Source organism: Hypanus sabinus, chromosome 15, assembly GCF_030144855.1.
Source record: "Hypanus sabinus isolate sHypSab1 chromosome 15, sHypSab1.hap1, whole genome shotgun sequence".
Classification (NCBI taxonomy): Eukaryota; Metazoa; Chordata; class Chondrichthyes; order Myliobatiformes; family Dasyatidae; genus Hypanus; species Hypanus sabinus.
The window spans coordinates 27,660,422-27,732,510 of NC_082720.1; the positions used below are offsets into that span (position 1 = coordinate 27,660,422).

At 38.8% G+C, this 72,089-nt stretch overlaps 1 protein-coding gene across 3 annotated transcripts; it reads left to right on the forward strand.

Moving 5' to 3' along the window:
- Positions 1-16,643: 16,643 nt before the first annotated feature.
- LOC132405140 (uncharacterized) lies at positions 16,644-50,758 on the forward strand. 3 transcript variants are annotated; one of them, XM_059989838.1, is made up of 3 exons: positions 16,644-16,741; positions 16,888-16,984; positions 48,865-50,758. In XM_059989838.1, exon 3 carries the CDS (start codon positions 48,993-48,995, stop codon positions 49,746-49,748), a length of 756 nt encoding a protein of 251 aa, XP_059845821.1. In that variant the 5' UTR covers positions 16,644-16,741; positions 16,888-16,984; positions 48,865-48,992; the 3' UTR covers positions 49,749-50,758. The 3 variants fall into 3 exon arrangements, with proteins under 3 accessions (XP_059845821.1, XP_059845822.1, XP_059845823.1); XM_059989839.1 differs by lacking the exon at positions 16,644-16,741 and adding an exon at positions 35,254-35,354 and having other exon boundaries at positions 16,948-16,984; XM_059989840.1 differs by lacking the exons at positions 16,644-16,741; positions 16,888-16,984 and adding an exon at positions 34,846-35,354.
- Positions 50,759-72,089: the final 21,331 nt, after the last annotated feature.

Genomic DNA, 72,089 nt, shown 5'->3' on the forward strand with positions numbered 1-72,089 from the left:
TGGGAAATGAACCTGGTCAGGTGAAAGATCTCTCAGTGAGAGAGCATTTTGGAGATAGTGATCACAACTCTATATCCTTTACCATAGCATTGGAGAGGAATAGGAACAGACAAGTTAGGGAAATGTTTAATTGGAGTAAGGGAAAATTAGGCTATCAGGCAGGAACTTGGAAGCATAAATTGGGAACAGATGTTTTCATGGAAATGTATGGAAGAAATGTGGAAAAATGTTCAGGGGATATTTGTTTGGGGTTCTGCATAGATATATTCCAATGAGATAGGGATAGGATGTTAGGGTACAGGAACCATGGTGTACAAAGGATGTTGTAAATCTAGTCAAGAAGAAAAGAAGAGCTTACATAAGGTTCAAAAAATTAGGTAATGATAGAGATCTAGAAGATTATAAGGCTAGCAGGAAGGAGTTTAAGATTGAAATTAGGAGAGACAGAAGGGGCCATGAGAGGGCCTTAGCAGGCAGGATTAAGAAAACCCCAAGGAATTCTACAAGTATGTGAAGACCAAGAGGATAAGATGTGAGAGAATAGGACTAATCAAGTGTGACAATGGGAAAGTGTGTATGGAACCAGTAGAGATGGCAAACGTACAAACGTTTGTACTTAATGAATACTTTGCTTCAGTATTCACTATGGAAAAGGATCTTGGCAATTGTAGGGATGACTTGCAGTGGACTTGCAGAGGCTTTTCAGCTTGAGCATGTAGATATTAAGGAAGAGGACGTGCTGAAGCTTTTGGAAAGCATCAAGTTGGATAAGTCACCAGGACTAGACAGGATGTACCCCAGGCTACTGTGGGAAACGTGGAAGGAGATTGCTGAACCTCTAGCAATGATCTTTGCATCATCAATGAGGATGGGAGAGGTTCCAGAGGATTGAAGGGTTGTGGATGTTGTTCCCTTATTGAAGAAAGTGAGTAGGGATAGCCCAGGAAGTTATAGACCAGTGAGTCTTACTTCAGTGGTTGTTAAGATGATGGAGAAGATTCTGAGAGGCAAAGTTTATGAACATTTGGAGAGGCATAATATGAATAGGAATAGTCAGCATGGCTTTGTCAAAGGCAGGTCGTGCCTTATGAGCCTGATTGAATTTTTTCAGGATGTGACTAAACACATTGATGATGGTAGAGCAGTAGATGTAATCTATATGGATTTTAGCAAGGCATTTCACAAGGTAATCCATGCAAGGCTTATTAAGAAAGTAAGGAGGAATGGGATCCAAGGGGACATTGCTTTGTGGATCCAGAACTGGCTTCCCCACAAAAGACAAAGAGTGGTTGTGGATGGGTCATATTCTGCATGGAGGTTGGTCTCCAGTGGTGTGACTCAGGGATCTATTCTGGGACCCCTTCTCTTTGTGATTTTTATAAATAACCTGGATGAGGAAGTGGAGGGATGGGTTAGTAAATTTGCAGATGACACAACGGTTGGGGGTGTTGTGGATAGTGTGGAGGGCTGTCAGAGGTTACAGTGGGACATTGATAGGATGCAAAACTGGGCTGAGAAGTGGCAGATGGAGTTCAACCCAGATAAGTGTAAGGTGGTTCATTTTGGAAGGTCAAATATGATGACAGAATATAGTATTAATGGCAAGACTCTTGGCAGTGTGGAGGATCAGAGGGATCTTGGAGTCCGAGTCCATAGGACACTCAAAGCTGCTGCGCAGGTTGACTCTGTGGTTAAGAAGGCATACGGTGCATTGGCCTTCATCAATCGTGGGTTTGAGTATAAGAACCAAAAGGTAATGTTGCAGCTATATAGGACCCTGATCAGACCCCACTTGGAGTACTGTACTCAGTTCTGGTCACCTCACTACAGAAAGGACGTGGAAACCACAGAAAGGGTGCCAAAGAGATTTACAAGGAAGTTGCCTGGAATGGGGAGCATGCCTTATGAGAATAGTTTGAATGAACTCAGCCTTTTCTCCTTGGAGCAACAGAGGATGAGAGGTGACCTGATAGAGATGTACAAATTAATGAGAGGCATTGATCGTGTGGATAGTCAGAAGCTTTTTCTCAGGGCTGAAATGACTAGCACAAGAGGGCATAGTTTTAAGGTGCTTGGAAGTAGGTACAGAGGAGATGTCAGGAGTAAGTTTTTTACGCAGAGAGTGGTGAGTGCGTGGAATGGGCTGCTAGTGACAGCGGTGGAAGCAGATACAATAGGGTCTTTTAAGAGACTCCTGGATGGATACATGGAGCTTAGAAAAATAGAGAGCTATGGGTAAGCCTTGGTAGTTCTAAGGTAAGGACATGCTCAGCACAGCTTTGTGGGCTGAAGGGCCTGTATTGTGCTGTAGGTTTTCTGTGTTTCTATGTTCTTCGTTTCTATTAGACATTGGTCAGGTCACTTTTGAACTATTATGTCCATTTCTGGTCAGCACACTATAAGAAAGGAGGTGGTAGGTCGAGAAAAAGTGCAGAAGAAATTCTCTGGGATCTGCCCTGGAATAGACAGCTTTATTTACTGTTACGATACATGTCCAGCAACAATGAATATAGAATTGAGTCGGGGTTTTATAAACAAATTAACATTTATTAAATTCTGCTAAACAAAAATGAAAAGTAAACAAACGACTAACTTAACTGGGAGCTAACTGCTATACAGCAACTCTGGAACAGTTCTTAAAGTGATAAATGTGAATACAGTCTTAAAGTAGTAAATGCGAACACAGTTTTAGGAGAGACTTTCCTGAAATAATGAATTCCACAACAATGTGACATTACTGCTGATCCTAGCCAAAATATGCCTTGTCCGAAGGACTCATGACGAAGGAAATAAAAACGGCTTAAAGGAACTGACCTTTTTCTTGGCAAATGAACACTGCACAACCCTTTCTACTCTTGCAGGTAGGGGTTATCTCAGATGCAGGTCACTATTTCCTGAACAAAGATTCAATAAGGATGATCCTGTAGTAAACCGCCGAACTTTACTTGATCCTTCGAGTTCCTGTACTTCAGTAAAGTCTTCGCTCTTCAATATTTAGATGTTAAAATTAAATTACAGGTACATCAAACAAACTGGCAGCGATTAGCAAAACTGCCAGCACAACGATACAGTACCTTACAGTAGAAAGTAAAACTCCACATTAAAAATGAAACTGCGTCATGAGACCAAGTTCACAGCATAACGGAGTAACTGACGAATTAAATGACAACTCAACACAGAAACTCTTGCATCACAGTAGGCTTTCCCATGTTATCCCTGTTGAAACATGTCATCACGTGACCTCACACTGGCGGGAAATTGCATCACCCCACCATCACAATTACATCATGCTCACCAGATACTCAATTACATTATGGTCATAAGACAGTCACAAGGTAACCACGGGGTATGTAACACTTCCCTCCAAAATAAAAAAAAATTGGTCTGTCATGAGCACAATTTAAAAAAAATACATATGTATAACACCTACAACATACACAATACACATAGTATCATCATACAGCATCTTACAAATTAATATACAGTAGGAGTGTTACAAATGTTAAAACAACACTCCATAAAAAAAATTACATTGTACATACAACATCTAGATAGACTATCAGCAATTACATTATCTTTGCCTTTAATATGAGTTATCAAAATATTATACTCCTGTAACATCAAACTCTGTAACTAAATTGGAGCTTGATTTATTTCCTTATCCATTTTCTTTAACCAAGCCCAGACCTACAACATAACTAAGGTAAATCACGGTGGCATGACCAAGTACACTTTCAGCTAAGTTAATAGTTAAGTTAGCTTTTGAAAGCCTTTCAAATAGTTTCTCCACTACAGTGATATGTGCTTCTCAAGTATCATTTCCTGTAAATAAATTGTCAATATAGACATCTGTATCTTTTAACCCATGAATCATCCGCTGAAAAGTACCTAAGGTATTTTTCATCCCAAAAGGAAGAACATTATATTTATATAACCCAGATGGGGTTACAAATCTCTACCTCTATTTGTCAATGGAACAGACCAATACAAATCAATCTTTGTAAGGAACTTTGCTTGTCCGACTTTATCCACTTTAGGGATTGGATACACATCTATTTTTGTTACAGCTTTCACCTTCCTGTAGTCAGTACAAAACCAAATACTACTGTCTGACTTAAGCACCATAACACAAGGTGAACTCCAATTCAAATTAGAAGGTCTAATAATATTATCCTCTAATATATATTTAATTTCTTTCTCAGCAAGTTCACATTTTTCCATGTTCATCTGATATGGATGTTGCTTTATGGGTTTGGCATCTCCAACATCTACATCATGTGAAGCTACTGTGGTTCTTTTAAGAACATCTCTATATTTAAAAATTAATTGCGTCATCTGCTGCTTCTGCTCTGTCTGTAAATGAGCTAATTTCTCATCAATATTTTCCAGAATTGTTGAATTTGGTTATCTGGCAGAAATAATATCAGGTTTAAAATGAGTTCCAGATGAATTATCCATTAAGTACCTAGTGAGATCAGACTCATTATTATTGACCACAACAGTCACAGTAGCAGACTATGACTTTCTCATAATATGGTTTTATCATATTTATATGACAAAGCTGCATTGGCCTTCTTCGATCTGGTATTTTTATCACATAATCCACATCATTAACTTTAGATATAACCTCATAAGGACCATGAAATCTAGCTTGTAACAGGTTCATTTGCACTGGGAAAATGACCAACACCTTATCTCCAGGCTTAAATGACCTCATTCTAGCTTCCTTATCATACCAGGTTTTCATTTTCACTTGAGCTGATTTTAAATTTTCCTTAGCTAAGCTACAAGCTTCATGTAATCTATCCTTAAATTTCAAAACATAGTCCAGCAAATTAGTGTGTACCTCCTTATTAATCCACTGTTCTTTTAATGCCAACAGTCCTCTAACTCTATCCCCAAACACAAGTTCAAATGGATTAAAACCTAATGATTCCTGTACTGACTCCTGTACTGCAAATACAAGTAAGTATATGCCCTCATCCCAACCATTTTCATTTTCTAACAATACGTCCTAGTCATAGTCTTGAGGGTAGAATGGAACCTCTCCAAGGCTCCTTGCAATTCTAGATGCTATGCAGATGAGGTAATCTGTTTAGCTCCCAATTTATAAACAATCAGTTGAAACAATCCAGACATAAAATTACTACCTTGATCAGATTGTATTTCCTTAGGCAACCCAAAATAAGTAAAGAATTTTATAAGAGCATTTATTATAGTCTTAGCCATTATATTCCTAAGAGGTATTGAGTCTGGAAACCTAGACACAGTGCACATGATGGTCAGCAAATTGATGGCAGCTTTAGTTTTTGGCCATGGGCCTACACAATCTACCAAATGCGGGAATAGGTTGCAGTGGGGCCACTGGAGTAACTTGATTAGGTATGCCTACAATTTGGCAAGTATGACACGTTCTGCAAAATGTCGTCACACCTTTTCTCAAACCAGGCCAGTAAAAATGTTTTAAAACCTTGTCCATAGTTTTCTGTACACCTTGATGTCCACCCAAGGGAATGCTATGAGCTAAAGTTAAAATCTCACTCCGATAAACTTTAGGAACTACTACCTGGTGAACAACCTTCCATTCATCACTTGCAAGAATTGTAGATGATCTCCACTTCCTCATTAATACTCCTTTCTCAAAATAATATCCTACTGGCACCTTCCCAATTTCACTATCTGGAAGAGTTTGTTCCTTTAACTTGATAATTTCAGGGTCTCTACTCTGCCCTGCTATCATCTCCTTCCGAGACAGAGACAAATCTTCATGGTCAGACTTACTCAAAGAACCTTGACCAAACAATGAAGATAAGAAAGTTTCTGACACATCCTCAAAATTCAAATCCCGAGTTGAACAGTCATGGGTGACAACCTCACCCTGCACATCAAGCTTTTTAGCCATAGCTTGAGTTACAACACAGGAGGAATCTGTGTTAGAATCCATCCGTGGTTCCTCTGACTCCATTGTCAAATGCACTTCAGGAAATACTTGTCCATCTGCTAAGTCATTCCCTAACAAGAGAGAAACATCATTCATGGATAAGCTAGATCGTAGTCCTACTTTAACAGGTCCTGTAATTAACCCTGACCTTAAATTTACTCCATGCAAATGTACAGGCATAAGGGCACTCCCAACACCTCGTATATAGTTTACCTCGCCAGTGTCAAACTTATCACTAAACTTCAGCACACTGTCTAACATTAGTGATTGAGAAGCTCCAGTGTCCCTAAGGATTTTTATTGGCACCAGAGTGGATCCCTCTTCCGAGGATACAAATCCTTCAGTTATAAAATTATCATATCCCTTCTTAATTTGGTCAGACTCTGACAAAGCTTCATTTGTATTTACCGAACTCTGTGTATTTACAGGTGTTTCAATATGTTGCACACAAGCATCTGGGACTACCTCCTTCTCCTCCTTCAATCAGAAACAGTTAGCTATTACATGACCATGTTTCTTATAATAATTACAAATAGGACCAAACTATCTTTCTTTCACATGTTCTCCTTACCTTTGTCACTAACTTGTGATTTAATTTCTGGTTTACCTTGACTCTCTATGCTATTTTTCCTTTTAAAAGTTCTACCCTGAGGAAATTTATTCTTATGGATTAAAGCATACTCATCAGCTAATTTTGCAGACTCCTGCAACATAGCAGTGTCCCTCTCAATTAAGTATGTTCTTACTTCAACAGGGATGCTCCTTTTAAATTCCCCCATTAAAATCAACTCTTTAAATTTATTACACTCCCCATTCACATTTTAGAGGAACCCCATCTCTCAAAATGCACAGCTTTATCGTAGGCAAATTCCACGTAAGTTTTTTCCGCAGATTTCTTCAAATTTCTGAATCTTTCTCTATAAGCTTCTGGAACCAATTCATACGCTTTCAGTATATGCTGCTTCACAATATCATAATCAAGTGCTTGCTCAGCAGTTAAAGCTGTATAAACTTGTTGTGCTTTGCCTTTAATTACAATCTGGAACATCACTGGCCATTTCTCTTTCGGCCACTCTGAAATGAGAGCAATAGTTCTAAAAATGTTGGAAATATTTATCCACTTCTGTTTCATTAAATGGAGGAGCTAATATAACTTTGCGACTAGCAACAAACTGTTTCCTAGAACCAAAGGATTGATTCTCAGACTTTAATTTCTCCATCACTAGCTCAAATTCCCACTTTCTCTCTGCTTCTTTAGCTTCAAATTCTCTCTTTTTATTTTAATCTTCTAACCAACATCGCTCCAAGTCGGCTTTACATTGCTCTAACTTCATTTGTTCGATTTGTAACTGCATCTCTAGATTACTTATTGGAAACATATTCAACACTTCTTCACCAAAATCACCTGACTCTACATAATGTGACGCGATTTTTCTCTGAATTACTGGCTTTATTGTAGCCTTCGAAATACCTTTAAGGTTCAACCTGTAGCAATCTCAGATACGTCACTCTTTTTCGCCTTCGCTAATAACTCCGGGTCTGGCGATGCCAGAAAGTCATCAATATTCATTGTTGCCGAATACCACCCACAAACCAATCAAACAAAAGAATCAGGTATTTCCCTTTTCAAAATCAGATTGATAATTAAACAACCATTTAAGCTCAAAAACGGAACATATCCTGGACAAGCCCCCAGCTTATGTTACGATACATGTCCGGTAACAATGAATATAGAATTTAGTCAGGATTTTATAAACAAATTAACATTTATTAAACTCTGCTAAACAAAAATGAAAAGTAAACAAATAACTAACTTAACTGGAAGTTAACTGCTATACGGCAACTCTGGAACAGTTCTTAAAGTGGTAAATGCGAATACAATCTTAAAGTAATAAATGCAAACACAATTTTAAATGTGGAAAATACAAAAGTCCAAGTGATTTATACAGTCAATTAGGTGAGACTTCCCTGAAATAACGAATTCCTCACCAACGTGACGTTACTGCTGATCCCAGCCGAAATATGTCTTGTCCAAAGGATTCATGATGAAGGAAATAAAAACGGCTTCAAGGAACTGATCTTTGTCTTGGCAAATGAACACTGCACAACCCTTTCTGCTCTTACAGGTAGGGGTTATCGCAGATGCAGGTCACTATTTCCTGAACAAAGATTCAATAAGGTCAATCCTGTAGTAAACCATCAAACTTTATTCGATCCTTCAGGTTCCTGTACTTCAGTAAAGTCTTCACTCTCCAATACTTAGACTTTAAAGTTAAATCAAACATACATCAAACAAACTGGCAGTGATTAGCAAAACTGCTGGCACAACGATATTGTACCTTACAGTAGAAAGTAAAATTCTATATTAAAACAAAACTGCATCATGAGACCAAATACGCAGCATAACGGAGTAACTGACAAGTTAACCAATAACTCAACACAAAAACTCCTGCATCACAGCAGGCTTTCCCACTTTATCCCTGTTGAAACATGTCATCACGTGACCTCACACTGACAGGAAATTACATCACCCCACCATCACAATTACATCATGCTCACCAGATACTCGATTACATCATGGTCATAAGACAGCCACAAGATACCCATGGGGTATGTAACATTACAAAGAGAGAAGCAGATTATTTGGGACTGCAGAAGGCTGAAGGGTGACCGTTTAGAGATTTATAAAATTATGAAGGGCACAGAATTGGTGGTTATTCGGTCTCTTTCCAAGCATAGGAGAGCCTGAAGCTGGGGGACATGGATTTATGATGAGAGAAATTCTGAGAGGCAAGTGATGGGTTTATGAAATAAATTGACAGAGGAAGTGGCAGATGTAGCCACAGCCACAGCATTTAGCAAACATTTGGACGTGAACATGGGCAGGAAAGGATTAGGGGAATATGGGCGAATGCAGGAAAACAGGATTAATCCAGATAGGCATTTTAGTCAGCAAGAACGTGCCAGGCCACGGAGGCTGTTTCAGAGCTGCTTGACTCTGAGGCTCCATAAAATTATCCATTTGAAAACAAGTCCAGATAAAACAAAACATGTTTCACTTGTGTTTTACCTTCTGTATTATTTTTTTATAAATCAGAAAGACATTTTGTTAATTTCTGCTACAAAAAATTATCCTGTGCCATCTTTAAAACTGATGTAGATGAAGAACAGGCGTCCCATTCTAATTGCAGGAATACATTCAATGACAATTTCTTTATATAAATACATAAATTCATTATGTTCCTCCTATTAAACAACCCGTTCCTAGAATAATCTTTGCTGATACTATCCATAACACATTCCCATAGTGTTTGCATAAATACCATTCATAACTTAGAGGAATCCTTTTTAATGTTGCAGAAGTTTCAGTAAAATTCATTTACTGCCTCTAAAAGTCAACATAACTGGGAAAATCCAATGGAAAATCTTCCGCAGATTTACAAATGTAGGCCACACTGGAATATTTATTTGAATACTGTAAGCTTCTTAATGGATAGTGAGTGTGCTGAAACAAGAGTTCTTAGGAAATATGAATAAATCCCCAGCAAATAGCCAAATGCTGAGATTCATCTGTTTGTTTCATCAGAGCTTTCAGCCAAGTCAGCGTCTCTAAATTTCTCTGGTCTTTGGCACTGTTACAAAAAGGCTAAGGGTGAGTTCCAGCTTCTTCATCATTTACACTGGGGATAATCTGAGTGTAACTCAACATGGGTGGAATTGTAAACTGCTCCAAAAGGCCAACTACAGATTGTAAGCAATCTGATTAGCCCAAATAACAGGGAGAATTTTCTTTGTTAAATTAGCAGTTCCTTAAATTTCCACTGAGATTTAATCTCTGAAAAAGAAAGTTGACCATGAAAAAGAATGGAATAAATAAAAAATGTTCTGGATATCCGTGATCCTGTTGTATGACTAACACAGTTCCAACTATTTGAAATCAAACCAGTCCATTCATTCTTCTGAGAAGTGGCCAACAAAGTAAAGCTGCATGAATTTTCTGTTGACTCTAAACATCACATATTAAGTGAATCTTGCAGTACATTGATACTTGTTTCATTTTAACAGACATTACATTGATACTTTACATTACATTGATACTTGTTTCATTTTAACAGATAGCTATAACAGTGTCACAAACAAGAGAAGATCTGCAGATGTTGGAAGTCCAGGCAGCGCACATAAAATGCTGGAGAGACCTAACGAAAAGCCTCGGCCCAAAACATCAACTATATGTTCTTTTCCATAGATGCTGCCTGGCCTGCTGAGTTCTTCCAGCATTTTGTGTGTGTTGCTATAACAGTGTCATAGGTTTTTTTCAACATGTTTGTTTTCTCAATGCATTAAGCCTGTACATTCTAATTTCCAGTAATATTTATTCAGTTCAGCTTCAAGAGCTGATTACCACACTTTTATAGGGAACGCGTTCTGCAGACTAAATTCTTTACAGGAAAAGGGTGGCTTATTATGCTCAGCCTCCATGTGTGAGCTGTTAATTCTGTATTCAGTTGCTTGTTCTGAATGGCAACAATCCAAGAATATTCATGTCAACATTATACAAGCATTTCAATGATTTTGAATCTTTCAAGTCTGTTTTAAACTCTTCAGTTTTATGTACTCCCCCCTCCCCAATGAATTATGTGACTACTCTTTCATAGCTTTACTAATCCAGAATATTCAGTATTATCTCCAAAGAGTTAATATTCTTTTGAAGGAATTGAACTGGAGACCATGTCATGTCCAGAAGTGAGTTTACAAATGAACCATCTAAGGTTAATAAAATTTCCCTCAGCGCATAGTTAAATCCAGGCATTATAATACATTGTTGGCTGTTTAGTAACAACTTCACAATGATAAAATACTCTCATCAAGTGATTACTCAGAAATCCACTTCATTTTTTTTTCTTTTTCTGTAACGAGACATCCAATTATTGTGTATACACATTTCATGCTGCTTGTTTCATTTTCCATAATGTTCACTGATACATATTAAAATACATCCATCATTTAGCCATCCTTTCCTGTTATTAAATCTTTTGAATTCTATCAATCTTTCCCTTGCTTATCATATTGCAACTTAACTTGATGTCAAGGACTTTTATAAATATGACTTTTTGGAACATTTCTGAGTAGTACAGTTCCAGAGTAGAACCTTGGGTAACTTTATTATTACTCTTCCACAACAGCTCATTCCGTTCGCTATTAGATGTAATTTTATTACTTTGTCAGTTTTCAGAAAGCTAATTCATCTTTCCCATATTGAACAAAGAATGTAGATATTTTTCTTACCCTGTTATCTTAGATTCTAAATTTTGTGGTGACACAAATAGTGAGCCTATCTGCATTTGCTGTTATTGCAGCATATATCACAGAGCAATTTCTGATGGTCTGCATATTAGAATATAGGAAGATGCTGCCTTGTCAGTTTATTCATCTACGAAATATATATGAACTGAGCACATACCAGCAAATGTGGCATTAAAGACATACTATTTATCCGCTCAATATTAATTTAACAAACATGGAAACTTTGGGCTATTCCATTTAAGAGTAAGTAAATTTGTAACAATATGAGTTACCCTAATTCGTTTCAAACAATTGCTTTTCAAGGAAGTTCTTGCCTACTGGCATACAGTTTTATTCACTTAAATATACCACAGGAGAGTTTATTAAAGTTGTACATGAGATAACATTTAATTAATTATTCCACCTCTGATTTCTACATTCTGGATTTTTCAATGAGATTGTTTGATGGGAATAATCCATGATCTGTCTTGTTCACAAATATCAAAATAGATTCCTTGATACAAGACAGGACCTGTAATTGTACCAAAATGTTCTGACAACTGTAAATGTAATGAATATTGAATTTCATTCATTCACTATTAATTGCAAATTAGAAATTTGAACCATTGTGCTGATTTTTTAAAATGCACAAAGCAGACTGATTCTACTGAATTCTTAATATGATGGCAATAACTTCCATTTGTAAACTTACAATTGCAACTCTCCCAGGTGTGGTACACATTTGTGAATTTGACATTTTCTGTTTTTTTATGAAAATACAGCACTCATCTCCAAGTTAGAGCATTAATGTACAACCCATGACATTTTATAAACTCTTTGTAAAATAAACAGCAAACTCCTTAACAGGTCAGCCAGAAGATTGTTAACTAAGGTTCTCTCATGGGAAGTTGATGCGTTAATCTGTCTGCATGTTATATTTATACACATTTCCCATATCATTTTTGCAACTTTTCCTGGTATATATATGGATAATTCTCCAAAATCTTGCCAAAGTGCCAATGTAATTCTTAATGGATTGAACTGAAATTATTTAGATAATACTTCAGAACTTCTTCTCTTTCTCTCCTTTTTTTTAAAACCACCTTGCCAATCCTTCCACTTAATAGAATATTTCTAAAACACGAGCTACAATAAGGAGTTGCCTCATTTCCTTTTCAATAACATAGGAGTTTCTGAGTTGCAGGAACACAAGGGGTAATGTTACAACATTAACTTCTGATAAACAAAATGAAGGCTGTATTTAAAGCTTGGATAAATGTTGCACAATACTTACTAACAATTTAACATTGTGTTCCACAACATTCAAGTTGTTCTCATTTTTAGCTGCAATAAACAAAACTTCACATCTGGTATATGTTGTCAATGTTTAGAGCACTCCTGAGAGCACAAAACCAGAGAATTAAACTCATATTGTTCAGAGTTCACTTAAATATTTCTCATTTCTATGTTATTTTTGAATTTCTATCAACGATTTAGTCAGTTTTCCAAACCTACTCAATATTTACTAATTTTAGTATGGATGACCTTTAATGTTTACAATACTAAACAGGAAGTATAATAATAGGAAACAGTGATTCTTTGTTGTAATTTCCTCATCTAGTTTTTGCTTCTTGCACGAATCTGGAAATTAAGTTTAGATACACTCATAAGGCTACAGGGATTTTTTTTAAAGTTATTCCCAGCACAGCCAAAGCTTTGGGAATACATCTCCAAAATAAAAACATACAAATTGATTTATTATGATCTTCTTAACTCTATAATGCTGTATTTGGAATATGTACTTTTTTTGCACCAGAGTAAATTTTGTTTAACTCCCAAAAAAAGTTAGAGGTTCCTTTCACATTTATTTGATATGCTCTGTCACTCACTGGGTTTTAATGAGCCTGTATGTCTATGAAGGTTCTCTGTTATTCCAGTCATTGTATATCAAACAGTTGTAAATCAAGGCAACTGGGGCTTGCTGTGTTGTCTAGAAGCCATATTGCCTCTTCATAGTTAAACTCATCAAATACCTAGAAATAATTTATTTTGCCTTCATACTGGTACAGGAGCAATTCCTAGATTAAATGTAATACTTAACAGGCAAACCAGAAACAGTGTAATTCTCTAATAACTGCAAAAGTCTCCATAGGAATATGCTCTACATATGATCATTATGAATACTGGACATGTTAATTTTGTACTTAAAACATCTAAAGTGCAAATTTCCGTATAGTTTTCAATGCACTGCTTGTTCATCATTGGTGCAAGAACATGTTGGGGCAATGAAATTGGACAAAAACCATGAATCATCTTAATTCTGTTGGTGCCTTTGAATTGAAGTGGAACAGCAGGGAACTCACAAACACAGCAGGCCATCCATCTGTAAGGAGTTGTCAGTCACTTGGGAAGAGAGTAGCAGAGCTAATCACATCATGATAAACATATTTTTGTAATATAATTGACTTTTGATGCCTCTGCCCAACAAATGAAGAGACATTATTTCACTCCATCATGCAGTGGCATATGAATGAATAAGCAAACACTAAGTGTAGGAATACACATTATAACTCCAACAAGGTGTGTATCGATTCATATTCTCTGTTTATACAACGGCGCACTCAATGTGAACTTAACTTTTCTAACACCATGAAATTTCCTTATTCTTCTCTTCAACCTATTTGAGTGTTTGTAGTTACAGCTCATAGACCAGAACATTTCCTTGCTAATTGTCCCTTGCTCTAGAGTGGCAGAGATAATTCCAGAGTGGTTTATGGCCCATTCTCAAGTAGCACTAGAGCAGGGCAAGAGCGGAGGCATGTGATGACTGATGTCTTTTCCAGATCTGATGAATTGTAATGTTAACTCATTCCCACTTCACGGATGTTCATAACTATTGAAGATTTCCAACACATCCCGTGTTTATCCAAAAGCATGGACTGCATCCGATACCTGGACACCAACCACCACAATATTATTAGGCGCTGGAAAATCTGGGGACTGAGCCCGTGCAACAGCATCCATCACCTCATCTTGGGACTATAAATTTGAACTATATTGAAGTACAGTTTTCTGTGCTGAAGACATTTGGCCTGTTCCCTAAAACCCACACTAATTTTTAAGATGCATCATAGAAAACATTTTTCTAGGGTGCATCACAACCTGGTATGGAAATTGTCCTGTCCAAGACCAGAAGAGGCTGCAGAAGATCATGAACACAACCCAGCACATCACACAAACCAATTTTCCTTCCTTGGACTCACTTTACACTGCACGCTGTCGGAGCAGTGCTGCCAGGATAATCAAGGACACGACCCACCCAGCCAACACACTTTCGTCCCTCTTCCCTCTGGGAGAAGGTTCAGGAGCTTGAAGATTCGTATGGCCAGATTTGGGAACAGCTTCTTTCCAACTGTGATAAGACTGCTGAACGGATCCTAACTCGGATCTGGGCCGTACCTTCCAAATATCTGGACCTGACTTGCACTATCTTACTTTCCCTTTTTTTACTTTTTTATGATTTATAATTTAAATTTTTATTATATTTACTATCGATTTGTACTCCAGGGAGTATGAAAGTGCAGAATCAAATATCACTGTGATGATCGTACTCTCTAGTATCAACTGTTTGGTGACAATAAAGTAAAGTATTAATCTACTGAACATTTTGCATCATCTCAAATCAAAAGAAAAATTTCAAAACCTGTCAACAATTAATTAAAAATTAAAACTAAAATTGTGAGGCCGAAGAAGTTTACATCCCCTTTGTAAACTGTATGTTACCAACTCATCCAATTTGTTGATGTAGGAAATTGGAAGATCACCTGAATAAATACCCCTCTCTGTATAGGTCCAATAATATGGCAGGTTTTCAACAGACCAAACCAAAATGAAGACAAAAGAACATCCAAAGCAAATCAGGGAAATGCTAACAAAGAAACACAAAGCTGGGGAAGGGTACAAGACCATCTCAAAGGCACTGAACATACCTTGGAGCTCAGTGCAGTCCATCATGAAAAAGTGGAAAAATATGAAACTATAGCCACACTGTCTAGGTCAGCCCACCCTCTAAACTTAGTTGCCAGAGAAGAGCGCGGCTTGTAAAAAAGGCTACTGTGATGCCAACAGTCACTCTGAGGGAGCTGCAGAAGTCAGTGGCTGCAACTGGAGATGAAGTTCATGGCTCCACAATCTCTAAGGCTTTGCACAAAAAGGGTATTAATGGAAGAGTGGTAAGGAAGAGGCTCCGCCTAAAAGAAAAAAAAGCATATCCTTGCCTGTAAAGACTTTGTAAAGCATCGCTTAGGAGATACTGTAAAGGTGGGGAAGAAGGTCTTATTGTTGGATGGGAACATTTTTACCTCAACATGTGGCATAAATCTAACACTGTACATCAGCCAGGTAACACCATTCCTACTGTAAAGTATGGTGGAGCTAGCATCGTGCTATGGGACACACACCAACTGCTGGAGAAACTAACTCAGCAGTCCAGGCCGCATCTATGGAAAAGAGCAAACAGTCAATGTTTTGGGCCAAGACCTTTCATCAAATTCTGATGAAGGGTCTCAGCCCAAAATGTTAATTGTTTACTCTGCAAATAAGAATCTCCAGTTAAATTGATCAAAATCCCTGATAGCAATTCTCATTATGTGAACAAAGGGATGGGGACTGGGAACTGTAAATAATCTTTTAGAAGGATACCCTCTCATCTTAGCTTTACACTTAAGAGCTTTTTTTATTGTACTTTGGATGAGTTATGATATTTGTTATTCCTGCCCCCAATGCAACACAGGTAAAGCAAGTTGTCTAGGGACCCAAACTTTTACAGCTGATTAAATAAAATTGTAAGAACCCTGGCCAGAGTCAAGCCAGACCAACCAGTTGTTTACTAAAATATGAAGAATTCTCAACATGAAGCATTGGCTCTATTTCTCTTTCTGTGGATCTCTTGGTCATTTTCTGACTTCAGATTTCCAGCTTCTGTAATTTTGACTTGGTTGCCAATGTTAGTGTAACCAGCAAAGAGCCTCCATGCACTGGTAAGGTGGGAGGGGGGAACAGAGACTGGGAGGCTGTCCTGAACCGACATCTCAGAGGAGTTGACTCAGGATGTGAGCACCAAGGAGGAAGCCTTAGCTGTTGAGCCGGTAGAGTCTCATACTTTAGCAGCCTTTTATCTGAGCCTGGCTACCTACCCTCAACCCTGACAATGTGCTTTGGGCTTGAGAATCAGAACAATTCTTAGCCTTCAGCATAGATTAAGTTTGGTTTGGCCTCAGTTATGTTGAGTCAGTCGGATTTTAATTAAAAGCTTGTGCAAACCTTTCTCTGCCAGATGATTTCATCCATTGATATCAATGGACTTCCTATATACTGTAAATTCAGCAGACAGAATCCCTTTGCTTTGAACTGCCTATGAATACTGCAGCACAGATTTCCCAAGGCCAGTGCTCTGTTGTCAGAAGACTTTCTCCACTGTTATCAAAGCTTCTTTTCGATTTCATTGTAGTTGCCAAGGTATTTTATTTTACTGGGCATTTATTATAGATGTGTTGTAATGGGTAAAATTGAATGGAAAAGGCTGATTTAGTCTTGTATTTATTTTGTCTGTGAATTGCAAAGACTTCTCTGTTGTTTAACAAATGTCTTTATCCCAATGTCAGGATGCATTCAAAAATGAAAAAGAAAACTGAAAGTCATGCTGACATCATTAAACCACTTAACTTGGATACCTCATCACTTGCATGTGATATTCATACAGTAAGTATTCTGTTAAAATTACTGCATTTAAAATGTAATTGTAACATTGGCAAAGATATCCTGCGTCGTTCCCCTCCCCCATTCTCCCCACTGGCCCCTCACCCACACAAACCTCCCAGTGGTTCCCCTTGCCAGCCTTCTCTTTTTATCCCATGTTTCACAATCCTATCCTGTTCCATCATCTTCAGCCCTTTGTCACTTCTACCTACCATCTCCGTTTCTGACATCATTCCCGCCCTCATCTTCCTATCACTTGACAATTCTTGCTCCCCCCACCCTTTCAACCTCCTTTTTACACTGACTCCCCCCTTGGCCTGAAGTATCTGCCGTCCATTTGTCTCCAATGGATTCTGCCTGAGCACTGAGTTTTGTCAGCACCTCTTGTGCGGCTCCAGATTCCAGCATCTGCAGTCTCTTATATCTCTATTAAAAGTAGAATAGTCAGTAAAGATGTTAATTGTTGTCACCACTTACAACATGTTTCATATTGCATGATGTGCATGCACCAGAGTGGCCCCTGATTATTCTGACATTCCTTTTGTTGACCTTAATCTAACTCCCTTTTCCTGACATGGGTAAAATTAGCCAGGAAAGGGGTCCTTGGATTGCCAGCCTCCTGGGGAGCCCTCTTCAGGAACAAAGAGGAAAGGCACCCTGTGCTTCACTTCAGAAGTTCTAAATCTTTGCTTCAATAGTGCAGCGTGCTTCCCAGTGGTGAGAGTTTCGCTTAATTCAAAGTCTCATCGGTCCTGTTTATGACCATACAACATTCAGTGGTGAGAGTTTCGCTTAATTCAAAGTCTCCTCGGTCCTGTTTATGACCATACAACATTCAGTGGTGAGAGTTTCGTTTAATTCAAAGTCTCCTCGGTCCTGTTTATGACCATACAACACTCTTTTGAGAACAAAGTTTCCCTCACTCTAAGGAACTCATATCCCTTAACCAATAATACTAAAACCTAATCATCTTATTTCTTTTAACCTTGTTGGGTTTGTAAATATTGCAGAATGGAAACTGAGAGTTTCATTTATGCCACAGCATTGACTAAAGTTAAAATGTGCTTCGTAAGCATGACAATCAAGTTGAAAATATTGAAGTTTCTATACAAATATTTTTGGAGGTTATGGTCATAAATTAAGGTTTTAAAAATTAGCTTTGCTTGCCACATGTATAATCGAACCATACAGTGAAAAGTGTCTTTTCTGTCAAATCAAATCAGTGAAGATTGTGCTTGACCACCAGGCCTCCAGCACCAACATAGCATGCCCACAACTTACTAACCATAACCTGTACATCTTTGGATTGTGGGAGGAAACCCGAGCACCCAGAGGAAACCCACACAGTCATGAGAGAATGCACAAACTCCTTTCAGACAGTAGCAGGAATTGAACCGCAATTTTCCAGCTAGCTCTGTAATAGCATTACACTAACCACTACGAAAAATAAGAATGAACAGTTTTGAGTCCTCTTATTCATGCAAGGCACCTTGGTCAGAATGAACTAGTTTAACCACAGGTCCTGTCTCTGTGCTGTATAATACTATGACTCTATGCCCCTACCAAGACTTTTGGACCAAATTTAATCATTTCAGAAATCTCAACTCCATCAATTCAATATTCAAAAAATATTTTTGTTTCTATGAACTATTCTAAAAATACACTTCAGCAGATAGAGGAATAGACTTAGAAGTGGCATGTATCTGATATGCATTCCCTTTCTCTTTGCACGCTCCTTCTCAATAATAAGTTTGTTATTCCACAAGCTCTCCCTGCTCTGCTAATACCTTTAATCTTCACACTTATCATTGATGAATACAAAAAGTAACTAGAATGAAGGAAAAGGCTGAAAGTTGAACGAATTGACAAGTCAAGGAGAAGGGATAATTCCAATATAAATTGTCGAATTAAATATGAACAAAATTAACTGCTGGAAATCTAACTGTTCAATTCTAACTAATATTTTAACAGGGGCATTATCACAAATAAACCTACTTTATGTTCAATTGTATTTGATACAAATTGGCCCCCAATTTTTAGTGTTGCCCTGGCTTTTGTACAGCAAAACAATTTGTGATTATGTCCTGTAAAAAATATGCAATGGCCCATGTTCTAAGTATCAACACAGCTGAAATGCAGTTTAGTTTCGGCGTTGATATGCTCCATGTGTCTGGCTCAGCAGAAGACATTTGCAGCATCAAGTTCATTAGTCAAATTTCATAACGTGGGAAAATTCTTCACTGTGTTGATCAGGTAAAATGAAATGTCAACATATAAACTACTATTATGGACGTTATTTTGGAATTCAATTTGTTTGACTCTAGAGCTTACTTCTCTATGGTACTGGAGTTCATTTAGGACTTCAATAGGTTGCTTAATTGAACTTGTGTACTGAGTAATCATTTGGAAAGTTCCATTATAATATGCTAAATGTTTTTTTCTGATATACATGCAAGTGATGTTTTGAAGGCTAATATAGCACTGAAATAGAGATAGCATATGAAACTTAATATAACCTCACTGTAATGTTTTCCCCATTTCTGCTGTTTTCAAACTTATTATAAGGAAACTTATTTATAAAGATAGGTTATTAAAGAGAATAATGTGTTCACAAAGCTGGAGAAAGAGAGGGCTGCCTAATAGTGTGAGAATCTAAGTAGAATAGTTATTGCATAATAGGAAATCATTCAGCCAGCTTTTTGATGTTCATTCTTTGTAGAGCAATCTGGTCAGTCAGACTTCTATCATCTTTCAGCAGAGCCCTGAAACTTATTTTCCTTGATGTGCCAAGCCACATCTTTTCTCAAACATTTGATTGGCTCCATAACTTTTATAGGCAGTAAGTATCAATCATGTTCAACCTCTGTCCAACCAGTTTGCATCCAAATCTATTTAATTCTTATGATCAGTTTAAATCTGAATCCACTGGTTCTTAAACCATCTGCTGATAAGAATAGTTTCCTTCTCTTTGTCCTACCTGAGCCCATCCCTTTTTGTCCACTTCCATCAAACTTCATCTCAAGTTGCTCTCTCAACAGAGAGTAACTCCAGCTTTTCCAGTTCAACCTCAGGTCTGATAGTACTCTTCCTAGAGCCATTTTATGACTTATGCATGGTTCCTGAATGTGATCAAAACAATGGCCAAACCATTGTTTTATAAAGATCCAACACAACCTCCTGGCTTCCAAATAAAAAGTTATTTTCTTTGTGAAATGCTCTGTCAATGTGCTTTGCTACTTCCAATGATTTATGCACATGTGCTCCTTGTTCTCCTTGCCTTGAGCACTACGTAAAACCACCCAGCTCTAAGAGCCTGTCACATACACACAAACCTGTAAAAGCATCAGCAGCAACAGAACACACCTGGAGTCTGGTTTTGCTGTTAACAATCACTGTTCTATTAGTAACTACGTCATATAGTAATTTAAACCAGGTAAATCAAGAGTTAACGGTGTTATGCATATATAGGTGTAAATACATAAATCCCTAAACTTCAAGCTTAGGTGATAAGTGATACTGTCTTATGATGGTATATAAGAAAGTTCTGTTCAATTCACAGAATTTGAAGGGAGAGAAAGAGAGAGATATTTGTAATACAAACAAACAGCTGTTGTCGATCTTCCTGTTGACTTCCGAATCCTCATACGAAGTATCACCAACAGTAGCTGATCACAAAAGGGACCATCTTCAAGGGAACCACCACTCAGGCAAGGGTCGACACACTGGTAGATTCCACAAGGTTACCCCAATCACACATAATGTGATAGCCACTTACCCAGTTCCACAACATTGGCAAAAGGGACACAGAGCTGAAGAAGGGAAAGGATCATGGGACAGGAGGCCTAGGGAGAAAGAAAGGGGGAGGGGAGCACCAGAGGGAGATTGAGAACAGGCAAAGAGGGACAGAGAGGGGAAAAAAAGGGGGGGAATAAGTAAATAAATAAGGGATGGGGTAAGAAGGGGAGGAGGAGCATTAACGAAAGTTAGAGAAATCAGCGTTCATGCCATCAGGTTGGAGGCTACCCAGACGGAATATAAGGTTTTGTTCCTCCAACCTGAGTGTGGTTTCATCTTCACCCTATCCCCTTCAAGATCACCCATTGCATCAACCCAGTCAGTTAGCATCTCCAGCTACCACCATCCCTCAGGATCACACCTGCCTTCCATATGTCCTGCGTCAAGCCCGCTGTCCATGGATCAATCAATCCACCTAAGCCTGCACCTCCGGAACAAAGCATGGTGGAAGGTGGTCTAGTACACACAGATCACTGGTTGATGGATTCTATGAGTTGGGCAGTATCTGGTCACCTGGAGAAGGTATGGTATCATCTTAAATCTATCACTTTTTGAAGAGTTCCAACAGACCCAAACAGATCACCTGGGCAGTCGGGTGCCAACTGTAGGCGGTGCGTGTCCTGTCGGATGTGCACAGGCAGGCACCTCCCAGTCTCCACCCAGCAAACAGGACTCACCCGCCACTCACTTCCAACTCATCACCTGCAGCCTATTTAAACCAAGCTCTTACCCACAGGCCTTGTTCCATGTGACAGAATAGGCTGGCAATGCTAATTCTCCCCTTTGGGAGCAGGTGCATTACACCCTGCACAGGCACTACCTTTGGTGGGGGTGCGTTATTCTTTTATATTCACCTGAGCATGGGGACACTGATTTATGGGTTTATCTAAGGCAACTGTTATGGATTAAAACTGTAGCATGTTAGAAACCCTGTTTAAAATATTCTAATTCCGCATTCTATTATATTCTAATAATTATTAAGGTCTGGTCACATGAATACCATCTCCCCCCCCCCAGACCAACAGTAGAATTTCCTGGTCCTTCTTGGCCAGGTGGAGGCGGATTTAAACCCTCAATCTGACTTTGCTAGAGAGGTGTGGAGGTTGAATTTGATGGTTGGTGAATAGTTATATTGGAAAGTTAAAGACAAAGTGTGTTGTGGAGAAAGCCTCTGTATATCTGTAAATTTTTGTACATGCATGTTATTTTTCATTTGTCTGCTTGTAAATATTTTCTTCACAACTAGGGCAGCTTTTGCACTTTTTCCACCTGGCGCTAAATAAATCCCTTTGCCCTAATGTGCTGTTGTGCCTTACCATGTGTTTTTTTGCAACTGGTGACCCTCATTGGACACATTTACCCACACCTGATAGTGGGTTGAGACATACACTTATATGAACCAGCCAGCCTCAGGCCTTCAATTACCTTGTTGACTGGCGATATTAGGTATCTATTCTCTCGTCTTGTGTCCCCTCGAGACATGTTATTTTGCAGTTTAGTAGTAAAATAACATTTACTGATAAATTGTCTCTGCTACTCTGCATTTGGGTCAAGCACCCACTACATTTCCTGACAGTCTCTCTGTTCCACAGTACACATTTGTGTCACACCTTTCACATATAAATCCTGCCCTAGTCTGACTGACCAAAACACATCACTTCACACTTAGATAAATTGTGAAATGGAAAGCCATTCCTCAGACTATCACCCCAACTGCTCAAGAGCTCTTTACAATTCATTGTAAGCTGCTTCACTATCAACAAAACTCCCTCGTCAGCAAACTTGCCATTCATGCCATGCATATTTGGATCCAAACCATTCATGTAAATATTGAATAACAGAGGCCCCAACTCTATCAGCTGGGGCTCTCCACTGCTCACAGTCCTTCTGCTTTCTATCATCGAGCTGACTGTGAATACACCTCACTAGCTCCCATTGAATCCCATGCAACCTAACTAGATCAGCCTGCCATGTGGGACCCTGTCAAAGACTTTACTAGAGTCTGTTCTGAGAACATCCATTGCCTCACCTTCATGTGTCCCCTTGGTTATCTCTTTGAAAAACTACAAAAATACTCTACACGAAAAAAAATCATGCTGACTATTTATGATCAACCCTTGACTATCCAAGTGATGGTAGATCTTGTCCCTCAGAATTCCCTCCAGTAACTTTCCTCACCAGCCTGTAATTCTCTATCCTGTCTTTGTTACACTTCCTCAATAATGGAACAACATTAACCATCCTTCAATCTTCAGGAACTTCATCAGCAAATATCTCTACAAGGGTCTTCATGATTTCATCCCCTACTTCCTGTAAAGTCAGGGGATGCACCTGGTCAGGACCAAGGGATATGCTTAGCTTAATGTGCTTTACACTACCTCCTTCTTTATAACAGGCATTTGATCCAAACTGTCATTACTTATTACCCTAATTTCTTTGACATTTATGATATTCTCCTCCAAGGAGAAAGCCCTACCAAGATGACCATCCCTTCCTTATTTGTAAGGTCTACCCAAATGGCCTTATTACATGATCCCTCATGAATATCCTTTCTAAGCACTGCTGTAATGTTCTCCCTTATCAGACAGGCAACACCACCTCCATTCTTGCCTGTACCTGTCATGCCTAATACACTGGTATCCTGGCACACTGAGCTGCCTGTTTAGCCCTTCTCTCAGCCATGCTTACATTATGGCCACAATATCCCAGTCCTTAGGGGCAAGCCATGCCCTCAGTTTGTCCACCTTGCCTGTTACGTTATGTGCATTGAAATAGATGTAAATAAAGTCAGTGGTCCTATCTGTCCCCTTACTGTAAACATGTTATCCTTATTGCTAGCTTTGCACTCATATTCTGTTCTATGTGTCTCTCTGCATGTATCATGTGATCTCACTGACATTACACTCGAGTACCAATGCCCCCCTCCACTGCCACCAACCCTCCCAAGTGCTAAAAGCAAGTTTTGAATTTCCCTGCTGGGGATTTAGAAAAAAATCCCCGCAGCCTCCTGTATCCCAAAGGAAAAAACCACGGACCATCTGATCTTTCCTCATAGCTATAGTTTGTTATAGTCCTGTTATAGCTATAGTCTTGGCAACATCTGTATGCATCTCCTTTGCACCTTTGTCAGTACAATCACATTCCCTGTAATGTAGTGACCAGAACAATGCTTTGAGTCAATCTAACTCTTATTGTAAATAAATGTCATCCCTGCTCTTATTTTCTATGTCTCTGTAAATATAGCAAAGCATCCATATGTGTTTTTTTTAATTTCCTTAACATTGTGTCTCATTACAGTTAAGGATCGGTGGACATACACTCCAAGGTCTATCTGTTCTCCACAGTATTCTTCCCCTTATTGTGTGTTCCTTCTGCAAATACATTACTTCATATTTCTCTGGTTTAAATTCCTTTTGCCATTTTTTCAGCCCAAATCAGCATCCATCTCTCTAAAACTATTGACCACATTACCATGTTTTGTTGTTTCTCTGGTGTTTGACATTAATAATATTGTCCATGGATCAAGAGTCCAGCCTCCAAACCTTCAGGGACCTCACATAAGCCTTCCCATCACAAAAACACCTGCCAACAGGTGTTTCTTATCAATCTTGAGCCCAAAGATTTTACACGTGGATCTCAAGGACATTTACGTTTAAACTGGCCTGCCACCTGACACTTTTTCTAAAGTCTTGCTCCATGTAGATCACTTAATATGAATTGTCCCCAATTTAACCCTCAAAGTAATCAATAAAGTTAGCCATACATGACTTTTACTTAACTTCAGTTTGACACTCACTAATCTGTGTCTTTAAAAGTGGCAGATTAGAATCGCAAAATTAATGGGCTGATACCTTCTCATATGGCTTATATCTTGTGCTCTAAATGGAGGTTTGTTCTATCCTTCTAAATTGATTCCAATCTCATTCCCATAGTCAAAGATTAAATGACTTACTTTTATGTAGTTGATGCTTTCCTCCCTTTTTAACCATAGTATAATATTATCCACCTATCTTCCTTCATCATACTAGTAGTTGGGAAGGATTGTGGTTCAAAAGCTGCTATATTGTCCTTCTTTGATTCTTTTAACAATCTTGAATATATTTCATCCCAGACTGGCAACTTATACATTTTAAATTACTAAACCCTTTAATATTTCCTCTTTTTTATTTTATTTGTTCCTTTCAATAATTCCACCATCTTTTTCCTTATCCAGATGTAACTCTGAGTTCTTGTTCTGCTATAGATCTCAAAATTGAGTCCGGGAGTGTTCTCTGATTTACTGAGCGTTACTGGTCAAAGATGGTTCACAACTAGCTACACCTGGTGCATTTAATACACTCCAGTCAATTGATTAAGATCATCAGACTTCACTAACATCGCCTGTGCATGTCTGAATAGATGCTTCCAAATGATTTTCAGCTGAGTTCTATTTGAAATAGGGATGTCGGGTAGATATAGGACACATCAAAGGTTTTAGTTGAAGAATGTGGGGGTAGAGATGCTAGGATGTGGTGAAGAAAATGTAAGTAGTAAACAGGATTGGGTGTTTTTGGGTGACTGGAGTTGTACAGAGAATGACAAATACAGTAGTAGGTTTCAGGGAAACAGAAAAATAAGCACTGAATTAAGGATTGTAGTGGTTTACTATTAGTGATGAAGGCTGTAGACAGGATTTGGATAAAAGAAGGAAGAATTTAACGTATTACTCAGTTTTGAATGTGGGCCTGTTTCTGATATCAATCCAATTAGATTAACTAGGAAGGGGGGAAAGCACTAGGAGGTATTGTGGGTGCAAGACCTCTAAGAGATGGGACACTCTGAGTGGTTTGTAAAATGGTAAGTAATTTGAGAAAGCTTTGGGGTTAAAAGCTGTAGAAAGAAGGAAAGGAGCACCAAGAAATTATATTAAATGACAGTGGCTTTGGGGAGTAATCACAGGAGTGCCTCTGATACATCTATGGATCAAGTTAAAAATAACTTAGTTGGGAAATGTTGTAGAGTCTAAACATTTAGAAGGGTTTTGTGGTGGAGTAAGAACAGATAGCTAATTGGTGTTGAATAAATTTAATGGAAAAAGTTGCCAGATAGGGTTAATTTTGAGTTCCAGAAGTTTGGTCATATAGCAGCTGTCTGTAAGGGATAAAAAGCTGTGTAGTAAATATGGTGGATTATGATTGTGGTAATTGTGGAGAAGGCATTAGACCAAACTGTAGCAATTGTGGAGAGTAGCATAGCTCTGCTTAAGCATGCTGTCCTGTATATTAGAGAGCTGTGGATGCATGGTGTATTTGGGTAGAAATAGGCATATCATTTGCAGATTCTCTTCAGAAAGTAAGTGGACTGTTAATGGGACCTATTGATCTACAAATCGAGATAAATTCATGACATTGCATGATTTATAACAGGTTTTGTTGATTGGTGATAAACTGAAATTTGTTATTTTTGGGGCAGATGTGATAAATTGTACAGCACAAATTAAAAGTAGGGTAGAAACCAATTAAAATTGTATTCAACACTGCAGAAAATAGTGCTTTATAAGGAGGGGTAAATAATACTCAGATTTTCTTCTTTTAACAATGGAATGCTAATGGTCAGAGAAAGATTAATTTTTTTCATTTTTTCCTTTTTCCTTTTTTTAAAATCCTGGGGTTAGCTAATGATCAGGGGATTTAATGCTCATAGTTCTATGTGCAGTTGTAATGATACAATTGTAAAAGGAAAGGTAAAGGAATCCTTTCTGGGAGAAAAGTATTTGGTGTGCTTGAATGGTGCTCAGTAGGTGGCGGTAATGCACCTTGCGTTGGTCTGCCAACCGCCATTAAACATTACTAGAAGAAGAATGTATTTGAAATAGACTTTTTTTTAAAAAAAACTGTATACATGAGCATCATTTAAAGCTAAAGGATCAGAAGATTAGGGTTCGCATCACATTTGTAAGTGTGATAAACTGAAGGGGACACAGATCTGTATGAAGGGATTCGTGTCAAATTCAGAGAGGAGTTGAGTTTTGTATTTTGTCAGGAACAGAAATCTCCCTGAATGCAGCCATCTGTATGTGGATAAATATTGATCAGAACTGAATGACGGCAAGGGCTGTTTTTATTAGTATTTATAGCAGGGCAATAGTCGGTTCGAAGTTTGTCCATTTGGACCCACTATTCAGGTTTCTGGGATCTGCAGAGACGCAGTTCAGAGAAGGGAAGGTTATCTGTCAAAACAAAGCATCATATGTGTTCCTGAAAGGAGAGGGATGTGGTTGTTGCTATTAATGCAGCTACACTGGCAGATCCCTAGGGCTATCTGCTGCCCTGATTTTGAGATGTGCTTTGGAGATGCATCTTTTGCATTTTCTACCTGCACCTTGTATACCTTTACAATCCAAAAACACATTGGAGCAGAATGCCTCCATGTGTAATTGTAATAGAACCTTGAAATTGCTTTAAGAAGGACTGGTTTATGATTTTGGCGCATTTGAGCACATGGCAGAAGACTTCTTGCATCATATCGATGCCAAACCAATTCATTTCTTTACCAATTCTGTTATACATAGCAAAATTGCCAGCCTTGTACTTGCTGTTTCCTATATGCAGTAATCACTTGGATATGAATACAAGGGGTATGCTTAGAAAGTCTTCATTGAATAAAGATCAGTGGGGTTGTTGATAGTAAGGAGGATAATTATAAGCTACAAGGTAATATTGATCAGTTGGGAAGGTTGGTAGAGGAATAGCAGAGATTTAATCCTGTTAAGCATGAGATGGTGTATTTCGGAAGGATCGGAAAAACACAATGAATAGCAGGGCTCCATTGAATATTAAGGTTCAGAGGGAACTTGCAATGCAAATTCAAGAATCTGTACAAGTGACAATACAGAGAAGAATGGGCTTGTGATGATTCCCTTTATTAGCTAATTCCCATTTATTACATGGAGAATGTAAAAGTAGAGAGATTATGATATAGCTTTATAAAGTAATGGTGGGACCGCATCTGGAATATTGTGTGTAGTTTTGGTGACCATAGTATGGAAAATACACGATTACGCTGGAGAGGGTGCAAAGGATGCTACATGGAACAGAGATTCTCGGTTATAAGTAGAGACTGGGGAGGGTGCAGAGGGTGCTGGATGCAACAGGGAATCTTTCTTGGGAGAGACCAGAAGGGTGCAGAGGGTGCTGGATGCAACAGGGAATCTTAAGGAGAGACTGGGAAGGGTGCAGAGGGTGCTGGATGCAACATGGAATCTTCTTAAGGAGAGACTGGGGAGGGTGCAGAGGGTGCTGGATGCAACAGGGAATCTTAAGGAGAGACTGGAGAGGGTGCTGTGTGGGACAAGGAATCTTAATTATAAGGAGAAACTGGAGAGGCTCTGTTTGTTTTCTTTGGGTGCAGTGGCAATCAAGGGGAAAGCTTAAAGAGGTAAACAGAATTAGATACGACACGCAGTCGAAAACCTTACCCCGTAAACAGATGTATCTAAGATCAGGGTACATAGGTTTAGGGCATAGAGCAAAATGTTTTCAAATGATTTGAGGAAGAACTTTTCACCAAGAAGGTAATTAGAATCCAGGTTGCAGAGAGTGAGAAACAGTAACTGTTTCAATGTTTAAGAAGTATCCATATGAACGATTGAATCACCAAGACACCTTGGTGATCTGCTAGGGTAGAAGAGTCTGTACTGTGCTGTCTGGCCCATGACTCTGTAATTTATTCTATTACAACAGTGTTGAGTAATTCAATTGGATACCAAATTGTCTATATCTTTGTAATTGAATTGACAGATAAAATCAATCTCAAAAATGCAGCCACACCACTTTCTAGTGTGCATTGAGCATAATCTGACTTGAATCACGTATTCCTGCATGTGTAATGTCCACATACACAACTGACGTTGAACACAGAGTGCTGATATTAATTGAAGTGCAGTCACGTTTGTTAATACTTCTACCAGACTGGACATTGAACACTCAGTAGGAAATATCATGGACTTCACTTAAGTGCTCCAGAAAAGGCCTAATTGTACCTCACCATGGCTGAGCAATGAAAAGTTCAGCTACGAAGCGATGGAGAAATCCAATTTGCCAGAACCTGCAGATCGTACTCTTTCGTAGAGAAGACTATGTTGATCTTCACTGCTGGAGTATGCCCTAGGTTACTACAGGAATTGAGGGGAAAACTGTTGTGCTTTGGCAATGATTTTTGCATTCTCACTAGCCACAGGGGTAACACAAGGTGATTGGAGGGTGACAAGTTTTATTACTTTTGTTCAAGAAAGGCAGTTAGGATAACCTCGGAAATTATAGATCACTAAGTCTTATTTCAGTGGTGGGCTAATTAGAGAGGATTCTTAGGGACAGGATTTATGAGTGCTTGGAGAAGCATAGTCTAATTAGGGATAGTCGGCATGGCTTTGTGAGAGACATGTCATGCCTCATGAGCCTGATTGAATTATTTGAGCAAGTGTCAAAAGAAATTGATGAAGGTAAGGCAGTGAATGTGGTTTATATGGATTTTAGAAAGGTTAAATAAGTAAGGTTTGATAAGGTTCTCCGCGGTAGGCACATTCAGAAAGTTGGGAGGTATGGGATCCAGGGAAATGGCTCTGTAGATATAGAATTGGCTTGCCCATTGAAAGCAGTGGGTGGCAGCAGATGGAGACTACTCCACCTGGTCTGTAACTTGTGGTTCTCCACAGAGACACTGGTGGTCTTGGACCCCTGCTGTTCGTGATTTTATAAACGACTTTGATGAGGAAGTATAGAAGGGTGGGTTTGTAAGTCTGCAGATGACATGAATGTTGGTGAAGTTGTAAATATTCTGGAGGGTTGTTATTAACAGGATGTAGAACTGGGTTGAAAATTGACAGATGGAAAATCATCCAGAAAAATGTGAAGAGATTCACCCTCAAAGTCAAATTTGAAGGTCGAATACGGAGTTAACGACAGGCTTTGAGCAGTGTGGAGGAACGGAGGGATCTAGGGGTCAATGTTTATAGATCACTTAAAGTTACTGCTCAAGTTGATAGGGAAGTTAAGAAGACCTTCATTATTCACAGAATTGAGTCCAAGAGCCACAGGGTAATGTGAAAACACAGGTCCTATAAAATTCAAGTTAGACCATACTCGGAATATTCTGTTCAGTTCAGGTCACCTCATTACAGGATGTGGAAACTTCAGAGAAGGTGCTGAGGAGATTTACCAGGATACTGCCTGGACTAGAGGGTATGCTCTATAAGGATAGGTTGAGTGAGCTAGTGCCTTTCCTTTTTGAGTGAATGAGCATTGGAAGTGACTTGATAGAGGTGTACAAGATAATCAGAGGCATAGATCCAGTGGATAGTCAGTCACCTTTTTCCAGGGTGAAAATGGCTGATGCAAGGGGACATAAACTCTAACGTGACTGGAGGAAAGAAGAGGGTATGTAAGTTTTTTACAGAGTGTACATGCCTAGAACCTCCTGCCAGAGATTATGGTAGAGGTAGATAGATTAGGGGCATTTTTTTTAACAGATTCTTAGATAGGCATATGATTGATAGAAAATGGAGGGATATGTATGAGGGAAGGGTTGGGTTGACCTTAGAGTAGGTTAAAAGGTCAGCTCAACATTGTGGGCCGAAGGGTCTGTACTGTGCTGAAATGTTCTATGTTCTAAGAGGTCACTGTTCAAAGTGAGGAATCAAGCATTCAGGGTTGAAGTGAAGAGAAAGATCATAGTCTTAGAGCACTACAACATAGGAACAGGTCCTTTGGCCCATCTAGTCCGTGCCAAACGAATATTCTGCCTAATCCCATTGACCTGCACCCAGGCCCATAGCCCTCCATATCCTTCCCATCTATGTACTTATCCAGACTTCTCGTGTTTAAGTCGAACCCGCATCCACCACTTCTACTGGCAGCTCATTCCACACGCCCACCACCCTCTGAGTGGAAAAAGTTCCCCCTCATGTTCCCCTTAAACATTTCACCTTTCACCCTTGCCCCACAATCTCTAGTCGTAGTCTCACCCAGCATTTGGAAAAAGCCTGATTGCATTTGCCCTGTCTATATTCCTCATGATTTTGTATATCTCTATAAATACTCACCTACACTCCAGGGAACAAAGTTCTAACCTATTCAACCTTCCCCTATATCTCTGAATCTCAAGTCCTCACTGTCTTCACAAGATGGTTGAAAACACTGTGGAGGTTCAATTGTTGTGTATGTTTAAGTTGAGATCATTATATTTTTTGCATATTGAGAGATCATTAGATAGAGGGTTCAAGCTGAGGTAAAGTATCTGCCCTGATCTTATCAAGTGACGGAACAGGAACAGGGGGGCCAAAAAGCCTTTTCCTGCTTCTGGTTCTAATTTTTTTTTTTGTTAATATAAAATGAATTTAACTGATAAGACCTATTTGGTTCCCAATACCAGTGTGATTAGTCTCAAGTGACAAGTAGTAAAGAACATTTGATGATTTTAATATTAACAGTATATGACAGTTTTACAGTATTCCCAACTCTGTAGTTGGTTTGGCAAAAACTCATTTTATCTGCATGTTCTTATGCTCTTAATTTCCTGTATGAAAAAAAATTAGCCACAAAATAATTGTAATGTGATTGTTATTGTAAATCTCATTATCGATACTCTTTCTATTTTCTCATATCATTATTCAAAATGGGAGAAAAGAGAGTTCCATGTTGCTGTTACTGTTCCATAAAACGGAATGGCTGGGGGAACAATATAAATTTCATAGTAATCCAAGAAATAAAATGAAATTCTTTGTTGAACATCCATTACCAGCATTTTTTGGCAATGTTTCCCAATCTGCTGCAACAGTTTAGTTTTCCCAAGTGCTTTTATTCTTGCCTTAGTTAGCTATGTTTTGAAACTCGTACTAGGTTCACAGACCCATCAGATTAATGATGAAAATCGGCTTCATGCAATTCCTAAGATTTAAAATAAATTAAGTTGGTTGTGTTGATAATTTACAAATATTCTTTCTTTTCCTGCATTTCAAATCATTAACCCATTTGAACTTGCAAATTAGAGGAACATTTTTCATTTTTAAGTATTAATTTTGTATCATATATTGATTGATTGCACATGACACATCCGTTGCACATGATATATTGATTGCGTATAATACATTGATTATAAACGATAGATTGTTTGTGGATGGAACATTGACTGCATAAGGCGTACTGATGTGATGTATCTATTGCACATGCTATGCTGACTGCACCTGATAGGTTGACTCTACTTGGTATAGTGACTGCACATTGATATTGATGTGCATAGTGTACTGTTCACACATGGTACATTGATTGTCTATGGTATATTGATTGGGACCTGTTGGAAATGCATATGAATTTTGAAAAATAACTACAAACTGAAGCTGTTGAATTGTCTTTGTGAAAACTCTGCTTACTCAATACAATTGCATTTGATGATTTCTCCCTACTCTCCCTCTGGATTTAGGAATTAATGATAATAGAAATTATTATTAATAATAATAGACCCATAAAGTGGTACAGAAAGTAGCAAAAAATGGAAGTTACTCCATATGAAATCAGCTTCTCCTAATTTCTGCTGAAGGTTTCTGCCTTCTCTTTCATATTTTTGTATTCCTTTCTAGCTCTCTGCATTTTACTTCAAGGAGTGAGAGGACTAAAGGAGTGAGTTTTAAAAAAGAGAAAAGAAGCAAAATTCCATTGAGACTTTAAAATTTGATCTCAAGTTAATGAAAGTTGTTGATGTGACTAGCAATTGGCTTTGAATCAAGTGATGCTTCAGAGGGTTGTTAACAGTCTGGATATCTGGATTATATATGGCACCAAATATCTGAATTGTATGTGGCTCCAGATAAAGATCCTCCAAGAAGACCACAACCTTGTCATGGTTTGGAGGCTTGCATGCCTCAATGACCCAGATGTCAGCTGGAGTCAGGGCTTTCTGCTTTAACTCTTGATAGGGTCACCCTTGCTACAAAGGTCAAATGTCAGAAGCTAGACTAACAGTGGTCCACCGGTCCTCCAGGTTCAGCAACTCAATTCAGGGATAACAACCCTGACTGGTAAAACAAGAAGTGTTACAGATACAGCAAATGAAGAATCCTTCTACAACTGAGTGCGACGGTATTCCTGAGTCTCCACAGAGGACTTCCATGACTGACACTAGTGAAAATCAAGAGGAAGCTACTGACATGATGAAGGAAGCCCTGAACTGCCAGAGATGGAGGACCTTCATTGCTGCCCTAAACACCAGTGCTGTAACAGATAGTAAGATAAAAATTGCAAATATTCTTCCTTCTAAAGGATGTGGATTTTTACAGCAATCCAGCAATTTCATTATTGAAACAGAAGCATTCTATTTTAACTCCAGCCTATTCAATTAAATGAATCCTTGGTGCTATGATGGATTCTGTTGTTCAAGCAGTGGATCTTTAGTTCAGTTCTCTGGATTACCAGTCAGACAACTTAACCATTGAGCTGCCAGGAGAGCGATCAGAAGGACAGTTGATAATACACCAAGAAAGGCAGGAGTACTGAATGTGCACAAGATAATTATCCAGCAGCACTTAATTGGCTGTTGATGTGACTTCAGTCATGATAAAGTTGATCATGCAGTTTGGATTATGATTCATAATCTGTAATCTACACTGAAGGGGCCTTCTGCTCAACAGCAAAGTAGCTTCAAAGTTTAAGAACCGGTGTTGTTTATATAGTGTTTTCCATACCACAAATGCCACAGTTCTCCCATGAAAGTACATGCAAAAACAAATACAAATAACCAGATTATTCTAGTCGAAATCTTTGGGAACATAGAGTTGAGATTCTTAATTTAAAAAATCATATTTCTTTGCAGTGAACAATGGACTAATGAACATGACAGCATTCAATGGCAGACTGTTATGTTTAATGTTTCTTTGCACTCAGCTACCCACTTACAAAATCATGGGAATATGCAGTTTTGGAAGAATATACAGATGATGGTTTGTAGCATCACATCATTAATTTTGGAGAAGAACTGGCAGTTTCCTTCAGTTAACTAAAATAACGGCTTCACTCCCTGTCTACTGAAGCAATGCTCTATTTTCAGAAAAGAACATTGGACTTCTCAGAATGTGGTTTCGTTAGCAGATCATTAATTTCAGGGAAAGTCGTACATCTCCATTTTATCTTGCGGTGTTATTCTGTTAGTCCTGAATATTTATTAACTGGACAAAGTATTTAAGTTTATGTCCACTTTCCAGATCAAATGTGTCATTCAGATTAGTAGTAGCAAATACCTTTAATAATATGTATTAACACAGGGAATAATGCAGGTCGAAGGGCTCAGTACATTTGTTATTAGATTGTCTGAACTGATGGGACAGTTGAGTGGAAACAATATTATACTCAAAATGCAGAGCAACAACTAATGTGAAAATTGGTTTGACTGGGGCAAATTCAACTATGATTAGAAATGATTTTGTACAGTGCCATGATTCTCATTCATCAAGATAACATGTCTCCACTGCATCATGCAAGAGTGTACTAAATCAAGTTAACCCAGTAGCTTTTGGTCATGTCATTATTGTGCTAAAACAGCCAGGAATATGAAATCATTAAAATTATAAATAATTGTTGCTTCTGTACTATTTTGAGATGAAACTCAAAGCAAGTAGCAGCCACCAATTAGACAATCAGCTTTTTTCCCTCATTATCCAATAATTAATTCCATTTTCTCATCTTCCAAGGGACTTCAGCCACACTTTTTCAGTATATAATTATAAAAAAACTTCTACCATCTCTTTATTTTGTACTAGTTTACTTTCATAATCTAGCTTCCCTTGCTTTCTTGTTGTTTAATGGGTTTTTATTGCTTTTTAATGTTTTCTCAATCTTCCCATTTTCCAATACATTTTGGCATCTTTGTATACATGAGCTTGTAGTCTGATGCCTTAACTTATTTCCTTAACTTGCTTACTTCATTATCCAAGACTAGCTCTCCCCACCCTTACCGTCTTTTCTTTTAACTGGAATATACTTTTGATGAACATCATGAAAATTTTATTTTTAAAGTTTTCCTCTGTTCTACCATGTGGCTTTGTTCCCAGTCAGATCTATCCGAAATTTAATTTCTGCATGTAAGACTTGGCTCACAGAAATTACTCCCAAACAGTTTACAGTCTTAAAAACTTTTAACTTAACATCCACAACTGTTAGTTTGGTTTACTTTGTGTGAATTACTATGTGCTATTAATAATCATTTATGCCTGGGATGTGCTGTGTTGCCAGACATTTGATTGATTGTCATACCAGACAAGATGGCTGCTACTCGAAGAACATCAGTTATGGTATTCTTGTGGTTTCAGATAAATGGATTATTGCAGACAATGTTGGTTTACAAAGCTGAAGAAAGCATTTTTAAATGACTGCTTCATTGTCATCATAATATTGATACATAAGTATTTATGTGTCTGGCTGAACAAAGCTGCAGTCAATCTTGTTGCTATCCAGCTTACAGCTCCATCCACTTTTACCACGAACACGGTCACCCTCTGCTCGTCAACTGGATACATAACTCCATGGAATTATGGAGTGAAACCACACAAAATCAGGTAACTAAAGAGTCAGAAAAAGTTAAAATTTTAAAAGCCCAATCGATCCACTTTTATGTTTAATATGGACCCAAAGGGGAATGAGTAGTCAGCTGGTTGCAGATATGTATTTATCTACATATTAAACGTGAATGGCAGTTGGATTTGTCTTTCTGTGTACTTGTGTTGTTAAATTTACCAACTCAAAACTTGATAGGTTAAAATAAGCAATTAAAGTTTTGGGATAATTTTATGGAACTATGATGCATCTTTTGTTGGCTGACACCTGGAAATCCACATTTTCTAAAGCAGAACTGCACTAATTTAATAAATATTGCTGTATGGGCAATAGCAACTCTCATAAAACCATTCCAATTTTGATTTGAAAGCAGAAGTGAAAGTAAATTAGAATACTTACTGGAATGGTCATACGGGGAGAACGTTGTATATTTTACCTATTTCTACTAAATTTTGTTCCTAGTAAGTGTACCAATGCAGTTTGTTTACTTTCACCTCTGCTTGAAGGTTAACAATTCTCCTCTCTCCACAGATAACACTTGACCTGCAGAGTATTTCCCAACACCTTGTCTTGATTACAGATTTACAGAATCCAGTGTATTTTATTTTTGTATCGATACTCTTTCATCAGTTTGCTAATTTAATTACAAGCCAATGCAACAGAATACATAAACCAAACAAAAAGAAGGCAATTCAGAAATACAGACAAAATAGCTAGATTAAAGCAGAAAGATTATCGGATCTTTACAGAAAAATTACAGCACTGCAGTGAAACTAACTCTTCCCAACTATGGACCTAGACATTAACTTGGCGGAATGTCTGCAGTTAATCTCCTCCCAATGAAAATTAAATTAATTTAAATCTGTCAGAGGAAAGAAGGATCTAAAAACAAGAAGTAATTTTCATGGAAAACATGGCCTTTAATTGCACCTATATTTGGAAAATATATTTATAGAAGAGAACTTGTGCTTAAGAGAACTTTGGATAGCTACATGAATGGGAGGGGTATGGAGGGCTTTTGTCTGGTTGCTTGTTGATGGGACCAGGCAGATTAATAGTTCAGCATAGTCCAAATGTGCTGAAGGGCCTGTTTCTGTGTTGTAGTGTGCTATCATTCTATGACTGTTGGAAGGTTGTGGAGGAATTTTGCTTTCTTGAGTTCTCCCTGTAACCAATTGGAACTTTGTTTAAATGATCAAAATACATTACTGACCTGCATTTATATTGAAATGCAGATGCTGCAATCAGATAAGATCAAGTCTATGAATCAGCCCTGCTATTTTCTTAACTGCTGCAAGTCTCATTCTGCATGACCTGTTGGATTTCCTGACCCCGGCTCCAGCAAAACCCTCATTGCTTAATATAATTTGATAACTGAAACAAAGTGCTTATAATTGGATACCTTGATACTTGAGGTGCTGTCTGTAGGTATACTGTTGTAAGACAATTCAGAAAATTGAGCAAAAATGTTATTACTAATAATGTCTTGCTGCCATGCACTATTTGTGTGGTAAAGCAGCCACTGTTCAATTCCCATTTAGAACTCTAATTTGAACTTCAACAGTTTTATTGGAGTCCTGCTGCAAGGCGAGTCAGGCTTTAAATAAGTTTCCCCGTAGTGGTGCCAGTATAGCTGCATGGAGCTGGGGTGGCGGGGGGGGGGGGGGGGGGGGGGCTGAGGGGAGCGGGACCACCAAACATTCTGCTCTCCAAAGTCTCTGGGGTGATTCAGAATGATGAACTGGCACGATCAAATTCCATAATACATAGTCACTGCAAATGATGAACCAGTCAAGGGACCATGAGCTTTGCCCTGTGCCCACATACTCCAGCCCAGAGATTCTCTGTACCCCACTCCAGCCCAGGAAAACACCCCACCCCACGTACACAATCCCAATCATGGAAACCTCTGTACCCATACCAAGGAAACCATGCTCCCCTCACCCCAACACTCTACCCCAGGAACCCCCAATGCACCATCAATAGCCCTCGGAGATGGGAGGTGAACAATAGGCTTTTATTAGCAGCAAAAGGGAACATGGCATCTTGGAGACTGAGGGAGGAGCAGTGCCTCCAATCGCCTTTATACAGGGGTCTGTGGGAGGAGCCACAGGAGCAGTCAGTGGGGGGGGGGGGCGTGTCCAGACAGGTATACATAGTTTACCACAACCCCCGACCCCAAAAGCCCAGTTTCTAGGCAAAAGTGTTTCCACCAGAATGTTGTTTGATTTCCAATCCAATATCGACTGGGCCAAGTTTCATTACTCAGTCCTGGGTGCTGTTACTTTTCCAATACTCTTTCATGCTTGCTTGACAGATATAGAACCAAATGGACTGTGCTTTTCAAGTTATTCTGCGTAGCTGATACCCTTTGATGCAAGCATTATGGTGTTGCCTGCGAGAAAATCAGATAAAGTTGGGGTTACAACCTTGTTTGAAAAGCTACTAAAGACAAGACTGCGGTGCTGTTGAAGATTAAATTAACGCAGAGTACAGCAATTTTATGCACATCTCTGGATGTCTTACTATTGATGAAAAAATTCACTTCCTTTGTTCTCAAGTTCAAAGTAAAGTAATTGTCAAAGTACATATATGTTACCACACACTATCTTGACATTTATTTTCTTGCAAGTATTTTCAGGAAGAAAAGAAATACAATAGTATTTTTGTAAATTCAAACAGACAGATTGACAAACACCAATGTGTCAGAGAAGACAACATGCAAATAAAAACGAATAATACTGACCAGTCTTATTAAAATATTATGCAACAGGATTTTTGTTTCCCCAATGTAAATGGTTAAATATCTCAAAAGATAAATGTTTCAATGTGTATGTGACAAATAAAGTTTAAGCATACGGTGAAATGTTTTCGCGCTATCGACCAACGTGGTGTGCTGGGCGAAGCCTGCAATTGTTGCCATGTTTCTTGTGCCAACATAGCATGCCCACAACTTTCTCATGCCCTAAACCATATGTCTTTGGAATATTGCAGGAAACTGGAGCACCCGGAGGAAACCTATGTAGTCACAGGGGCGAATGTAGAATCTCCCTACAGACCTGCTACATTGGACACTCACCTCAATGTTTACCAACAGAACTGCTTTACAACAGATACCATAGCATAGGTCATGCACCTGGCCCTGACACTCCTAGAAAACAAGGACACTTACCATATGTCAGGATGCTGTTTCTGGATTTCAGTTCGGCATTCAGCACTGTTGTCCCACAGGCCTTGGTGAACAAATCCTGCTTCTTGGTCAAAACACACCACTGTGCAACTAAGTGCTGGACTTCCTAATAAACAGACCTAGATAGTCAGGGTGCACAATCACTCCTCCCTCCCCCTCATCTTCAACACAGCTGTCCCCCCCAGGGCTGTGTGCTGAGCCCACTGCTGTACACTCTGCTCACACGTGACTACACGGCCAAACACCCGAGAAATCACATTGTCCAGTTTGCCAGAGGCTGGTCAGTGCTGGGGCTCATCATCAACAGTAATGAGACCGCCCACAGAGAAGAAGTGGAAGAGTTTGAGGCCTGGTTCCAGCCAAATTACCTCTTCCTCAATGTCAGCAAGTCAAAGGAGCTAGTTATCGACTTGAGGAGAACTTATTCACTCACAGCCCTCTTTGCATCAGCGTCATAGCAGGGGAAACTATAAACAGTTTCAAACTCCAGAGAATGCACATCACACACAACTGCTCATAGTCCCAGACCATATCCTACTCAGTCAAGAATGTCTCTGCTTCCTGAGGTGGCTGAAGAGAGCTGGACTTTGCACATCCATAGTCACATTATTCTACAGATGTGCAGTGGGGAGCATCCTGACGAGCTGCATCACTGATTGGTGTGTAAACTGCACTGTGATAGGCAGGAAGGCTCTATGATGGGTAGTCAAAACTACCCAACACATCACTGGCACCAGCCTACATGCAATCAAGGACATATACACAAAAGTGCCAGTAAACATCATGAAGGATCCCACCCACCCTGCTCATGGACTGTTTGTCTCACTCCCATCAGGGAGGAGACTACATAGCAACTATGGCAGGACCACCAGACTCAAAAACAGTTACTTTCCCCAAGCAGTAAGCTTGATCAACACTTCCACCCACTAACTTCATCACTACTTTATTGTTGACACAAGTCACCTTGTGTGTAGACGAGAATCACTTAATTTTCTTTAGACCATAAGACATAGGAGTAGAATTAGGCCATTTGGCCCATCAGGTCCGCTTTCCTGTTCAATCATGGCTGGTCCTTTTTTGCCTTCCTCAAGCCTGTTCCCCGGCCTTCTCCCTGTAACCTTTGATGCCGTGTCTAATCGGGAACCTATCAAGCTCTACCTTAAATACACCCAACGACCTAGCCTCTGCTGCTGCCTGTGGTAACAAATTCCACAACTTCATCACCCACTGGCTAAAGAAATTTCTCAGCATCTCTGTTTTAAATGGACGCCCCTCTATCCTGAGGCTATCCCCCACCATGGGAAACATCCTTTCCATATCTATTCTGTCTGGGTCTTTCAACATTCAAAAGGTTTCAATGAGATTACCCCTCCTCCATCTTTCTAAATTCCAGTGAGTACAAACCCAGAGCCATCAAACATTCCTTGTATGATAACCCTTTCATTTCCAGAATCATGCTTATGAACATCCCTGAACCCTCTCCAATGCCAGTAAATCTGTTCTTAGATGAGGAGCCCAAAACTGTTCACAATACTCAAGGTGAGGCCTCACCAGTACCTTATAAAGTCTCAGCATCACATCCCTGCTCTTGCACCTGGACCTCTTGAAATGAATGCTAACATTGCATTTGCCTTCCTCACCACTGACTTTGCCTGCAAGTTACCTTCAGAGTGTATGGCTCAAGGACTCCCAAGACCCTTTGCATCTCAGATTTTTGGATTTTCTCCTTGTTTAGAAAATAGTCTGCACTTTTATTTCTACTTCCAAAGTGTATGACCGTGCATTTTCCAACATTGTATTTCCTTTGCCACTTTCCTTCCCATTCTCCTAATCTGTCTGAGTCCTAGAGCCAGATTGTTTCCTCAACACTACCTGCCCCTCCACCGATCTTCGTATCATCTATTCCATTATCTAAATTATTGATATTCAGCATAATCAGTCTGAGTATATAGGCTATCTTATGTGTTTATATTTATTGTGTTTTCATTATTGTTTTATTTTTGTGGCTTTTTTGTGGTACATCAGATCGAGAGTAACAATTAGTTTGTTCTCCTTTACTCTTGTGTACAGGAAATGACATTAACCAATTTTGAATCTTGAATCCCAATCATCTGATTGATCACTAGTGATGTAAAGCATTACTCTACTCTGTATGCTCCGTGCTGCCCCAAGTTCCCCAAACTCTGGCAAAATTCCCCAAATGTTGCCACATATGTGTAATATGTAACCATAGTCAGATTTTTAACTTCACTCTTCTAAAAACATATATTATTTCTTCTCTAAAGAAACACTTTCTCTGGTCCCATTGTCTCTGAAATCATGCAATTTAAAGAATCTGCGCTCAGTCTGCATTCTTGGATCTCAAGAAGATGGCAGACCATCTACAACCTCAGGCATTTCCTCATCTTCCTCACCTCAGGATCATTCCCGGATGTTGCTATTGTTCTCTACCATGTCTCGTACTTTGCTACTCTCACTGCTCCATTTCAGGAGCTGACACAAACTCAAGGAAGGAAGGTTCTATCTACTTTGTAAGCCCACAAATGCAGGTATAGAAAACACAGCCGTTTCCTAATGCTGAGTTTCAACTCAAAGCATTAACAATTCCAAACATCACATAGATGCTGATGGACCCACTGAGTCTCTCCAGCTGACTGTTGCTCCAGTTTTCAGCATCTGCTGTCTCTTGTGTCTCCAGCCATTTCCCGACTTTCCCAAAGAGCAAACACTGACGGGTTGCTCTCGCGTGCTATTATTCACTTCAGTGTTCATTCTGGCCTTCTCCTGCCATGAGCTCTTATTAATAGTCCTGGAAAGTCTTCATTCTTTACCAATCCATTCCTATCGTTCTGACCCTCCAGGTGCATATGCCCACACTTTCTCCCATCGCTGCTGAATCTGCTTACTCACTGGCAGCATTCCTATGGGTAGAGAATGTTGCTTGTATCCAGCTGGGGCAGAAAAGGTGAACAGAAGTCTACAGCACAGACCAAATCCACAGTTAGTAAAAAAACCAAAAGAAACAAAACTTACCAATTGTTTTCAGAATATGTGCAGCATTTGCAATAAGATAGATAAGCTGCACACGTGTGGATGACCGAATAGCTGTGCACAGATGTAATTTCAGGGTGACCAGGGATGGGCACCCAATGTTCCAGGTTACATGAAGTTCAAAAACAAGAGGCCAGAAGGGAAAGGAGATGGGGCAGCATTGTTAATCAAAGAATGTATTGGACTTGTATTAAATCATGATATGGGGCACTGAAGGAATTTGAAAGAATCCAAGTCACAAACGATAATGCATGAGTTAAACTCGTGTGGCTTACTCATCAGGGCTTGATAGCCTGCACTCAGAGGTTTAAAAGCAAGTGGCTGCACCCGTTGACGGGAATGTTTCAAAATTTGCTGAATAATTTCTTTTCAACTCAAAGGATGTGTGGTGAACTACAAATACCTGTCTGGATACGCCCCCTGCTGACTGCTCCTGTGGCTCCTCCCACAGACCCCGGTATAAAGGCGATTGAGGCCTGAGCCCGGCCTCTCAGTCTCCAGGATGTAGTATGGTGGTCAACCACTGCTTGTTCCTTCTTCCAGTCAATAAAAGCCGATATCTCGCCTTTACGTCTCAGAGAGAGTTATTGATGGTGCGTCAGGATGAAACTAAAAGGATGGGGCAAAATGGAGGGGTGTGGTCTCCTGTTCCTGCTCCTGTGCCCTTACATTTCTTATACACTGTTTTAATGTAAATTCTCGACCCGAAACATTGATGCCCCTTTGTCTACACAAGTGCTGCCTGACACAGAGTTTTCATTGCTGCAGGAACTCAGCAGGTCTGGCAGCATCTAAGAAAACACACAAACAGTCGATGTTTCGGGTTGAGACCCTTCAGGACTGGATAGGAAAGGGGAAGTTGCCAGAGTAAAAAAGATGAGGAGAGGGGAAAGACAACTAGCTGGAAGGTGATAGATGAACCCAGGTGGGTGGGAAAGGTAAAGGGCTGGAGATGAAGGAATCTGATAAGAGAGCAAAGTGGACCATGGGAGAGGTGAAGAAGGAGGGGCACCAGAAGGATGTGATAGACAGGTGAGGAGAAGCCAGATTGAGGAATAGAAGAGGGAAGGGAGAGGTAAAGAAAGATTACAAGAAGGAGAAATTGATGTTCGTGCCACCAGATTGGAGGCTACCTAGATTGAATATGAAGTGTTGCTCCTCTGCCCTGGGAGTACCCTCACCATGGGAGAAGAGGAAGCCATGTACTGACATGTTGGAATGGGAATGGGGATAGGAATTCAAATGGATGGCCACCAGGAAATATCGCTTTTGGAGGAGCGGGAAGTGTCCAAGAAAGCGGTTCCTCAACTTGTGTCACGTCTTCTCCCTTCTTTTCCAATCCTGAAGAAAGATTTTGGTCCAAAATGTCAAATGTTTATTCATTTCCATAAATGCTGCCTAACCTGCTGAGTTCCTTCCAACATTTTGTGTGAGTTTATCTGGAGTTCCAACATCTGCAGACTCTCTTGTGTTTATGAGTTCTTACTGCAGTTTGCTTTTGAGCTCGAAATTACAAAAACCTGCAATTTCTTTTGTCTCTAGATCAAATGACTTCCTCGATTTTTATATCTTTATGTGAGGTCTGCACCATGGAGTAAATATATGTTATTTATCTTTTATTAACAAATTATTTCTCTGATAATTGTTTGTACAACACATGTGATTTCTATTTCAGGTAGTTTAATTCAAAAAGATAAATTATTCAACGCATGGTAGCACACAGTGTAGTATGAAAAAGTCTTTTATTTATAAATAAGAACACCCAAGGACTACACACATAGTACTCTTTAAACTAGTAATTATTCTTTGGAGAACCAATTACAGTAAAATTTGAATGAGCTATTAAGGGGTCAGATATAACAAATGCCCTTCCTCCAAGAATAGGAAGGTATGTTCATCATGGGCACAGCGCTCCCCACTATCGAGGACATCTTCAAGGGCTGGTGCTTCAAGAAGGTAGTATTCAATACTAAGAACCTTCACTATCCAAGACATGCCCTCTTCTCATTACCATCATTGGGGAAGAGGTAGAGGACCCTGAAGAGCCACATATGACAGATTGGGAACAGCTTCTTTCCCTCTGCCATCAGATTTCTGAATGGCCCATGAACACTATCCCTTTGTTCCTTTCCTCTGTATTTATTTTGTTCTTTATTCACAGAATTTTATGTCTTTGCACTACCGGCCTAAAACAACAAATTCATGTCATATGTCGGTGATAATTAATCTGATTCCGAAGTATCCTCTTCAGCCTGCACTGCCATTCAATGGATCTTGGCTGAACTCAGTTTGATCTCTGGTTTACTTTTCTGCCTTGACGCCATACAGACCAAAGACCTGACTCTCATCCTTGCTGCTTTCGGCGTGCACTGTTTCAGTCACTGGTGAGTTGTGAATAGAATTGAACTGTGAAACTATCAGTGAACATCCCTGTGTCTGAGCTTAATAATAGGCAATGACCCATGAATACTACCAGCTGTTTTCTCTCTTTTTGCACGACTTGCTTAATTTTATATATATCATGGTTCCTTTTTGTTATTGATCATATAGTTTTGTGATTTGCATTGTACTGCTGCTGCAAAATCCCAAATTTCATGACATATGTCAGTGATAATAAACCGTATTCTGATTCTAAGCAATGTCAATGATATGGTCAAAAATGGCGCAGCCAGTGTCACTACCTCAAGGAATTCCCAGAACAATGTCCAGGGGTGGGATGGTTGATAACTAATTACCACAACTATTTTCCCCATGTTTGAAGTCTGGTTCTGATCATTTGAATATTTCCCCTTTAATAGCCATAGATTTTAGTTTTTACATGGACGTCCAGGTGTCTCACTTGATGAAATAGGCATAACACTTCCATCACTTCTTTGATTTGTGCCTCCACAGAGGCCCTGATGAGGTGTGGAGCCAAGTGTTGATGTCACCTTTCATCACTCTGCTGTCAATTGAAAGTAGATTGACTAGACAGAAATCAGCAGCATTAGGTTAGTACCATTTTACATCAGATATACCTGGGCAATGTTCCACTTTGTCAGTGTTTCCAATTCTACGCTATTGCAGTTGGCCAGACATACGGCTAGTTCTGCATTGCAACATCAGAACATTGAATTAAGTTTGGCTATGCATGTGCAGCCAGGAGGAAAGAACACACTGGATCTCAACTATATATGGTATAAGTGTCGAAGACGTTTGGACTTGATCATTAATGTAGTGAAGTAACAATGCCAGATATATTGTGATAATTGTAACAATTACCTTTGGTAATAACCATTTCCAACTTTAAATATTCACTTATTCTCACCCAAAATAAAAAAAACTTCAAGAGAAATCAAAACATACAGCTGTGTTTTATCCTGCATCTATCCTAAAAATACATTACAGTTTTAATTCCTCATACTAATCTGTCCTTTAAGATAGATGGACCATCTATGTGTGTGGAACTCTGCGATATGCTTGGCTTGTTGAGTAATTCTTGAAGTGCCGCAAATCATTTCAATGTCCCTGATTAATGAGTATTTTTCAGTTGACATTTGCACAGCCATATCTTGGTTCATTTGTTTGGTGTGAAAGTGACAGAAACATTATTTATAAGCTTTCAAATCTTGACATTTTCAGATATGTTATACTACTTTTGAATGGGGCTATAATCAACATTCCCACCCCCCCCCCACCCTTCCCTGACTACTGCCTGTAAATATTGTAAGTGGTAAGACCTCACCTGCAGTCCAATTTGCCTCAGATGTTGTCATGGAATATTAGCATAATTAAAATTGGAATAGAAATGTGTGATGGTGTTTGAAGGGGGTAATAAAGGAAAATATTTGAAGCTGTTAAACTGAGCTCAGCAGTGAGAGGTGAATAGAACCTTCTGTCAGAAGGGTAAGATGGCAAAGAGGTGGGATGGGTCAAGTTCCGTGAATCTAAAGTTAGTAAACATTCATGTTTTAGTTTGGTAAGCATTATGAGGATGACTGCACTTCAAAATGATTTCTTTAATGCTTTGCCACATCTTGAATGGGACGTATAGGGCATTATATAAATACATGCTCTTTTTAGCTTTCAAATGTTATAACTCACCAACTGCACCACAAGTCTTAGCATATCGTCAGCCATCAAAAGCCTCTACCAATCAAGACGTACCAAACACTGAGTTGGTTCCCACAGCCACATCTCATGGGCTGCACACACTGCCAGATTTTCAACCACAACAGGCTTTCAATCAAATAAAACCCAATACACATTATTTGAAGGAAAAACTGTCACATGATCATAGGTGTATTGGTTAAATTAATACAGAGAATTTTGTGGATGAAACAGATTCAAATCCCACAAGGCCAGTTAACTAAGTAGTCAGGGATTCAAAACTATTAAAATTTAATTTCTGTAAAGGTAACCATGAAACTACAAGTGACAGCTGTAAAAGCAAATCCAGTTCAGGAGAAAATATCTGTTACTCCAACCTGACATGGTGGTGAGCAGCATGATGTGTTTTGTATGGTATACAACAATTGGACATTGGGAATTGTACTCCATTCATTATATGCAGTATCCGCAAAGTGACATACATCTGCTCAATGACATCTTGTCACTTCCTCACCTTGTGAATTAGTTAACTTGGCTGCTGTTCGCTGGCAAAGGAATAAAGTGTACTCAACTGGTCTCAAATGCAGAGTGACAGAGGACTCTCTGGCTTGCAACCGTGATCTAAACAGTGCAATCTTAGGCAGAAATGTTACCTCTATCTCCAACTGCAGAAATGGAGGATCCAGTATTCACAAAATGCAGTAAGAACTCTAATGGTCAGGCAGCATCTAATATAAGGACTAAAGAGTCGACATTTGGGGCCAATGCCCTTCCTCAGTCCTGGTGAAACCTCTTGGCATGAAATGTTGACTCGTTAATCCTTTCCATAGATGCTGCCTGACCTGTGGAATTCCTTCAGCATGTTACTCTAGGTTTCCAGCATCTGCAGAGCCCTTGTGTGAAGGATCCAATATTGTTTCATGACCACAGTCACTTCCCCAGATACTGACAAGACCATCTTCATCCTGTTCTGTTGTAGTTAGGGAGAAGCCAGATATCAGTGAGAATATCTGAGTTATTCAAGGTCAACACTTCATGTATAAAATGCCATCCTAGAAATTCTGTCATATGCTGAAGACCTATGAATTGAGGCTTCTCCTGGTATGTAATGCACACTAAGACACAATTTCCAAAAATTCATTTGTATAAGTGTAGTGTTTCATGTGGACTTCTCATGCAAAGGCAGGTTTTCATGATGAATATGAATACTTCAATCTGTCTCACCTAAAATGAATCTATCTAACCAAATACAAGGCCATGGATTCCATATGTCAGCAGATTAGCTTGCTTTAATTTCTGAATTTAATCATTGCTCCATGTTTCTCTCAGAATTTCTCCAACCTTCGAGTCTAAAACTGAATCTCCCAAACAGATGACTTCCTCTTTCCCTCACATTTCCACACTCCCAACTTATCTATCAACCTTCCCCACCCTTCTCTTGCCCCAACAGATACATTAATCTCACCTGCCTTAATTCAATACTTAGTTTCAATACTTTCATTTAATATCAGAGAAATATGTACAATATACAACATGAAATTCTAGTTCTTTGCAAAGATCCACAAAAACGGTAGAGTGCCCCAAAGAATGAGAGACAGTAAAAATCCAACAGATTCCCCTCAGTGATGGAATAAGGTCATTTTGCACAGAAGGGGCGATTCATACTTTATAATTAGTAATCTCACACACAATAGCACTGGATATTGATTGGCTCACTATATGTAATTAGTTATAAGCACATTTTGGCATGAGGCAATTTCTAGCCTGCTAATTAAAGTTATAATTTCTACAATCATCATCATCTCACTGCCAGCCAAACTAGGAAAGGCTTAAGGTTGACAGCTGGCATTAACTTGCCCCCTTACAATATTACAGAAGCCTTGGAAATGTAGCTGATACTTGTACAAGTTTGCAGACAGTCAGGCTCAGTCTTACTCAGTGGCCAGGGAGAAGGTTGGAGTTGGATGCCAGTGAATAGAGTTTGTAAACTCTCACTTCTATAACCTGCAGCTTCTTTTTAAATGATACATGCTTTACTGAGGCTGTCTACAAGAAGGGTCAGAGCCGTCTCTATTTCCTGATGAGACTGAGGTCCTTTAACATCTGCCAGACGATGCTGAGGATGTTCTATGGGTCTGTGGTGGCCAGTGCTATCATGTTTGCTGTTGTGTGCTGGGGCAGCAGGCTGAGGGTAGCAGACACCAACAGAATCAACAAATTCATTCGTAAGGCCAGTGATGTTGTGGGGGTGGAACTGACTCTCCGACGGTGGTGTCTGAAAAGAGGATGCTGTCCAAGTTGCATGCCATCTTGGGCAATGTCTCCCATCCACTCCATAATGTACTGGTTAGGCACAGGAGTACATTCAGCCAGAGACTCATTCCACCGAGATGTAACATTGAGCGTCATAGGAAGTCATTCCTACCTGTGGCCATCAAACTTTACAACTCCTCCCTCGGAGTGTCAGACACCCTGGGCCAATAGGCTGGCCCTGGACTTATCTCCACTTGGCATGATTAATTTATAATTATTTAATTATTTATGGTTTTATATTGCTATATTTCTACACTATTCTTGGTTGGTGCGGCTGTAATGAAACCCAGTTTCCCTCGGGATCAATAAAGTCTGTCTGTCTGTCAAAATCATTTCTATCAACTGTGAAAATGATTGGTTCTCATTGTAGCTCTGGAAGATTTTTAAAAAACAGAATGCTAGGCTCTTATTAATAAATGATTAACCTATTTAATTTCATCATTCCTAGCAGCCCAATAGTCAAGATGTTTAATTGATGAATTTCAAATTAAAGATTTCAGCGTGACTGAATCTAAACCTTAGATCCTTGTGTTATCAATAGTGTCTTCTTTTGAAAGGGAGAAAAATGGAAGGGAGGGAGGAAGGCTGAAACATACCTAATTACTGGAAATACAGATATCAGTAAAAACGTACTTGGGTTGAATCTAAGATCTCATTCAACAATGGCAGAGTTTCAGGGTAACATAATTAGAAGAAATGTACATAAATCTTAACATTGCATTGCGGTTACGCATTAAAAGGCTGGTCTGACTTGATGTTATTACGTAAAAGGTGTCTTAGCGAGCATTTGTTGTGTAGGTTTGGGGGTTCAATAAAATGTGGTTACAGCTTTCATTAAACATAAACACTTCACTTTGTTTTATTTGCAGAAACCTTCGTTGTCAACCTCGATACCCTGGGATGATTCCAGAGTTATTCAACAGGTCAACCAACAAGTTCACTTTGAAACTCCAAGCGTTTTGGAAGCAAAGTGAAGTCACTCGGTTTGTACAAGCTGATGCCCAGTTTGCTCTGCGAGAAATCTCTGCCAACGACATCAAATGTGGTAGCGTCACCTAGCAATAGCACAGTGGTTAGAGGGATGAGTCTGCCTGGACATGATAAATACCAATCACTGAAAACTCGCCTTTTACAGACTTCCGGACCTTCGAAGTCGGAGCACGCCAGACAGTTACTCTCCTTACCCGGTCTCAGTGATGGTAAGCCTTCAGAGCTAATGGACCACAAGCTGTCTCTCCTGGGAAAGCACTATCCTTGTTTTATTATTAAAGAACTCTCCATGCAGCAGAAGCCTGATCCAGTTCACACAGCCCTCGCTAATGCTCCCATGGTGGACAATAGGGAGCTTGCTAAAATGGCTGATAGTCTTCACTCAGCCAGGCAGTGGTGTATCATTCCTCCTCTTTTCTCTACCTCAATAAGCCTGGTCAGCAAGGCCCCCGACATAAGGACTCCCGTGGCTCTGAAACAGATGACGCCGGACCTGTGTTTTTACCATGCTCGCTTTGGTAGGGACTTCAGGAAGTGCCGACCACCCAGCAGCTTTGACAGTGCCAGTGCATCGGGACATCGGGGGTCTGTGAACACCGTGGCATCCAGCTGCCAGGGCCGTCTACTGTTCACTACGGACACCCTTTCAGGGCGACGCTTTCTGTGTGGCAGGTGCTCAGATGAGTGTACTGCCAGCATTGCCTATAGAGACAAAACCTTGCCAACGGCAGCAAGATCCAGAACCAGGGGACATGATGGGTGACAGTCTGCTTCAGTGGGCGACGTTACACACAGCAATTCATCCTGGCCAAAGTGCTCAGTGCAGATTTCCTGTGTGCCCAAGGACCGTTAGTTGATCTTAAGAAATGCCAGCTGAGGATATCAAGGACTTTGGGTCATCACCCTGCTCCCCAGTACATTCCCCACAGCTCTGACAAGTGCAAGCACCACTGTATGTGAGTTTACTCAAATGCTGGGCAAATTCCCAGACCTCACCAAGCCCACATTCTCCCCTACAGTCACAGAAGATGGGGTTGAGCACCACATTCCCTCAACTGGCCCGCCAGTCCATGCCCGCACCCGCAGACTGGACCCAGCAAAGCTGGCAGCCGCAAAGTCTGAATTTGCCAACATGGAAAGACTTGGCACTGTGGGCCGGTCAAATAGCCCCTGGGCTTTGCCCCTCCATATGGTCTCTAAGTCCAATGGTCGTTGCCACCCATGTGGTGATTAACTCTTGGGTACCTGTTGACCTACATTCCTCCTCATTTGTTTTTGTCTACCATGATGCACACCAATATCCCCTTAGACCCCCTTACTTGGCCCATTTCACATCTTGGAATGGGGAGAAAAGACTTTTATCACTGATCAGAGGGATAGACCTGAAGGTATTTCAGTAGATCGCCTTGAAGCGGCCCCCCAATATTTGGAGTATTCCGTTGCACTGCCCTTGGCATCACAACTTGACCATGGACATGTCAGTACACCTCTGGAGGAGCCAGAGACACCTGCTGTTCCTCCACTCATGAAACATAGAATCAGAGCTGGGCAGCTTGTGGGAGTTCCAAGAAACCTCACAATACCAGCTTTAGTGAATTCTTGGGGGCTGTGCAGGGTAACATAATTGATGGAAAAATACTGAATTCACAACCACCAACATTGGATTGGGGTTCACTTTAAGCGGCCGGTGTGACATGATGATGTTATTATGTAAAAAGTTTTTTAGTGGCTTTTATTGTGTAGGTTTGGGAGTTCAATAAAATGTGTTATGGGTTTCATTAAACTTAAAACACCTCACTTTATTTTATTTGTAGAAATCTACAAAATGAACACTGGCAAAGAGCTATCCATGCCAAGGAGGAGAGAATAACAAAGAGGAAAATTACTGAAAAAATCTCCTGATGTATATATTTTAAATTAATGCAAGCTAGTTCACGTAGTGCACATCTTTTAAATTGTGGTTACTGTCCTAACAATGGAGGATTTTCATCCTTGGTGTTTGGGAGTGTTATAGAAGAGAAAAAAAAGTTATAGTTTTCTTCTTGAACCTATATAAAGTTCCTTCCACTCATTTCAATGAAAAGAAAATCAGCTGAGATCTGTTACTGGTGTGTCAATTTGGTCAAACCGGATTGCTTTTTCAAGCCAAACTTGGAGACCAAGTTGTAATGATAAATACGTTTCAGTTCTAAAATAATCAACATTTCAATAAAGTTTATTTATGATTCGGTAAATAAATAGAATCCTTGTCATGTCAGCTCATCACTCTGTCTTTAACAGCTCAAATTCCATAAGCAAATTAATCTGAAATCAAATTTCTAAGCCTCATTGCTCCACTTACAGAAACATTAAAAAGAAATTTATTCTGATGGATTCTAGTTACCTTAAAAAAATTAAGGATTGCAGTGAATATCCTTGACATTTCTTCTGTACCAATTAATTAGCCTCCTCTGCTTTTAAAGCCTATAGAGTGATAGTGACAGAGAGCTCTGAGCACTGAATGTGGGGAGGACGTGGCAAAACTGATTGGGGGGGGTGGTTGGAGCAAAGGGGTGTGCCTACTGTAGGGAATTTTCATTATGGTAGGAACATGGGGGCACGGGGATAGAGATAGCAAGAAGCAATGGAGAAGACGGGGGTGACAAACAGGGAGTGGTATTGGGTGATAGAAGTTGTATGGAGGAAGGCAAGTGGCAGGATTCTGGGAAGCAGAAAATGAGCAGCTGATAGAGGATTGTCGTGGCTTTTTGCCCAGCATTGGACAGGATTTAATTTGAAAAAAAAGTTTAAAATTTTGTTGAGTTTTGAATATTTCTGTTATCAATCTGATTAGATTAACTAAGGATTTGAAAAAATATTGTGGTGGCAAGACCTCTAAGAGATGGGGCACTCCGAGTGGTTTGTTAAAACGTTAAGTAATGTGAGAAAGCTTTGGGGTTAAAAGCTGTGGGAGCAATGAAAGTAATACCAAGGAATTATTTTGAATGACAGTGGCTTTGGGGAGTAACTACAGGAGTGCCTCTAGGTGCATCAATAGACCAACTTAAAAATAATTTAGTTGAGGGAAAAGGCATTGATTGCAAACATTTAAAATGGTTTTGTGGTGGTGCTAGAACAGATAGCTTAACTGTGTTGATTAAATTTGATGGATAAAATGTTGCTGGATAGAATTAATTTAGGTTATATGAGTTTTATGTTTTCAGTCTATGTGCCACACCCGCTGAGATGTTTTCAGTGTCAGGAGTTTGGTTACATAGCACCTGTGTATAACAATAAAAAGCGGTGTGGTAAATTTGGTGGAGAACATAACTATGGTCATTGTGGAGGAGGCATTAGGCTAAACTGTTGCAACTGTGGAGGGAAGCATAGCTCTGCTTATGCAGGGTGTCCAGTATATCAGAAATTTGTGGAAGTGCAGTGTGTTTTTTTTGGTGGAAATGGGCATCTCATATGCAGAGGTTCTGCAGAAAGAACAGAAGACTGTGTCAATGAGCCCTATTAATATCAAGAATACAGATAGGTTAAAGACAAGGTGTAAGTTATGTAACTGTTTTACAAAGATTCCCTTTAGCTGATCAACTAAAGTTTGTCACTTTCATAGCAGATGTGGTAAATTGTACAGCACAAGCTGAAGTATGAGAGACAAAATGAAATTATATTAAGAGCTGCAGAAAAAGATCTACAGATAAAGTAACTTAACTTTAGAAGTTATTAATGATGCCTGACAAGGAAGAGTAAGTAATATTCAGACTTCAAAGGAGGGCTCTTAATTGTTTTTCTAATCTTACAATGGAATGCTAGAAGCCTGTTAGCTAATGGTCAAGAGTTTAAGAAATTTATTGAATATTTACCAAATAAGCTTAATGTTATGTGTGTACAGAAAACCTGGTTGAAAGCTTGTCTAAGTTTTAACATACAAGGTTATGTTGATATAGGACTCGATCAGAAATTGGGCAATGGAGGAGTGGCTTCCTTTGTCAATCATGGGAGTTTTGGAGATTGAGATTGTTTATGAGTCAACTGTGAATAATAAAGTACAAATAATAATTTTATAACACTCTTGAAAGATTAACACCTTTCCACCAGTGGAAGTGGGAAAAATAAGGTTACGTGGTTTGAAGATCTTAATGTCCGTGTGTGGTTGTAGTGACACAGGTGTGAATGGAATGGTGGTGGAAGAATTTCTGAAAGAAAAGATGATAGGAGAACAAGAATATATCTATTTTACAGCTGTTTCTGTTGTAAATCTTACACTGGTATCTGAGGATATAGCAAGAATGTATAACTGGGAAGTATATAATAATACAACAGTGGGGAGTGATCATTTCTCCATTGCCTGTATAATGGGAATAGCTGTATATTAGAGCAATGGTTCTCCTATCCCCAGGTGGAGTTTTAAAAAAAGGCAAATTGGGATGTATTTGATGATTTATGTGAAAGTAGATTTCCTGATCAAATTGTTTTGGAGGATATAGAGTTCAGTAGTAATACCTGGGGATCTGTATTCTACTCAATAACTAGAGAATCAATTCCCAGATCAATGAGAAATAATAAAAAGTTTTCTAGTGGATGGATGAATGTAAAAGAGCTGTGAAAGAGAGGAATAATGTTTTTAGGAAAGTTAGGCAATGTTACTCCTTTTCATCTTTACCATAACTATGCAATATAGTTGGAAAAGTAGTGAGAAGGGCAAAGAATGAGCATTAGTGATAGCATTGGGAAAGAGATCCAGGTAGGGATCATTTGGGGTATGATACAGAAAAGGGGGCAAATTAGAAAACTTGATGCATTGCCAGTTTTGCATAGTGGAAAGAAGATTACAGTGACTGACTCTGAAAATCAAAATTGTTAGCAAAAACATATGTACATATGTACAGAGTTCGCCCAATTTAAGTGAAGAACAGAAGCCTTACAGAGAAACAGTTTTGGTAAGCAATCCTCAGATTGCTGAGAAATAAAGAATGTTCCAATTGCTGCTTGGATGCCAAATTTATATTATCTGAACTTAAAAGGGCTATTAACGGTGTTGGTTAGACATCACCTAGGGAAGGTGATATTTGTTATAATATGCTTACATGGTTATCATATACGAAACTTATGTTGGCTTTGAAATAACTTAATACAATATGGGTTGAGGAGCAACTTCCTGCTTCCTGGAAATTTGTGATTGTTATCCCTATATTGAAACCCAATAACGATCAGTCAGGTCCCTCCAGTCATAGACCTATTTCACTAACTTCACGTGTGTGTAAAATAATGGAACAAATAGTTATAGCAAGGCTTCTTATTCTGTGGAAAGTAGTGGAAAATTAGCTGTATATTAGCTATTTCTTAAAAGAGAATTACCATGAATTAAGTGTTAAGTTTGAAATCTTATATTCATAAGGCTCAAGTTAATAAAGGGTCAGAGGTTAGCAGTTTACTTTGATGTTGAGAAAGCTAATGATACGTTATGGACACAAGGATTCCTGTGTAAACTGGCGAAGATGGGAACATTCAATTGCATTCAAGATTTTTTTGATAGAAAGATATGAGTTAGGGTGGGAATGACATTCTCTAAGGAGTAGGAGAAGGAGAATAGACTCCACAGGGAGAGTGTGTTCTAAATCATTATACGCTGATGATGGTGCAGTGTGAAAGAGAGGCAGAAATATAAATTATATAGTTAGAAAAATGCATGCAGTTTTTAATGAAGTCAAGCAGTCAGAACATTGCTAAGGGTTTAGATTTTCTGTCCCAAAGACTCAAGTTATTTGTTTTTCTAAAAGGAACATTACACCCACAATTGATCTCAAGTTATACGGTAAAGCTCTTAATCAAGGGTCAGTGGTAAAGTGTATGGTATGTGGATGGACGCAAGGCTAACATGGTAGGTGCAAGTGAATTCAGTTCTAGAGAAGTGGACAAAAGGTTTAATGTGCTCAGGTGTTAGCTGGGTGTGATTAGGGTGCGAGTTGAAGATCACTTAAACAAATATTGCTTTTTAATCAGATCTGTCCTTGATTATGAATCTGCTGCTTAAGGGTCAGCCTCGCCAGCAGTTTTAAGGCCCTTAGATAAAGTTCAAGCTCAAAAATTGAGATTATGTTGTGGTGTTGTTAAACTATCCCCAACTTTGGCATTTCTGGTAGAAATGGATGAAGTAGATTTACAACTACGCAAGTTAGAATAAGCGCTCTAGAATTAATAAAGTTTATCTCCAAAAATCTAAAAAAGAGAGTGGCATGGCTTTACCTAACTTTTGTTTATATTATTGGGCAGCCAATATACGTTGTGCTACCTTTTGGTCTTTTTTCCATGGCCAACCCGAGTGCCCTAATTGGGTGGCAATGGAGTTGAGCTCCACTAAAGAATTATCTATCTCTGCACTTCTTGGTTCTGTACTCCCTAGTAGTTTGTCCAGATTAATAGTTAATCCTCTTGTTAGACACACTTTGCGTATATGGGCTCATTTTAGGAAATTTTATGGTTTCCATGGTTTTTCCTTTTCTAGCCCCATCTTACATAATCACCTTTTTTTTACCTACTACGTATGACTCAGCATTCCAGGATTGGTATAGGAAGGGCATTAGACATTTTGAAGATCTTTTTATTGATAATCGCTTCGCTTCTTTTCAACAGCTCTCTGCTAAGTTCAATCTGCCCAATGCTCATTTTTTTAGATATCTCCAAATTAGACTCTTCATTATTCCTTTAATTCCTAACTTCCCTGAAATGCCTGAGAAAAATGTTATGGACTTATTTCTTTCTATTAATTCACTAGGTAAAGGTTTAATATCATTTATTCGTGATAAATTAGCAGCCTTACGACGTGCCCCTGTGGATAAAATTAAAATGGCATGGGAGCATGATTTAAATACCTCCTTATCTGATGAGACTTGGGACTCGATTCTCAAATCGGTTAATTCAACCTCTCTTTGTGCTTGCCATTGCCTTTTACAGTTTAAGATTGTTCATAGAGCCCATATGTCTAAATCTAAACTATCTTGATTTTACCCTAACATTAGTCCTCTCTGTGATAAATGCAAAAGGGGCGAGGCCTCTCTCATTCATATGTACTGGTTTTGTCCTAGCTTGGAGAAATTTTGGAAAGATGTCTCCATAACGTTATCGTATATTCTGAATCACCACCTAGAACCTAACCCTTTAATTGCTTTGTTCGGTTTCTGGGGTGAGACAGATTTACATCTGAGTTCGACTAAATGTCGAATATTATCTTTTGTTTCTCTAGACGTTTCGCTAGACGTTTAACCCTCCTTAGATGGAGAGATGTTGCCCCGCCCACGCATGCTCAATGGCTTAATGATATTGTGGCCTGCTTAGACCTTGAAAAAATTCATTATTCAGTTCTTAATTCGGACTTAAAGTTCCATAAGGTCTGGGGACCTTTTATTGAGTACTTTCATAACCATCCTCTTAACTAAGGTTTTTTTTCGGTCACTTGCTTTCAGCTCCCTTTTTTTTGGTAGTAGGCATTAATATCTTCTGTTGCTAAGTGTATTTACAGTTTTGGGGGTTTGATTGTCCTGATTTATATTCTCTATATTGTGTTGTGGTTGGTCTGGAGTTTTTTTTTGTTGCGGGGCTTGGGTAGGATATTAATTTTACATGTCTTCAATTTGGGTGCTTTCTCAATTATCTTTCTTTGTATCATATTATTATTGTATATTTTTGCACTGTATCAATGTTGTTCATTTTGATCTGGTGTTTTTTATCTGTAGTTATGTAGAAAATGTATAAAAAAACTAATTAAAAAAAAACATCTACGCAGGTTACAGTTAGCAATGGTTTATTGAATTAACTTAAGAGGACATAAAGTTAGTCATCCCATATTGGCAACATCAGTAGAGTGTAGTAGTAAGGTGTTCAGTTTTGTATAGATGGGAAATGAACACGTACAGAATCTTGAGCTGGTTAATGTGGATTATTCTTCTACTTCGGCTGTCCATCGATTTCGTTGTGGACTGTGCTGAGAGTTTAGTCTCTGCAGGCACGTTTATGAGCCACAAGACCAGCATTGGACTGGCACTGTCTCCCACATCGGTTGCATTTGTGATTTGACTGGTCTAGCACCGAATGTCCGTGTTCATGACCTGCTTCATATTTCATCTGCCTTTTCTCCTCGATAGCTGAGATTGACTTCTTGACAATGCAGCGCCAACTTCTCCTGTCCAAAGCATCTTTCTCCCAGGTGTTGACATTCATGTCAGTGTTCTTCACAGGGCGCTTGAGCTCATCTTTGTAACACAGCTTCTGACCACCATGCTTCCTCTTTCCTTCATGTAGCTCGCCATAGAAAACAGCTTTGGGTAAGCGATCATCGCTCATTCTTGTGACATGACCAGTCCAACGCAGCTGAGAAGCTGCGATGAGCGATTCTGCGCTGACTGTCCCGGCACATTTGAGCACCTCTACATCTGGTACCCTCCCTTGCCACTTGATGTGTAAAATTTGGCGTAAATGCCTGAGCTGTGTCTTGGTCTTGATCTGCTTCCAATACAATGTCATCATTTGAGTTGAATAAAGCAGAGGTGGCAAAACAGCTGTGTAAAACACTTTGACCTTTGTTGCCATTTTAAAATCATAGTGAGACCAAAGTCGCTTCTGCAAAGCACCAAAGACTTTTGTAGCTGATTGAATTCTCCCCTCAACTTCCAGATCTGATGAGTTGGTGTTGGTCATAGCGCTTCCTAAGTGTGTGAAAGAGTCAGAACATTTCAGTGCTACCCCATTGACCGATATGACTGGGGGTTGGGTCTCACTGGGACTACACTTTCTGTCACTCCTCCATGGTTTTTCCCTTTGCTCCTGTCAAGATGAGGAGTGTTTGTTTATCAGTGGCATAGGAAGTTCAGCAATATATGCAAGACAGATATTATGGATCTTTACCTATCTACACAAATAGTTCAAAGGATCCAGTGGCAGGTCGTTCAGGTGTTTCTGTTTATGTTCCAAAGCTTCAGGTGACTATTAAGAAAAGATTATCAAAGTATCAGTATTCATATCTGAGATGGCTGTTATCATTTTAACCTTGGAATTGTTGAAGAACGACACCCTGATTATGTACATCTGTGCTTTGATTCTTCTTGGTCCTAACATCTATTAAAGCAGGTACTTCAAATTGTAGGCCAGCCATTCTTCTTGATACTTGACAACATCTAGGCTTGCAAATACATTTCTTATGGGCCCCTGCCCGTGTTGGGACTGAAGGAAATGTGGTGGCAGACATTCTTGCCAAGTAATTACTTAATAGTAAGGATATAAATGTAGTGGTGCCTTTGTGTAAGGGGGAGATGATAGCCAAAATTAAAAAGTCTATTTTGATCACTGTGGCAACATAGTTGGGATGAAGGAAAGAAAGGACAGCATTTATATAAAATGCAGAGGATGGTGGAAACTCAACTGGGAAATGGGTATAAAAGGAGAGAAAAGGTTATACTTACACATTTACATATTGGACATAATAGGTTAAATAACTCCCTGTTCAGAATTAGCATGCATGACACTGGCATCTGTAGGAAATTCACTTGTCAAGAAACGGTGCGGTATTTACTGTTTAAACGCAGATCCTATGGAAAGGAAATTTTTAATTATTAAATTGAGATCTTTGGGACAGACAGAGATTAACATGGAAAGTTTGTTTGGATATCACTGCCGTAGTAATGCATTTAACTGAATATTTGGCATAGTTAACTTTCTGATCAACATTAGACTTTTTGATATTATTTGAGTCTTCAGGAGGAGGAAGTTAGTGGGTATATTTCCTGTCTCTTTGCTCCACTCTCCAACTCAGTAGGTGGCGGTACTGCACCTTATGTTGACCTGCCAACCATCAATAAGCATTACAAGAAAAAGAAGAAGTGAATTATCTTCCCCTTTCACAGGTTCTAAATCCCATAATATTCTATTTGTTACCTGGGACTTGCACAAATGTTGTTGAAAAATGGTACACCCCAAAGACAATTAAAGAAGATCTTTTGGACTTCAAGCCCAGTAAAAATTGTCCACAGAAATGGTTAACACAAGCAGCAAAGTATCAGGATTCAGATCTGATCTCCGGTGCTGGTTGTGCGGAGTTGGCCAATTCTCCCTGTGACTGAATGGATTTCTTTCAGGTACTCTAGTTTCCTCTCATATCACTCAGATGTTCCAGTTATTAGCCATTATAAATTGTCCCTACTATACAGTATGTTAAGTAATGGGGTAAATGGGATCAAAGCAGCATTAAGGTAAATTGGTCAGCATACAACTAGCTGGAGACCTCAACAGGTTGAGTAAAACCTATGGAAGGAAATGGACAGTCAGTGCTTCCCTCATACATGCTCCTGGCCCATTGAGTTCCTCCAGCTTTTTGTGTTTTACTCCAAGTTCCAGCATCTGAAGCCTTCTGTGTCTCCATATTGCAAATGTGTGTTTGACGTTTGGCACAGTCCTGGCAGGCTGAAGGGCTGTATGACTTTTCAATTCTTTTTCAATTTAATGCTGGAGAGCTTTTGCAATATTGTAGCCTGTAGTGTTACACATGAATATATCTTTTTGAAGTTTGGATCAGATTCTCAAGCTTATGATTTGCAGCCTCTGTTCACTTTTAACCACAATTTCTATAAACCTTTGGCAATCTGTTCATGATTTCAGCAGTTCTCTGTGCTTCTGCTCTGAATAATAAAAGGAAATACATACCATTTCACAGCTTGTTTCTTCCATCACTGTGAAGTAAATTTGAATGCTACTTGTGTTTATGTTTTGATATGATCTCAAAGCATATTCATTATTAGTATTGTTTGTAACTGCAGGACAAGGTTCACTTGTCTCTGAGCATTTCTGAACACTTTTTATACAGGAGTTTTATGTAAAAATAGAGATCTATAAACAATGAAAGTTTGGGCATTAATGGACCACTTTGTAGTGCTTCTTTTTCAAAACTATTGAAGATTCAGAAAATGAAAATTAAATCCAACTTTATTAACAGATAGAATATTTAAATGGAAATGTTCATTTGTAATACCTACCTTTAAGCTACATAAAAAAAAAGTTGTGTTTTTAAATCACACAATCGTCAAATGAAAATTTATCATCTTGGAGCCTTAACAACATTTCATCTGCTCATTGTCAGTCCATCTGAGTAGTTCCACGATTTCCTGATTTTATTTTAGATTAGAAAATTATTGACTGTCCAAAGACATTATTGCAATCAGTCTAATTCTTTCAGCATGTTTTCTTCCTAGAACAAATCTGCTAATGCTCTTAGTTGTATGTAGCAAATCAAAATGTTTTAATACTTTCCAAAATGGCAATCAGTGAAGTGGAAAATTCAATTGGATTCTCTGTTTCTTTGGTGAAAATATATTTTATTCTGTATTTCTTTTATCCCCTATTTCTAACCAGAAAGTGTCAAGATTTGAAAACTAAAATTAGGGGCTTTTTTATCAGATGATTTTGTTTCACAGATTCAAAGCACAGCTCCTAGCTTGTAGCAATCACTGCAAAGATGAAAGCATAGTGAACACTTGCAATAAAAAATGAACAAATCACATTGGAAATTTGAAATTCCGCTTGCAGTCACTATTTTAAATAGAAAATTGCGAAGGTTTTAGTTATATCATGAAGGTAAATAAAATGGTACTTGCATTTTTCAAGACTTACTTTTTTCACAATTGTTTATAGGATGCATCCTAAATCTGGTGAGTTTATAAACAACTTATTCTTTCAAAGACTAATCACTGCTGAAAGGTGTTTTGTGTTTTATGCTGGGTTCAGTGTGTTCAGATGCAGAATGTTCTACGATCCCAAAAAAAATTTAAGTCCCTCAATGGCATTGAAAGGCATTGTGACTGTGCTACTGATAATAATTGGTTTCCTTCCAATAATTACTGGACTTAAAGTTCTGAACTAATGGGAAAGAAATGTCATTTATATTTATGTAGCGCATTTTCTGGCCTCTGAATATCCCAAGCAAATTTCTTCTGTGTATAGTGTAGTCACTATTAGCATGTCCGGAAACTCTTACTTACAATTTGCATAAAGTCTTGCAAAATGTCTTCTGTTTTTAATTTTAACTGTTAAAGAACTTTTCTTTCTTTTTCAATCTTCTTATTAAATTTCATATATAAAAAAACATAGCATAGTATTGTATTAAATAGGTTATGAATACATTAAATTTAAAATTAAATTAGTAACAAGATAACAATATCTTATTAAACTATCAGCAAAAAATGCAGATCGTACAGTAATCAATCTAACCTATATTAATTATACATGAAAAAGATTAAAAATAATCATCAAAAGAAAAAAATATATAAAATACAGGAAAAAATGTATATTAAGAAATAGAAAAAAAATAAACCTAAACTAACATGGGCAATAATAATAGTTTATATGTATATGGTAGTGTCAAAAACTCCGGAACTCCATACCAGAACAGAATAAAAAGAGTAAAGGTCCAGAAGAAGCCAAATTAATTCATATGAAAGTATCGAATGAATGGTCCCCAAGTTTCTTCAAATTTAATTGATGAATCGAAAATAGTACTTCTAATTTTTTCTAAACTTAAACAAGAAATAGTTTGGGAAAACCACTGAAACGTGGTAGGAGGATTTACTTCTTTCCAATTTTGTAATATAGATCTCCTGGCCGTTAATGTTACAAAGGCAATCATTTGTCTAATTGAAGGGGAGAGTCGACTATCATCTTCATTTGGTATACCAAAAATTGCAGTGATAGAATGAGGTTGTAAATCAATATTCCAAACTGAGGAAATGGTAGCAAATATGTCCTTCCAATAATTATGTAAGGTAGGACATGACCAAAACATGTGGGCCAATGAAGCCACATCTAAATGACATCTGTCACATTGAGGATTAACATGAGAATAAAACCGAGCAAGCTTATCTTTAGACATATGAGCTCTATGTACGACCTTAAATTGTATTAAAACATGTTTAACACATATAGAAGAAGAATTAACCATTTGTAAAATTTTTTCCCATTTTTCCGTTGATATATTGTATTGAAGTTCTTTTTCCCATTCCTGTTTAATTCTGCCCGATACCTCTGGTTGTATCTTCATAATCATATTATAAATAAAAGCCACTAATCCCTTCTGACAGGGATTTAAAGTAAAAATCATATCTGAAAAATCTATCAAAGTTGAATTAGGAAAGGATGGTAAAACTTTATATAAAAAATTTCTAATTTGTAAATATCTAAAAAAATTAGATTTAGGTAACTTAAATTTGTTAGAAAGTTGGTCAAAAGACATTAAACTACCTTCAGAAAAAAGATCCAGAAAACATATTATACCTTTCCTTTTCCATATGCTAAAAGCTTGATCTGTTAAAGAAGGTTTAAAAAAAATTAAGTAAGATAGGGCTATTAAGAACAAAGTTTTTCAAAGTAAAAAACTTACGAAATTGAAACCAAATTCATAATGTATGTTTGACAATAGGGTTAGATATCTGTTTATTAAGTTTAACTAGCTGTTAAAGAACTAAGGGTATCCAAGATTGTAAGAGACCATATTACTTATTTCAAATACTATCAAGGGATTGAATTTGTCTATCTGGAGGATATCCAGAGGGTATTACTTCAGAGAGAGTGGCACTCTGTCAGTACTGCCTGGTCATCTGACAAGTTTTAGCAGATTTTGAATGCATGAGATGAACTTTCCCTAGTTAGCAAGACATATAAACAGCAAAAGACTAATCTGAAATAACTTTGTTGTTTTTAATTAACTTTTTTTGCCACTTAAGTAAAACATACCTTAGAAACTTATTAGCTCCCACACCATATCCTCTACTAACATTTTAGTTATTCTTTTGACTTACTAGTTCACTAGTTGTCTACAGCTTCCTGCACTTAAAGTTCAAAGTAAATTTTAATATCGAAGTATGTACATGTTACCGCACTGAAATTTATTTACTTGTAGGCATTCACAGTGTAACAAAGGAATACAATTGAATCAATGATGTCCAACTATAAAGGATTTCTGAACACAGGCCCAATGCTTACGAACTAGAAGAACTTACCAATGATTTCCAGATGAACAAGTTGTCAGTTGCAGAAATCAAAGGTTAAGGAATTAATTCTAGTTCTTTCTGTAACTCCATCTTTCTGTCATTCTCCTTGTCTTTACTAACCATCCCTAATGCTTGTGATATTCATACTATTTTCTAAATGACATTATCTGCATATGATGTTTTCCAGATACCTTTGCTGGGGCAAAGTAACTCACATAGATGGTCCTAAAAGCTTCTAGCAACAGAGATCCCAAATGCTCACAATTAGTGCTGTGAGGGATGACCCTGTGACTACGCAATCATCCCAACTTGTAACCATGGTTCATGTGCTAAGTGACATAACCCTATTGTCTTGTGTTTGTCTAATGCTGACAAGAAGTCTATTGGTCACTTCACTTTGCAAAGCAGACCTCTGAGCAGGCAGCTACCTGCTGTTGACTGACAGTCTATATTCTATCACACTGTTTGCAAAGCTCTGCATCCAACTTCAAACTGATTTGTGCTTGCAATTTACAACAAGAACCAGAAGTTGGTTCCTGTCTAAAACAAACATCTGAGCAAAGAATATTCATTAAAAGTTTAAATTTATCCATAACACTGAGCTTTTGGGAAGATCATGCAGCTGGGCTAGAATGCTGAGTTTAGCAATAAACCTCCTGGGCCCAGAAAACTGAGTATCTACCGCAAAATAAGACAAACTATGTAAATAAAAATAAATCAATAAGTAAATAAATAATACTGAGAACATGAGTTGTAGAGTCCTTGAAAAGGTTGTGGAATCAGTTCAGTGTTGAGATGAGTGAAGTTATCCATGTTGAGTCAGGGACCTGATTGTTGAGGGGTAATAACTGTTCCTGAACCTGGTGGCAAGGGAGCTGAAGTCCCTCTACCTCCTTCCTGATGGCAGAGAACAAGCCTGGATAGTGAAGGTCCCTGATGATGGGAGCTGATTTCTTGTGGCAGTGCTCCGTGTAGACTGTGGGGACAAGTTTTCCTGTGATTCACTGGGTTGCATCCACCACTTCGGTAGGCTTCTGCATGCACTTATCGTAAAATCTACCAATGAATACCTGGTACTGCTGCCTAAGCTTTCATATCCATTGCTGAGATATCCATAGGGAGAGAGAGAGAGCTGGTGGTATGTCGAATTGTTAGGAGAACAAGTAATTCTTGTTGTATGCAGATCACGATCTTTATTGGGGGCTTTTCTATTGCTTGTTTGGTGTGTGGAGGGAGCAGTAAGTGGGGAAGGGGAGGGTCATTGTTTAGCTGCTGCTTATGCATGGGAGAGGAGGAGTCCGAGGGCTTTAGGGTTCAATGTCTTTACTGTCACTCATTCTTTGGGGCAGTCTTCTGTTCTCGTGGATGTTTGCAAAGAACAAGAATTTCAGGATGTATATTGTATACATCTCTCTGACATTACATGAAATGATTGAAACCATTGATATTTTCACTATGGTCATTTGAAGCACATGTGGCAAACATAAAGATCGAGTGGCCCATCTGGTAGAAATAAAACAAGCTTTTGGCAATATTCCCAAAAAGACAGATTGCCAGTTCCATTGTTCATTAGATTTATTAAAATGCCTGCCAAATATTATGATTCATTCTGTCTTTTGCTTGAATAATTAGAAATTTAGGCACAGTAGGCCTAATCTCTCAAATCTGTTCGATGTTCTGGGATCTGCAACTTTAATGCGCACATTTACCTTTCCTTAACCTTCAAAATATTCAATTCACCAAAATTCATATATCTTGGATTTTAGTTAACAATTAATCCAGTATCAATTGCCTTTCCAATGGAGAATTCAAGATTTTACTATCATTTGCCTGTAGGAGTGTTTCTTTACTTCATTCCTGAAAGGATTAGCTTTAATTTTTAGATTTTGTCTTCAATCATTACCTTCCCAAGCAATGGAAATAGCTTTTCTTCATTTTATTTCATTTCCACTTTATGTCTTTTAAATCAATCCTCAGAAAATAAATTATTTTATTATTTGTGGCACTAAATGGCAGTCAACACTCATTCCTTTCTATTCCATTCCCACCCCAAGGACATGCTCAGAATCAGGTTTAATATCACCGGCATATGTCATAGAATTTGTTAACTTCGCAGCAGCAGTACAATGGAAATCATGATAAATATAAAAAGACTAAATTACAGTAATTATATATGTATATTAAATAGTTGTTAAAATAAGCAGTGCAGAAACAGAAATAACAACAAGTGAGGTAGTGTTCATGGATTCAATGTCCTATCAGAAATCAGATGGCAGAAAGGAAGAAATTGTTCCTGAATCACTGAGTGTGAGCCTTCAGGCTCCCATACCTCTCTCCTGATGTTAACAATGAGAAGAGGACATGTCCTGGGTGGTGGGGGTCCTTAATGATGGATACTACCTTCCTGAGGTAACCTTACATGAGGATGTTTTGGATACTGCAGAGGCTAGTACCCACGACGGAGCTGACTAATTTTACAACTTTCTGGAATTTACTTCAGTCCTGTGCAGTAGCCTCCCCCCACCCCCCACACACCAGACAGTGATGATGCTTTTGGAAATACATGATGAATCATATAGTTACCTTTAGGATTCTCTTGAGAGATCCTCCCAAATGGCTACTGCGATGTCAGCAAAGAACCAGTGCCTTTGACTTGAAGACATTATCTGACATGAAAGATCACCAAGGAGCCATAGTAAAATTCTCCCAATGCTAGGGTCTTACCCTGCACACAAGGAGTGGATTATGGTGTTAGTGATACGACATCCCAGCCCCATTACATCACTCACAAAATGCAGGAGGAACTCAGCAGGGCAGGCAGTATCTATGGAAAAAAGTACAGTCGGCATCTCGGGACTGCTGAGTTCATCCAGCATTTTGTGAGTGAAGCTCAGATCTCCAGCATCTGCAGATTTTCTCTTCTTTGTGAGCCGCTGACATCACTACTGTAATTACACAGGGAAGTGCCTTATTCCCAACCAACTTCACCAATAACCTTCCTTCCACCATAAAGCCAGAAATAGCGATGTTCACAAACAGTTAACCAGTTGAAGCTCCTCATAAATAGAACCAGCCCAGACCTACATGCAGCTAGACCTGAACAACGTTCATGAACGGGCTGTAAGTGACAACTAACATTTGCACAAGTGTCAGGTTATGGCCTGTACTGTGTTGTAACGTTCTATATTCCATGTTCTTTGTAACTTGAAATTGCCTTTTTTATCTCTATCCCATTTCTGATGAAAGGTTGCAGATTTGAAATATTAACTGATTTTATCTGTCCACAGATATCACTTAATATTATCTTTTCCACTTGCCTGACCTCTGGTGTTCCTGTCTCAGATTTCCATCATCTGGAATATTTTATTTTGATTTTTCATGATAACCTTAGAGCTCGGCCTTTGAACATGCAGAGTATCAACTGAGTACTGGAGCTTAATGGCCAGGTTGGGAGCAAATCTGGGGCTAGAGTGGAAGCATGCAGTAGGTCAGCTGGTGTTCAGATGCTACTGTCCATGACAACTTCAGCAGGAAACTTGATGGAAGTGAGGTGCAAAACTGAGAAAAGTTTTGGATTAATGTCAGTCTCCATCTGCCATTATTTAGGATCAGGGTTTCCATGCAATCAAGCAGCAAGTGTAGATGGAGATGAATTTCGGAAGGAGCAAAACCTGTACAATTCCATTGCAGTTCCATGAGGTGACAATGGAAAAGGGAGCAAACCTTTGGAAGCAGGAATCACAGAGTACTGTTGAGTTACCAATGGTGTTCCTGCAAAATCCTTCAAGTCCACACCCAATATCAATGGACCAAAGTCCAAACCCTCTACTGGGAAATTATTCACACTGTTAGATAAATGTTCATGATATAATTAGGAGAATACATATAAAATAAACATACAATCATAACAGGTGCAACAGGCTGTAAAACAAGTCATAGTGTCATAGAAAAGTACGGCATAGAAAGTTCCTTTGGCCTATATAGTCTGTGCTGAACCATTTAAGCTGCCCACTCCCTTCAACCAGCACCAGGAACATAGCCCTCCATACCCCTATCATTCATGTACTGATCCAAAGTTCTCTTAAATGTCGAAATTGAGCACACAAGCACCATTTGTGCTGGCAGCTCATTCCACACTCTTACAGCCCTCTGAGTGAAGAAGTTTCCCCTCAAGTTGCCCCGAATGGGGAAGTTCTAACTCTTCTTCTTTTTCTTCTTCTTGAATGGAGCAGAGTGCTAAGCCATAGCTGGTATGGATCCACTGTATAGAAACAGCTCTCTTGCTCTTCTTTTCTTTCACTCTCGTTATCTCTTTAACTCTTTCATTTGTTTTCTCTCTCTCCCTTCTTATCTCCCACCTTCCAGACTATGCTCTCACTGCCTACTTTATTGGTAAATTATAAATGCAGGGAGGAAGCCTATTCTGTCACTAATTTAGGTATTCACCCATCTAATTGAGAGACCAAGATAAGCTTCTCTTATTTTGAGGACATTGAGGGCATGATTTGAGAGTTAGGGGGCAAAGGTTTAGGGGTAACACGAGGGGGAATTTCTTTACTCAGAGAGTGGTAGCTGTGTGGAATGAGCTTCCAGTAGAAGTGGTAGAGGTAGGTTCGGTATTGTCACTTAAAGCAAAATTGTATAGGTATATGGACAGGGAAGGAATGGAGGGTTATGGGCTGAGTGCAGGTCAGTGGGACTAGGTGAGAATAAGTGACGGCACAGACTAGAAGGGACGAGATGGCCTGCTTCCATGCTGTAATTGTTAATGGTTATATGGTTATATTTTATTTAAACATCACTTGCATGACAGCTTATCAAAGGTTTTCTGAAAGTTTGAACACTCTGTATTCATACCTCCGTCCCGCTGGTTACAACTTCAAAAATCTCTGATGGATTTGACAAACTTTATTTCCCTTTTATTAATCCATTATGATTCTACCTGATTTTATTATTATTTTCAGCACCCTATTATCACTTCCTTAATAATAGATTCCAATATCTTTTCTGCTGCTTGGACCAACCTAACCAATTTGTAGTTCCCTACAAATTCTCTGTCTCTGTCTCTGTCTTTTCTCAAATAGTAAAATCATATTTGCTGTCTTCAAATCTATGTTTACTAGAGTTCATGACAAACGGAGAATAGCAACCAATGTAACGGCAATGCCCCCTTCAACACCTTGGATATGTATCACCAGGACCTGGGGATTTTGTTAGATCAGGTATGTTTTCAACAGAAATACTAATCAGTGGTTTTAATTTTGTTACAAATCGATTTATACCTGAAATCTGTTACTAATCCAATCTAGACCATTATAATACTGATCAATGATCCTCTATCATTCACTCCATAATTCAGAACCTTAAAAATAAAACATTAGCATTTCAAGCACATTTAGAACCCTCTGGGTAGGTACCTTTGATACTATGTTTGAAAATCTGGATTTGTTTTCCTGTCCAAAAATTCAAATGGATCCACTGTGGAATTGCAACATCCTCTATTTTATTTCACTGGACAACAAAGATTTTGTTTCCTGAATACATCTGGGTTTATATATTTGGCTGCTGATCATGAAATGACCATGAAGTTTCCCTATCATACGACACTTTTTTTTTGAAATCTCTTATAATTGTTATTTCAATTCATAATTGAAGCCAATTAAAATGTTGCCCGTAATGTAAGTAGAAAGGTTTTTTTATCTTGTCCAGGCAGACCTGGGCACGCTTGTTCAGGGTGGATGCTGCATGGCAGGACAGGTTTTAGAAAAGCTATAAATTTCAGTCAATACACACAAAAATGTAGATTATATAAAATATAAATTTCAGTGAATGATTTTGAGATGTGACCCAGAATAACTGATGCCAAGATTAAAGAAGGCATTTTTGTTGGCCCACAGATCAAACAGATCAATGACAGGCAATTTGTAGAACTTCTAGTGGGACCGGAAAAAATTGCATGGATGGCGTTCAAGGACATTGTTGAAAATTTTCTTGGCAACTACAGAGCACCAGACTATGTGCATCTGCTTGACAACACGCTTCAGGTATACAAAACCATGAGGTGCAACACGTTACTGAAGATTCATTTTCTGCATTCCCACTTAGACTTCCCTGCAACTCTTGGCACTGTCAGTAACGAGCATGGTGAAAGGTTTCACCAGGTCATTGTAGTCATGGGGAAACAGTATCTGGACAACTGGAATCCATTAATGCTGGCTGATTATTGATGAACACTTAAGTGAGAAGCCTCAGACGCCGAGTACAAATGAAAATCATCAACAAAACTTGTTTAACTTAGTTGAACTATTGCGAAGCATCAGCACATTTATGCAATTAAATGCATTATATTCAACAAAAGTTAATTCCTTGTTCCTCCAAGTTCCTACGTGATACAAGCAGAGTAGTCTGACACTATATTTGCATTCAGCTCAAGCAGTTTATCATAAACAAAAACATTTCTAAGGAACCAACATTTCTGAAAAAAAATTTTTGTCCAGTGTTTCAAGTCAGTGCAGTATTTAGTTTTTATTTAGCAGATTTGTTTATTCTGAAAAATACTGATTCATTATTTAATGCACATGAATATCCAGAACAGAATCAAAGGCTTTTATTTTCTTAATAATCTCTGAATGGAGTCTTGCAGTTACCACTCAGCACAGGAACATCCAGTAGTCAAATCTCTACCGTTTAATGTGAAGTTAAGATACTTTTCTGCAAGTCACGATATGTTACCCTTTTTCAGTTTTCAAGTTATGATTCATACATCCAGCAAATCATATTATAAATCTACTGTGGACACCTTGAAAATGTTACAACACTTTCCAGCTTACAAAGGCAATTAAGACTCTCATTTGATGTACAGTGACAGTTGCTGGAGGCTTTGGTTCTTTTGTATTTCATGGTTAGTGTATCCAATTAAAGGAATGGAATTGCCAGAAAACAACACAGAAACATGGATATTAAAAAAAAACAATTTATGTCACCCTAGCTTTTTGATGAATGAGCTCTTCAGGTGCTGATGTTTTGAATTACATTTTGAGACGGTAATTGTGTCTAATGTTTATGAATGAAATATCTCAGACTATTGAATGATTCTGACATAAAATAAGACAAAGCCATTTTTCATGAAGAGATTGAAGGATCTGAATGGGTGGCACTAGGATTATCTGCATTACAACAAATACGTTAATAGATGGTAGGTTTCATTAATCCGATATGGACAGCAAGAGAAAGGGGTTTTGTTTAAATGGGAAAATAAATGTACTGTAAGTGCTATCTGTACTGGTGAACATAAGCAGTAATTTTCCTTTTGTTCTCGTTGGCTGTCTGTCTTTGGCTCCTAGCCTGCAACTGGTAAAATGAGAACAAGAGAGTAAACTGTTTGTGATCATAAGGCTTTATTAAAAAAAAATGGACAATTTTCTACAGGCATAAACAACATTCTATCCAAAGGGTGGAGCTGTCAATCAAGGTCATTGAAAACTATGAATTGAGTCTCACTGAAGGATTAAGCTTTGTGGAGGAAATTGGATAGCATCTTAGCGAAATGCTGTGAAAAACAACGAAGTGCTTCCAAATAAATGTTGGGGGCTTTGTTCTTCATTACAGCTTCTTTCTGCATTTATTAGTGAACTAAATGAAAAAATAAAGCCAGTTTATTTGCCTAGGGAGTAGAATTAGCTCAAGGGTCACTTGATTACACCCTTCCCTTTGAAGACAAGAACAGGAGCAGGAGCAATCCTGATCATGGCTGATCTACGCTGGCCTCAACTCCTCATCTGTGTCACTTCTCCATAGTCCTTGATCCCTCCACCTTTAAAATCTATCTTCATCTTATATCTCATAATCTGCTGCCATAACACATGGAGTTAGAATTTCTATTATTGCATTATCCTCCAAGAAAAGAAATTTATACACACCACCATTTCAAATGACTGGCCCCTTATACTGAAACTATGTCCACATGTTCGTGACTCTGCTGCTGGTGAAAATATCTCAAGATCCATCTTGTCAGGTCCCCTGAAGTTTTTGTATCTTACCTCCTTAGAATCTTTAATAAGATAAAACATCAGAGCAGAATTACGCCCATTAATTCGCTCCAGCAATTGATTGTGGCTGATTTATCTTTCCTTTCAATGCCATTCTTCTGCCTTCTCCCTGTAACCTTTGACACCATTAATAATCAAGAACCCATCAACCTTCACTTTAAAAGTACCCACGGCAATCAATTTTATAAATTGACCACACTGTTCACTGCTCTAAGGGGACGTCCTTCTATTCTGAGGCTGTGCCCTCTACTACTGTGCTCTCCCACACTATTGAAAACATCCCCTCCACACTCGCTCTGTCTAGCCCTTTCAATATTCTGTCGGTTTCAGAGAGATTCCCTCTCATTCTTTCAAACTCCAGCGAGTACAGGCCCAGAGCCAAGAAATGCCCCTCATGTATTAACACTTGCATTCCCAGAGTGATAAGATTGTGGCTTTAAATCTCATCCTGGGAGCTTGAGCACAACTTAGAGGGTTGAAGCAAGATGTGTCTTTTATATTCGAATCATCTTGCTATGAAGTCCAACCCGTCTATTATCCTCCCAATCGCTTGCTGCATATTGACATTCTGTGATTCTCGTATGAGGACGTCTAAGAACACCAACATTTCCTAGTCTCAAACTATTTCTAATCTTTTTTTCAAATGTTCCTCACAGCCAGAAGTACAACTTCTGCTGTGCAAGTGTACAGCTGAAAAACACCAACAAAATGCTGGCGGAGCTTAGCAGGTCAGGCAACATCAAAGGAGAGGAATTAACAGTTGACTTTTTGGGCCAAGACCCTTTACCAGAACGTCTTCTTGTGTTTAGGTGTAACTGAATTTTACTATTTGTTCATCTTTTGCCATTCAGCTTCATTATCTCTGTAAAAGTGGTGAGAAATAAAGCAACGTCACACAAGTAGGCACAAGGAAATGCATAAGCAAGTATGTTACAAAATGGAGAGTTGAGTAGTTACTATTAAGCTTGGCCACATTCTGCTGGTGTCATAGACAGAAATGACCAAAGTAGCCTCTTCATATCAGCACAGAAGAAATTGGAG

Coding starts and splice junctions, on each gene's coding strand:
- LOC132405140 (XM_059989838.1), top strand. CDS start 48,993: ATGCCCAGTTTGCTCTGCGAGAAATCTCTGCCAACGACATCAAATGTG.